We start from the raw sequence: 72,089 nt of genomic DNA, 5'->3' as shown, positions 1-72,089 counted from the left end.
GGTCTATTTAGCAAGCTCACTATGATTTGATTCGCAGCAATTGACAAGTGCTGATATCTGCTAGTGTAAATATCAATACACTTGAATCTCGAATCGCTTTATATTGACTGCAAATAAAAATGTTTAAAATGCATAACACTGCACATTATCAACAACATAACTCACCCTTAACTATCTTCTCCATCATCGAGAGATGATCTGACAGCCTTACACGATGATATTTATTATTCTGTCAAAATGTTTTCAATCCACAAACTCTGATGACCGGGGAATGTAAATGAGTGAAATGCAGAATGATCCAGACAAAAGTGGGGTTCACAACACATACTTCAAAAAGTCACGTGCAATAACAGGAAATAACTGCAAAATAAAAGCCCTAAAGTGAAATTCAAAATAAAAGCGGCTTTATAAAACAAAAGTCCCCACAGGACAAAGTTACCTAAAAACTTTGCAACAGCCCTGTTTAAAGTTACATGAAATTTAGACTCCTGCTAAACTGAGGACAAACAACAATGAACCATAGACTTTATTGTATGTAAAAAAATAAAATAAAAATAAAACATGAGAGTGAGTAAATTATTTTATATATATATATATATATATATAAATATATATATATATATATATATATATATATATATATATATATATATATATATATATAGCATTAATAAACATATATACTGTATATATATATATATATATACACACTCTAAAAAATGCTGGGTTGTTTCAACCCAATTTTGGGTAAAATATGGACAAACCCAGCCGTTGGGTTAAATTTTTACATTACATTTTTAACCCAACATTTGGGTTTGTCCATATTTTACCCATAATTGGGTTGAAATAACCCAGCATTTTTTAGAGTGTATATATATATATATATATATATATATATATATATATATATATATATATATATATATATATATATATATATATATATATATATATTATATATATACACAGCTACTTCTAATAATACTGGCATTAATTAATTGATAATTCATATATATATGGTGTATAAGTAGCTTTATAGAGGTTCCGAATATTACCAAGATCCAGTCTCTCTGCTGCCCTCTGCAGCGCGTCTGAAGTGATGCTTGTTTATAATTAATAACTTTTTTAATCTAGCTTTATTCTTATGCTAAGTATTCTCAAATAACGTCTAAAAATGTAAAGAACATTTGACATTCAGTCATTTGTAACTGCATCATTTCATTCAGATTAGCCTTTTGTCTGCTTTAGGTTTGAAGAGATAAAACTCGACCTGGCAGACCTGAGACTGGATGTCCTTTAAAGATGTGTTAATGTACAGTGGGCTCACATAACAGTTGCCAAACAGACATTATGGTTTGAAAAAATAAAAAAATAAAATAATAATACAGGCCTACTCTGAATGGGAATACTGACGCAGCCATGAACTTTACAACAGCATTTTATTTATTCATTTGAACAGCAAGTGTCAGAATAAAAGGTTATATAATAAAAGCAGGCCTTCCTCCAGTTCCCTAATGAAGTATCTGATTTCTCCCTGCAGGACTGGCCTATGATCAGTCAGTCTGGACTGCTTTTTGCCTTACAAAACAGGGTGTGGGATCATTCATCAGAACATTTGACTTTTTCCAGGTACCCTTGCGTCTCTGTGCTACTTCCTCGGATACAAGTGATTTTGCAGTAGCAGCCCAGCCGTAAATTCCATCCTGGTCAATCCCAGTTTCATTTTTTTATGGATCACCTGGGTGCTGGTGTTATTCAGTTGTTTTAGAGACTGTAGTTTGTGAAATTTAGCAGCTGTGTGTCCATATAAGTGAGCGCTGAATTCATTCAATCTGCAAATCAAATGTTCAACGTGATGCATTATTTGAGCCTGCATAGTGTGCTGGCAGAGTTAACTCAGAAGAAGTAAATAATATTATCTCTGCAACCTATTTACTACTGCAAATGACATTATCAAAATTGTTAGTAACGTACATTACCCGTTTTTAATGTAATCTGACTTCTTTTTGATTACTTTTAGATTTTCCAACTTCTTTATTACATTGATTTGAACAGTACAATCTTGTATATTGTTAAAAACATGATCTATTTTTTTTTTGTTATCAACAACATGAAGTTCATTAAACATTGCATTATGTCAGGGTTTAAGGGTTTGTTAAAGAACTGCAGGGGGTTCGTAAATTGATGAAAAGTAAATAAATCTTAAAAATGTTAAATAAAAAAAGAATAATTTTAAAATTAAATTAATCAAAATAAAACAGTACCTAACATTTTTTTTTATATTTTAGTTGTTTATGCAGTGGGCCTCTCAATTTTCTACTTAATTATTGTCAGCTAGTGGCAATTTCTGCCACTGTGTGTGCAATTTCACAAAATAGACAATTTTTTTTTTAGAATGTTTAGGGAGAATATACAAATGAATTCTAAATAATTTACTGCCATTTTATTAAGTAATCATGTAATCAATAAAAAAGTAACTTTAATCTGATTATGAGTATTTTAAAATCTAATCTAATCTAGGATTTATATTTTGGAATATGGTTATGTAATCCATATTACATTAAATGAGATACTACCCAGCGCCGAATGCCTGTTATACTGTATATCACCATAATTCAATCTCACAGAAATGATCTTTTAATATTTATGCAAGTGGATCTTAAGTAAGTTCTTGTATTAATAACCTCACGGCTTGCAACATTTTATCTACCTAATCAAAACATTTTTTGCAACACATTTGTTTATTTATATTTGTATATTATTTATATTTCAGCTTTTCTTAAAAAAAAAAAAAACACAATTTACATTGGCACTAGATGGAGACAAAGTATTACTTAGCTACGATTTTCTGGGATACTTTAGGACTGAACAGTGATGACAGTGAGGAAAAATAAATGAACACTCCAATACAACACATATTTAAGTTCATATGAACATTTTTCTTTATCCAGGTTTATATATGTTCTGTGTAGAATTATAATAAACATACATCTGGTTTAAAATATTTATATTTAAATAAAATGATGAAGCCACGTGAATTGAGAGATATGCACAGTATTAACAATGAACTCTATATTAAAAGTGTATTTATGTATGTACATCTGAAGATTCACACAATCCTCGAAAAATATGTATTTCACGTGTTCAAATGCACCATTACTGTTTCAGTCCCTGCTACAATACACTCTCATTACACTCTTTACTGCCATTTATTTACAATTATTGCAGTACATATTGAAATATTCGATTTCCTTTTAGCAAGGCATGAACTTATTTAGCACAATAGTAATAATATTGGGTTTTCTTAAAAAAAGAAGAAGAACATTTACATCTATAGGAGTAAAAAAGAGAAATGTTCACAGAAACAAGATCATTGGATCATTTTAAGACTAAAAATAGTATATGTTGCGTTCAGTATGTTGAGAGTGAGAGATTATTGCTGTAATGAGAATGTGTCTCTCAGCATCATCATCTCTATTGCAGATAATGCTGAGCTTCATGAAACCAGCATCAGGGCACATATACGGGATCTGTGCATTCACAATGGCAGGAAAAGGAATTAGGAAAAGTCATCACAATTATATTTAGTCATCAATGTTTAGATGGGCGTCTCACATACTACAAACAATACATGGTTTAATAATAAGCTTTATTTGTAACTGAATGACATTTTTGTTCTTTGTTCATAATAATGACACATGTCTTTCATTTCAAATTATTCTTTAGAATTAAAATAAGATTTTATACAGTAGATCTTAAGAAGTCCCCAAAATACAGTAAAAGTGGTGATATTGTGAAATATTATAACATTTAAAATAACTGATTCCTATTTGAATATATTTTAAAATGTAATTTATTATTGTGATCGAAGCAGAATTTTCAGCATCATTCAGTCTTCTGAGTCACATGATCCTTCATAAATAATTACAATATGTTGATTTGCTGCTCCAGAAACATTTACTATTATCAATGGTGAAAACAGTTGTGTACACTTTTTTTTTCAATATTTTTTGATTAATAGAAAGTTCAAAAGAACAACGTTTATCTGAAACAGAAAGCTTTTGTAACATTGTACAAAACCGTTAAGAATTTTTTTTTTTTTTTTTGGAACTAAATAAATACTTTTATTCAGCAAGGATGCATTAAGTTGAGCAAAAGTGACAGTAAAGACATTTTTAATGTTACAAAAGCTGCCAAACACATAAATAAATAACATTTTAAAATAAATTAAAATAGAGAACGATTATTTTATATTGCAATAATATTTCTTACTGATCCCAAACTTTTGAACAGCATGTTTATACAGTCATACTTTTTTTCCAGGATTCTTTGATAAATAGGAAGACAGCATTTACAGTATTTACAAAATAAATATTTTCTCTCTTTTTCATGAGTGTTAAATAGCTCAAAGTAAAAAAAAAAATGACACCAAACTTATATACAGTGGCCCTGGGGCTAATTGTCACAGGCATAGACATGTATAGAAAGGCTAGATGGCTCAAGGCGGAGTCAGCTGTGTCGTCACTTGGCGGCCATCTTAGGTCAGGAGACTGCGCTGCTGCTCCCTGCTGCTGTGGACGGAAGGTGAGTGACAAATGCTCGTAACTTGCTGAATTCTTGACGGACAGTGTTGGGTATAGTTACTTTGGAAAGTAGTTAATTAGGTTACAACGTTACCATCAATTAAAAGTAATCAGTTACGTTACTGCGTTATCTATTCATAAAAGTAACGCGTTAGAGTACTCATGCGTTACCAAAAATTAAAAGCCGTTTGATTAAAAATAACGAAGTTACTGATTACTTAACGCACAAAACTAACGCGTTAAGTTACACATTTCACGAAAAAGGTAATTAGAGTACTCTAACGCGTTACTTTATAACGTGTTACCCACAACACTGTTGACGGATTTACAAACGGTTTGGTTTATTACAAACCTTATTAACGTGGCTATGATTTGTGCTGATGCCGATGTTTAATAAACTCCGTGGCTATAATTTTTCACAAGTATGCAGTTAAATAGCCGCATCCCTGACGTTTATGACACACCAAGCCGTTTGAAAATCGGTTGAAAATTGAGCAAAATATAGTTATTTCAGCACTACATGCACAATAGACTTTAATGTTATAACTGGACGAGCGATCCTGTCCTAAGATGGCCGCCGTGTGACGTCGTCGGGTTCCATTGGCTCTCAGCGCCGGTAAGCCATCTAGCCTTTCTATACATGTCTATGGTCACAGGGATATAGTGATGTGGTTTTGAGTCACAAGTCCAATAACACAAATGTGGTTTCCAGCAGTGGTTTTGTATGCGGGTTTCAAATAATTCCTGAAGCTCAAACAGAAGAGCATGGCAGAAGCAATGAAAGGAATGCAATGAAACTTTAGAATAGAAGCATCTGCCGAATGTAAATGTAACTCCATCTAACATTCATTGTGTCATGCTTCATTATTATTTTACGTTTTATTTTGGTACACTCAAAAAAATGCTGGGTTGTTTCATCCCAATTTTGGGTCAAATAAGGACAAACCACAACCATTGGGTTAAAAATGTAATTTAAAATTTTAACGCAACGGCTGGGTTTGTCCATATTTGACCCAAAATTGGGTTGAAACAACCCAGCATTTTTTAGAGTGTATGATAGGCTGTTTAATTGCAAGTTCCCAGTGACAACTTGCCCCATATATTATGACAATATGCTCTGCTTTTGGGGTCAACGTGTGTTCTTAATTAACATCCAAATAACGGTCTGAACTTAGCTAAAATTCTGCATTATTTTCAGGTAACACATGCATGTGCCTCAGTGCAGGCATTTTCCATTGCTTGGATAACAGTTACTTTGTAATAGTGGTTTGCGTGTGGTAAAATTATGACCCTATCAGTATCAGCACATTGCAACACAGATCATTTACCAGGGATTTTGACTGTAACATACTGACCAGAGCCGGCTCTAGCCCTTTGGTTGCCCCCCTAGGCGAGATTGAGTTTTGCTCCCCCGTAACGTAACGGCAACCCTAGAGGGAGCCAATCCGCAACCGCATCACAAAACTCATCATCCGTCCGCCGTCCATCCGCACCAATGTTTTTGACCAATTTTCAAAACTGCACCCGCCCGCCATCCGCTGATTGGGCGATAGAAGGCGCTGCTGATGACAACTTTTAATGCTATATAAATATATATATATTTTTAAATATATATTTTGAGCTAAAACTTCACATACACTCAGGGGACATCATATATTTATTTTATATCTTGTGGAAAGGGCATTATACCACCCCTTTAATTTGTTTTTACCATAGATTGGAATAAGAAAATCTTGCACTATTGCAATATAAAATTACAAAAAAAGCAAAAGGAAAATGCTACTACTGACATTTTGTGAATGTAAAGTAATCATGTAATCAATAAAAATGTACATAGTCTGAATATGAATATTTTAAAACATAATAATCTAATTATCGAATTTTGAAATCTGATTACTTAATCCAGATTGCATTTAATCAGACAGCTATACTGTGTATATATGACCCACCTCATCACCTTTAGTGCTGACATTCAAACCACTGTAGATCCTTTACTCACTGTCCAAGCGTCTTTCAGCGAGAGATCGTAACATGGTCAATTTGAGTGCATGGCTCTCATCTCATATGAGGCTCTATTCTCCTCATCCTCTCTGCTTTCCCCTTCTTACATCATCTCCTCTTGGTCTTTCTTCAACCTTTTCTCCAGGGTCCTCATTATTTATTTGCTCTGATTTTTTTAGGACCCTTTCTAGCAAATTCATGATAGTTGTGTGAACAATGTAAATTGTATTTCCTATGCTGTGTGTATTACAAACCCAGTAGAGCTCAACATGATGCCATCTGACAAAATGGCATGAGCATTTAAGAACACAGCTTTACTTTAGATGTAGGCCAAATGTGCTAATGTTTAAAAGCTTGAACCTTGGATCGGAGAAATGAGTGTGTAGTGTTATGACAAAATTATGTCTGTAATTTGTATTAAATTATGAAAAATGTGGATTGAAAAAAATAATATGTAGGCTGTTTTAATGGTTTTGACAACACTGGCTTTAGTTTTCAGTTGAGAAAAACTGCAAATGAAATGTGTCCTCTGATCATTGGATTAATAAAATTCTTCTTTCATTTAGTTGACAGTTAAAGGTTTACAGAGTTTAAAAAAAAATGGTATCACTCCATAAACCCGGAAATAGTGTCAACCAATATTAGGTGACTGATATATTAACAAACCCCTATTTAAAAGCCTTCAGAAAATAGATAAAAATAGATAATAAAAAAAACTGTGAAACGTTTGGTGTAAGTATTACTGAAGTGGAGATTTCTGACTCTGTGCAGGAGAAAAATGGCCTTAAAAGACGTGTTGCAATTGAAATATTCAGACTCAAATATGTAAAGTGTAATAAAATAAACACTTAAATGTGTATTTTGGATGTTTTCCTTCAACTAGTCTGAAAAAATGTAACAGGTCCTGGAAAAAAACAAACAATTGCCTTGCCTTAACTTTTGTGTTTATCCAGACACTGACCCTTAGATTTAATTAACAAATATTATATAACTTGTAAACATGACACATTTTAAAAAATGATATGATTGGGATTCAAAAGAATGGAATGTAATAGTGTGCAGGCCTTGTCTGTTGCTGTAGAGCTCCTGACTCCTGGAGCGGTTAAAGAACAGAAAGTGTTTAGTAGGAGGTCTGAGACAAGCTTTACAAAACATACCCACCAGGGCCGGCTCGAACGCACACACACACACACACACACACACACACACACACACACACACACACACGCGTTTCCCCCTCCTCGCCATCTCTGGCCACGGAGCTCACATTACCCAATGGGTATCATTATTTTACAGTGAATGGCTTTCTCTCTCTCCCTCGTTCTCTTGTTTACTCGCTCTCACTGTCTTTTATCTTCCTTTTCTCGCCGCAGAGGCGGCCGCGGGGACTCGGGAGGTGGGTGGTGGCGTGAAACAGGTGGAGGACCTCTCGTGACTTGCGGCCCTGGCGAGAGCTCTCGTCCTGGGGCTGACCAACCTGCCCTACTCTCTTGCTCTGCCTCCCTCTCCGTCAGTCAGATCCAACCCTGGGCAAAAGAGCAGGTCACCAATCCTGGTACCGTTTTACCCCCTGAGAGTCCAGAGCACAGAGAGGAAAACAGCCCGTCACGGCCGGTGTCGGGAGTTAGTCTGCGCGTTCTCTCGGGGGCTGAACGGAGTCCACTGGACCCCTCCTGTAGTCTGAGAATCAACATATGCACTTATCATCATGTGCTTTTCTGGAAACCCCAGCAACCCTGTCAGGCCCGTCTGGCAATGCTAAACTGTAAAGCTCTTTGGGTGGAATCGCCGTGTCTTTCAAAATTAATGTTCACGGCAAATTTGAGAGCAAGGGAATGCGGATGTGCGCGCGAGTGTGCTCGTACTTGTCACTGTCACTTCCCCCCGCGGATTTGCGACGGTGTCCGAGTCAAACTGCCGGCAACAGGCGGAGAGATGCCCGAACCTGTGGAAGCGCGGATCCCGTGAGGAGCGCACAATCAAAGTGACAGGCCGGCGGTGGAAGTGGGGACATTCTCCGTGTGTGAGCAAAACAAGTCCTCTGGCAGCGGCTCCCCCCGCCACCTCTCTCGTCCCCTCAGCGGCCGTGTGTAGGAGTGCAGCGATCTCCTCTGACGCTTGTGGAAGTTTTAGCGGCCCGCGGTTTCCCGGACTGGATGCCGGGGGTGCCCAGGGGTGCTCGCGTTGGGAGCGGTGCCGTGCCGGATTAGGACCTTGCTGGCTGAGTTTGATGGCAGACCTGGAAAGACAAACCCTGCCAGGCACAAACTGCTCAGCCACATGATGTCAGGAGGATGAAAAAAAAAAATCTAGCCATGCAGCGGCAGAGCGCACAGACAGATGACACCCAGCAGGAAGCTGAAGCCAAATCTGTAAGCATCCACAATCCAGCTGGCTCGCCCTAGGGTACCTGTCTCACAGAGGAGACTCCACAACACCCCATGAGCTGTCAAATTAACTCACAGATCTGGAAGGACGGAAGCGATGTGTCCCCACATACTCAACAGGGGCCACTATAAAGTGCTTTAATTCGTCGTTGCCTCCTTTGCTTATAAATTTAAAATATAGGACATAATGAAACAGTAGAAAAACACAACATGCCACGCGTTCAGTAGACGGAAAGGCAAACGTTCACACCAGCTTGAGCGAACGCACACAGACATGTAGGCCTACACGCTGCTGAAATGTAAAGCCTGTGGTGGTTCACAATCATTGCCCATTGCTCTGCAGTCACCTGGGAATTGTGTTTATAGAGAAACACACTTTTCTCATTCTGCTCAATACACATAGTGACCTCATTTCCATACCGCATGTCTTAAAAGACTTTAAAGTTGCCATGAAATCAAAATGGACAATTCTTATTTTATATGGAATTATGTGCACATAATTTTGTCTTTAATTCATGTGCCCTTGTAATCTTTAATCAAAATCGCTTCCCCTCCCTCTTGCAACATCGGTTCTCTGATGATGTGTTTACTGGCGCGAGGGAAGGACATTCTGTCACTCACATGAGATCACAGAAATAGCACACGACAAGGATCCAATCAAGTCCCATCCCACATTATTACTTGTTCTAGAAGTTATACATCCATTTTATGTCGACTTTAAACAAAATGGTTAAAAAAGACACTTGAGGCCGTGTGTTGCAGTGATTTTAACACGTGAGAGATCTTAGGTGTATCGTTATTTAAAATCTATTAAAAAAGCATTGCTTTAGACGTAATTATTAACCACACATAGATCAACTAAACACACACACACACACACAATGTCAATGTGGCCAGTGTTTTTTTTTTTTTTTAAATAAGACTAGTTATTTTGTCAAACCCTGTATTTCAAGTAAATACTTCTTACTTCTGAACTGTTAGAAAATCAGGTTTCTCTTTATTTTGATGATCCCTTTTACACATTCTGTTGACTATACACAGGTTTCTTGTATACAAACAATACCGGATGCGCGCGCATCCAAGAGGCAAGACCGCTATATGTTATGCCGAGTTCTGTAAAAGAACATTGTAATTAACGTAGATTTCGCATTGTTTGTAAATTCTTGTTGACTCAATAATAAACTGCAATTTCAGAGTTGAATCTGTTTGCTTGTGTTTCATTTGCATATTAATATAACATTATGTAAAACGTTAGTTAGTTGACTAGTATAGAATTGTCCAACTAAGTTTGTGAATCATAAACACATGACATACCCTATGCATTTAGGCTAGTTTACAGCACAACAGCTCCGCGTCATCTCTGCTTCTGCTAGATATAGCCGTAAAGACTGTTGCTTTCTGCCTCTTAGATGCGCGCGCATCTATGTGATGACGTTGCACAGAAACCCGTGTATAAGTAACGTTGCACCTACATGTCTACAAACTCTCATTAGTATTTTAGTAGAGTATTAGTAGACTGCGGGTTAGGGTTAATAAGTTGACGTAGTTGCAGTTACTTATAGTCTAGATAGAATGTCTGTGGAAGGACCATCACAAAAAAAGAGTTAGCAGATATTAAGCATACAGTCTGCTAATACTCTACTGGGACATGTATTTGACATAGTTGCAAAGTAACTTATAGTCAACAGTGTGTTAAAGGGGACCATCAAAATAAAGTGTTATCACTCTGCAGGGAGTCAAAACAGGCTTAAAGGTGTGGTCACATTTATAGTTGTTTGGGAAATTTCAAAGTTGTTAAGTGGTTTTATCATAACCAATTCCTGATTTATGCAGCTCAACAACATTTTGTCACACATCATTTTTTGTATTCTAGGGTATTTCCGATAGTGATGGATGACTGTAGGAATTTGGAAAGTCTATACGAAACAAAGTCATGGGTTTCCCCTTAGGTGTTGCTCTTGTACATTTTAAAATGTATCATAATGGGAATAAGTTTTTTAAAGATTTTTACTTATAATAATTTCTTTAGGAGTGCCATTCATTTTGGCACGTTTTTGAGAAATTTGAATGTTATTTAAAAAGTATTTTACTTCAATTTAAGGTTAACTTTTTATGAATATTTGGAATTAAATACTAAAGGATATCTAAATGAAGTGTGAACTTGTGAATTGTGGAGTGCGCTGTATATTTAAATTTGTATGAATTTCTTAACAAAACTTTTTAAAACGTGTTGAAATGGATGGCAAAGTAAAAGCTGAGACTCTTTGCCACCAAAACTCTGCCTTTGTTCACAATAACAAAAGTGAAACTGGTTTTAGATCTAGTTTGGGCGAGCAATGGCACCTCTCTTTGTCCTTTCATACATCTCAGATCCAAATCATCTGTTTATTTAACAAGAAACACTCCATGAAATTATATTATATATAATTATATTATAGATAATAACATACCACATTAAGTCAGGGGTCGTGTTATCAAGCACTAAAGAGAATGTCACATGTTTATGTGTGAGTGTTTGACTATGGCAAAAGAGTCCTGGTAGGTCAGTCACAAGATGAAAGAAATAAAAATCACAAAGTGAAATCAATCAGTTAACAGAAATATTGCAGTTATGTACATCTTGGCTGTTTCTCGAAGCTGGATGTGGGTGACAGTAGCTTCATTGTGGTGGGTGTCAAGTTAGCGGCATAAAATACAGCTATAACCTTTCCACCCACAGCAAACTCATCCCAAATATCTTTGATTATGGAGCAGTACAGGCCCTCAGGGGCCACAGGGCTTCCAGTTCAAACACTTTGGGCTCAGAAATGGAAGCGTTGAGGAGAGCAGCCCAATAATAACTGTGGCGATGATGAGGGGAGTTAAGGAGAGTGATGAGGAGAACAAGAGATTACGCCGCAGCGCAATAACAGTCGCTTTGTCCCGCGTCCTCACACCCTGCAGACGGGTGCAAATGTCGATTTCACGCCAGCCTCGAGCGTATGTGTTTTTCAAAGGGCCAAGAATCAGCAGTTTGTCATGTGCGCTTAAATATAGCCCACAAAATGAAGCTCTACAAGGAGTCTCTAACAAGCGGATGATGGCTCATCGTACAATATGATTCCCTTGAGCTGAATGACTGAAGGGCTGAGCAGGATGAAGCATCCTCAGTCATGGATCCAGACGGCCCACAGGTCTTCCTCTGAGTGGAAAGTGAACACTTCCTCTGCCGAACCCTACAGCGCTGCACATTTCTCAAAGCACTGTTAGGGTTTTTAAAATCAGATGTAACTAATGTCATAGTACGGCAATTAGCAAGGACTAAGAAGTTATCTTTTTAATTTCTCTCACATATTTTTTTTTTCTATATTGTCAAGAGCAACATACAGTCACCCCAAGAAGCATTTTGACACTAATGTCACGCTTAAATGGTTTGAATATCACTGCATTATAAAAAAAACTTGGCAACGTGTAAAAAAATGATAGGCCTACCTACAAGTATTGGGAGAACAAGTATTTGATACTATCGATTTTGCAGGTTTTCCCACTTACAAAGCATGTAGAAGTCATAGGTACTCTTCAACTGAGTGGCGGAATCTAAAACAAAAATACAGAAAATCACATTGTATGATTTTTAAGTAATTAATTTACATTTTACTGCATGACATAAGTATTTGATACATCAGAAAAGCAGAACTTAATATTTGGTACAGAAACCTTTGTTTGCAATTACAGAGATCATACATTTCCTGTAGTTCTTGACCAGGTTTGCACACACTGCAGCAGGGATTTTGGCCCACTCCTCCATACAGACCTTCTCCAGATCCTTCAGGTTTCAGGGCTGTCGCTGGGCAATACGGACTTTCAGCTCCCTCCAAAGATTTTCTATTGGGTTCAGGTCTGGAGACTGGCTAGGCCACTCCAGGACCTTGAGATGCTTCTTACAGAGCCACTCCTTAGTTGCCCTGGCTGTGTGTTTCGGGTCATTGTCATGCTGGATGACCCAGCCACGACCCATCTTCAATGCTCTTACTGAGGGAAGGAGGTTGTTGGCCAAGATCTCGCGATACATGGCCCCATCCATCCTCCCCTCAATATGGTGCAGTCGTCCTGTCCCCTTTGCAGAAAAGCATCCCAAAGAATGATGTTTCCACCTCTATGCTTCACGGCTGGGATGGTGTTCTTGGGGTTGTACTCATCCTTCTTCCTCCAAACACGGCAAGTGGAGTTTAGACCAAAAAGCTCTATTTTTGTCTCATCAGACCACATGACCTTCTCCCATTCCTCCTCTGGATCATTCAGATGGTCATTGGCAAACTTCAGACGGGCCTAGACATGCGCTGACTTGAGCAGTGGGACCTTACGTTCGCTGCAGGATTTTAATCCATGATGGCGTAGTGTGTTACTAATGGTTTTCTTTGAGACTGTGGTCCCAGCTCTCTTCAGGTCATTGACCAGGTCCTGCCGTGTAGTTCTGGGCTGATCCCTCACCTTCCTCATGATCATTGATGCCCCACGAGATGAGATCTTGCATAGTGTCTTTTATACATGTAACTAGTTCAAACAGGCGCAGTTAATACAGGTAATGAGTGGAGAACAGGAGGGCTTCTTAAAGAAAAACTAACAGGTCTGTGAGAGGTGGAATTCTTACTGGTTGGTAGGTGATCAAATACTTATGTCATGCAATAAAATGCAAATACATTTTTTAAAAATCATACAATGTGACTTTCACGAGTTCACACTTACAAATAAGTCAGATGGAATAAATGGTATGCATATTTGGCGTGCTGTCCGAGGAGAGGGCTCCGGGCTCGGTATTCGGCCCGAACCCAGAGTACTCCCCCCGTATTGCTGGTTTAGGAAGTAACCAGGCGAGTGTGAGGAGATGGGGTGGTGGAGGGATGCTGAAAAACTGTCGAGGAACGTTGGTGAGTCAAATGAGTATGTATATAGGTCTCCACTCATGCTGATTGGATAGAAATGTTGATTACTGATTGTTGACAGCTGGTTGGAATGATGTGATAATTGGATCAATTATTTGAACGTGCTCCTCCCGAACTTTGTTTATAAAACATCATTTCTGGATTTTTGTTTTAGATTACCTCTTTCACAGTCGAAAATTACAGAGGTCTACATGCTTTGTAAGCCTGCAAAATCGGCAGTGTATGAAATACTTGTTCTCCCCACTGTATATATTTTTTTCAAGAGACAGACACCTTTTTCTTTTACACTCTCCACATTTTCACACAATGTACATTTATGCATTACTGACGCTAAGGCGTGCATTCTCGTTTAAAGTCACCTGTCAGGCCCGACAATAAGGACTGCCCTATGGCCTGCGGCCAGTGTGAAATACGCTACTGTTACTGATCCCAATCCCAGTGCTGAATTGTCACAAAACTTTATCAGTTACACGTGTTTTAAATCTTGCCCTTTAAGCATTCACAGGAGAAAATACTTCAGTATTCAGGCGTTGTATGATACGTTTTCTGAGAGAGAGTTCTTTTTTGCTTCTTTTGGTACAGATACAATTGTGTCAAAATGCGCACAAAAGTGTCTCCTGAAACAGAGCAGTTCCCACTTTGTCAGGACAATCTGTTGTTTGTGGATCACAACTTGTAAGTATGTCTTTGTAGTTGCATTTTCTATTAACAGTTCCAATTATAAGTTTTATGTTGATGCTACAATATACAGTAGACAAAGGGCAAAGCTTTGCCTCCGCTTGCCTGCTAGCAAAACATTAGTGTTGATAGTGTTTACTGTAAGCTCTGGCTCTACTGTAAGACTGTTCGCCGCCCCTTAGGAAAATTAACAATGGTTTTGTGATCGATTACTGTTTGTATTACCATAGTTTTCCGACAAGTATCATGATTATGGTGTATAAATAATCATATGAAATCTGGTCTGTATGATCCTCTTAACATTCTTAAGTCTGAATCAGGCTTGAATTCGTTTGAAATTGACACCATCCTTAATATCTACACCTGAGCAGATGAAACTCACGGTTATGGTAAGGGGTGTGACATTTCCCGAACACGCGCGAACCGGTGCCAATCAGAACACACTGGGCCAGCTAACCAATCACAGCACATTTCGTATTGCTGAAGGATGGGCTTCATCGAATCAGGAACAATTGGCGTGTTCGAGCCAGACTAGAGGGGTGCTGTAATAAAATATGACGAAAAAAAATACGTTTTTTGAAAGCATATTCTAATACACCCCCAAAACAAAATCAAGACTTCGTAAAAGAGCATAATAGGACGCCTTTAATAAAATGTGGCCACGAATAACCTGTTGCCTTCTTGTCAGGTATTGTGCATCATTGCAATGCAACTGAACAAATCAAATCAAAGAGGATGACCTGATATCAGATCTCAATTTACAATTTAATTGCACCTTTCTTCCGCTATCTTCACAAACAAGAGAGATCTGTTCTCCTCCATACACCACCTCCTCTGGTTGCCCCCTTTGCCCCACAGGTCTTGCCAGGGAACTTTAGCAAGACCTCCTGTGTTAATATCTTCTGATAGGATATCTCGGGGCTGCTGTGAGAAGTGATACTAAAAGTAATTCCAACTGAAACGGCATGACAAAGTGAATACTTTTTATGAGCTCTTCAGAGCTCCAGAGGCATAAGGCTGATAGACTGTTCACGAGTCCAGCCTGCAGTTGTTTATCTGGGTTCATGTGTCAGGGGCAGTGCATTGCCCTCAGCTACCCTCCTAATGGCCACTGGTCAGAAAACACTCAAATAACATCTCATTAGCATATCTTCTGTTCGAATCTGCATATTTGTCACACCGGTTGTGAATTTTTAATTTGTGCTTCATTATAATGCAGGTTTTAATTAATCCTGACTAATTTATTTAAACCTGGAGTGATATTAAGAGTTTTTCTCAAAGACATGATTTACTTTTTTCTTGTCACATTTCTGTAATGAACACAGAAATGCAGAAATCATGTAGATTTGGCAAAATAAACAAAACAGATAAAACAACATAAATAAACAAATAAACATGAGTTGAAATTCTTAAATGTGGTGAAACTGATTTAACTAACCAGCAGTTTTACCTTCCTGTTACATAATATGAATCATGTTTCTAATGTGTCTATTTTCAAGTAGAATTTTAATATAACTACTGTAATTAATACAACTTTAATGTGTACATAATAAGGCTTAATTTATTTCACTAACAAATATTTAATAATTCATTACACATACAAATATTTGATTAACATAACCTGACAATTTATATCTCTTTTTATAAAGATACAAATGTCCACAAATATTAAAATTTTCATTAAATTGTTTTATTATATTTTAAAATATGAAATGCTTTATTAATCTAAATAAATGTTCACTCATATAGAATGAAAAAGGAATTAAACACTACATTATTGACAGACCGATGTAGTGCTATAGGCCAATAGAGTTTTTATTTAAAACGGTTATTTAATTTTGGCAAATTGTTGATACTGACTTCAGATCAGTGAAATGGGATAGAGATATGGGTCATATGCAAGTCTACAGAACAGAGAATGAGCTGCCCAGAACATCTTCCCATCTATGTCTAAGGTGCTTTCTGTGGGCATACAGCAGCCACATCAGCGGCTGGCAGTCAGACGGCCGTCTCTGGATTAACCTTGACAGGACATGCTTTTGAACCAGAAATGTACCTTTTACTCCTGCATGACTGTGTCCCTGCTGCACGGACTTCACTGTTCACTGGCTATGTGCATGTCTGCAGGCATGAGGCTGTGGCCCAGGCACTGACTGCTCTCTCAACATACATATGCCAAACACACATTCTGACCAATCAACATGGTCTTCAATAACAAGACTAGCTCAAGACCAGACTGAGTTACCAGTGCCTCAGATATCTGTGAGTGAATGCACATTATATACTGTAAACAGTATTTTTATTTGTAGCTCTCTAAGATTTTTTTTCATTATTTTTAGTCATGCAATAAAACCCTTGAATTGACCCATTAACACTAACACAATGATATTATGTTTCTATTCTATCTATCACAGCACTTACATATATTGTTTCCCTATTGTGGATTCCATTGCTTCTATTGAAAGTTGCTTTGGATTAAAGCGTCTGCTAAATAACTTAACGTAAATGTATTTGTGGCAAGCAGGGCGAGGCCGGTGGCGTGATTGCTGGACACCTGCGCGACACACCAATCTCATATATATCTCATGGAGGAGCAGAAGAATAGTCAAGTCAAGTCACCTTCATTTATATAGCGCTTTTAACAATATAGATCAAGGCAGCTTTACAGTGATAATAGGAAATTAAAGTAGCAACGATTGTTTTGGCTTTACAGCAGCTCTAGAATAAAGTTATTGTCCAGCTAAAATTAGATTTGATTGATTCACTTCCGTCGCAACAATCATTAGTTATTAACTTAGGGGCCGCTAACACGACACCGTTCTAACAAAAAAAACCTAATGCGATCCGGCAGCTCATTTGCACAAAACAGTGCCTGGTGTCTCGAGAACGCAAACAATGAAATAAGTTCCAAGGTACAAGCCTTTTTTATGGCTTCTGCATAGCCACGTGAACCGGAATTATCCCGGAATTAACGTTTTATCTTTACAGAGATAAAGGCAAGGGAGGGAGGCCTTCACAGGGGAGAGACTAGTGAACACTTTAGGACTGTGTTGTCGTCGTTTCCAGACGGAGGTCCTTCATCAGATCTGGATATGGCCTGGATCCGGCGGATTGCGGTAAACCTCGGGATAAACAGAAAGACTAATATTAGCATAGACGCCATCCTTCTGATGTACCAAGTACATCAGGATTTATGGAAAGTGGTCCCGGTTCCGGCTGATCTAAACTATGCAGCCTAACATTGAATTATAGAAGTCTATAATGTGTTATGTGTATGCTATGCCGAAGAGATGTGCTTTTAGTCTAGATTTGAACTGACAGAATGTGTCTGCTACCCAGACAATGTTAGGAATATTGTTCCAAAGTTTTGGTGCTAAATAGGAAAAGGATCTACCGCCAGCAGTCGACTTTGATATTCTAGGTATTATCAACTGGCCGTAAATTTGAGATCGCTATAGACGTGAATTGCGTTAAGAGCTCGGTCAAGTACTGGGGAGCTAAACCATATAGCCCGTTGTAAGTAATCAGCACTATTTTAAAATTGAATAGGGAGCGAATGCAGAGTTGAACCTGGCTAATATGGTCATACTTCCTGGTTCTGATAAGAACTCGAGCTGCTGCATTTTGGACCAGCAGTAGTTTGTTTATTAAGCGTGCAGAGCAACCACCCATAATAGCATTACAATAATCTAGCCTTGATGTCATGAATGCATGAAGTAATTTTCCTGCATTTTTCATTGAGAGCATATGACATAGTTTAGATATTTTTTTAAGATTAAAAAAAATTGGTTTTACAGATATTAGACACGTGACTTTCAAATGAAAGATTGTTATCAAAGAGCACACCCAGGTTCCTAACCGACGAGGACTTGGCAGAGCAGCCATGAAGTGTTAGACAGTATTCTAGAATATTACGTGAGGAAGTTAAGAAATGATAAGAGCAGATAATTTGTGACTCTAATGAGAGCTGTCTCAGTACTATGGTAAGGTCTAAATTAAAAAAAATATATATTACAGCACCTCTCTCCCCATTCTGGCTCGAACGCCATGTAGATCCTGTTTTGATGAAGCCCCTCCTTACGAAACACAAAATGTGCTGTGATTGGTTAGGTGGCCCAGTGTGTTGTGATTGGCACCATTTACTGTATTGATGAAGCCCCTCCTTCCGAAACACAAAATGTGCTGTGATTGGTTAGGTGGCCCAGTGTGTTGTGATTGGCACCACTTACTGTAGCACGTGTTCGGGAAATGTTATTGTAATTATCTACTCAGGTGTAAATATTAACGATGGCATCAATTTCAAACCAATTAAAGCCTGATTCAGACTTAGGAATGTTAACAAACAAAAGGAATGTCCAGAACAGATTTCATGCACAGACTTTGCAAGGATGGATTTTGTTAGTGTTGTTCCTAATTTAAAGACTTGGTTAAAATGACAATGATCAAGTTTATATAAAAATATATAGATATATTATATAGACTCATTTGCCACTATTGCTGTCAAATGTGCGCTCATGAGCATGGGATACTGTATAGAAGTCCTTATTGCCTTGGTGCAGTGGTTTCTAACCCCGGTCCTGGAGTACACCACACTGCACATTTTTGATGTCTCTCTTCCAACTGAGGTCTTTGAGTCTTTACTAATGAGCTGATGAGTTGAATCAGGAGTGTTTGATAAGGGACACATCTAAACTGTGCAGTGCTGGGGGTACTCCTGGACCAGGGTCCAGAACCACTGCCTTATGCCTAGAAGGGCATACAAAGAGAGATCCCAAACTTGCCATCTTAGTCTCTCCTCAAGGATTGTGCCTGATTTCACAGAATGTGTTATACAGTTTTAGGGGCTGTTATATGTCTCCCTTATTAAAGAACAATAATGCAGACTCCAACAAATATAATGAATACTAATGCACTGCTTGGCCCGTAATCTCTCGAGATCCAGGAAGACAATTTCACGTCTTTAACCCCCCTCCCCTCGGTACCCTCAAGCCAAATCCATAACCCCTTAAATGAGAGTCTCAATGCACACATGGTGCACAAGGACCACATCTCCCTCTCAGGAGTGTTTTAAGCAGCTGGGACAGGGTTCCGTGCAGCATAGTCTATTTCTGGAAAACTCTGTCATCCGTGTCAGTGTTAAGGTGCCATCACGGTGCCTGGGGTCACACACATGTACTTTAGCACCTTTTAAATCAGACGCCTTCTGTGATTGATGAAGTGAACAAGGAGCATCTCAAAGACTCTGTACATAGACTTACACCTGCGATCCTGCCGTCTTAGTGCAGAACATAGGTAAGAGTGTAATACAAAGGCAAAGCGCGAGATAAAAGACTCTGCTCTTTACTGAGCCATTGCACATTTAAGTAAGAGTGGCAGGCCTTTGATCCTAGTGTTTAATTCAGAATACCTCATTCCACGATAATATGCATAGCTGCATATGTAAAACGCTTTTGCCTCTTAGACACATTAATTCGCAGACTCACAAATGTTTTTGACAATTGCATTGCCTCAAGTGGAGCATTTCCACCTAAATTTGCTTCTCGCCATTCTAAAGTAAAGCTATTAATTGTGTGTGGATGCGTTACCACCGCGTAACTTTTTCCTCTCCCTGTTTTGCTTCAGTCATGTAATTGCAGTAGACAATCAGATGCCTGCTTTATGGGTGCATGGTAGAACTGTCACTTCCTGTTGGGTGCAGATAACACGGGAGCTGTCACAACCACTTACTCTGCGCTAATGCGCCCCACGCAGAGCTGATAGTTTCATTGAATCAATCAGGGTCTTCTGTTTTCCCAGCTTCACATCTCGCTTGGCATGCAGCTCTTTATCTTGTTAACAAGACATAATGAACAGTTGGTGAAAACTTCAGGCACTTCAGGGGACATGACGCAAACAAAATGCGAGTGCAGCTTTGCAAAGTCAATGTGTATATATCTATTCATTGTGGTCTGTAGTTGTGTCAATGATCATTCAAGTAGAATTCTTGTTACAGCACTCCACTTTTGAGAAGTACTACACAGTTGTCTTGATGTGCTACTTAAAGTCTCTTCATTAAGATCCTTCTGAATCAAAAGAAAGGCATAAAGTGTCCTAGTGCACCTACGGTTGCTAATCTTTGCTCTTCCTGAACTCCCTGGAGCCTTTTGGGAAAGCAATAGGTGGTTTGTTGACCTTGTGGCATGCTGTGAGACAAACCACAATGGGAAGGCTAATGCCCCAAACCTCTTGAACTTTGACTTCATGATAAATGCAAAGCAAATTAATTGCCAGAATTCAATGAAAGAGCAGACACGCAAGTGAAATAAAAGAAGTCCGCCTATGAAGAGCGGATTCCCTTCCAACTTTGCATAGAGGACAAAGGTCCAAATTAATTGGAGTGTCCTATACCTCCTGCTGTGGATCTTTGTGACTTCAACTTAGAGCTAAAGCTATAACGACCTCTTGCCACCTGAACCGATGTTTGAAAAATGTGGAAAACTTCAGTTGAAATCTCTTTAAAGCCCTCCATTCAGGAACATCTGCTACATGTGGTTTGGTCATCTTTTGTAGACGTTTAAGAGGCGATAAATTTCATCTTGATGAGGGAAGCCTCTTTTAGATTAGCCGCCCAATTAAATCTGGAGACAGAAATAAACAGGCAAACAGAGACTCCACTGTGGATATCTCCATTATCTGGTCACAAGGCCTGTTCTGATGACTGCAAGATTTCTGTCGCTTTTTCAGTTTGCACTTCCACAAACACACATTGCTTTGTTCCGCTACAGTTCTTCTATGGACACACTGAATGTCAGATGAAAATTCTTTGAATTCTGCAAAAAATGGATTGTGTCATATAACCAGAAGGAGGACTTATAAAAAAAGAAGGACACATAGTTCTGTTTTTCCTTTTTCATTTATTGGCACAGGACAACATTCTGTTGACATTAAAGAACACAAACTTGAGCTTGAAAACAGCAGACGTTTCATAAAGAAGGCTTACAGGAAAGGAAGTATAATAAAAAGAACAGAGAGATCTTTTTGTCAGCATATGCACAGCAGATAAGTAAACGTGCAAAAACACATCTCCCTTTCATAAGAAGAGGATTTTCAACCATAAAGGCTACGGACAGAGCAGCTCCAAATCAGATTGGCCACATGTTGTACATTGTATGAAGCACTTGGTTTCCCAAAAGATGTTTTGAGTCACCGGTTTATGATCAATGAAGCTGCTATGTTCTCAGAAACAAGTCTCCTGGAACTGGAAAAGCATTTTTGTCCTAAACCCTTTTTCAAAATGCTTTCATTTTGTACCTTGAAAGCACGAGCACGGACCTTCTATGCTCCACAGTGACACTCAAAAACATTTTGTACATTGAAAACCTTTGATGCAGCCAGTGATATAACACAGAAGACTTGACATGTCTAAAGAAGCTATGGACACCGCAGAAGGGGATTTTGGGGGAAATAACACACTGGTTGTGGATGGAGTGAAAAGCGCATGAAAATCCAATTACACCAGTGCTGTCTGTGTGGCTACAGCTGGTAGTCTGCCCGCTGCCCCAGAGCAACAACATGCCATCCTGTCAAACCCCAGACTACTGCCCACACCAGCGCTGACACTACGAGAAAGAGATGAACAGCGGAAGAAAATGCCAAATGAAGAAAGATTTGTGTGGGTTCAAAAGAAGCATTAGGGAGAAGTTTGACATTTCTTTTAATATTATCTTAGTCGAATTAATGACAACCTTATCTGAAAAAGCAATGTACTTATTTTAAATATTCATGTTATTATTAGAATCAAATGCTGTACCATTAACACCACAGCCACTATTCTCATTGATAAAGCTGAGTTACTCCAATCCACATAAATTGAACTACACTCATGCTAAATTCACATATAAAATAACATGACTAGTGGCCATGAAGCAGCTTGCAAAAAACACAAAACAAAACAGAAAAGACCTGCTTTACTTGTCCTGGCTGTTTGGGTTATCGTCGGGATTGTGGAGTAAAATGCAAAGGGACAGCTCTGTGTTAGTTGAGCTTTGATATGGTGACCTTAAGGTCTTGCTTATTTGACATCCCACAAGTAGTTATCAAAACTTTCAGTGGTGACCATTCGGGTAAACTCTGTTCCTCAGAACCACCACAGGAGGCAAATGGTGTCGTATGCCTGGATAGTGCTGGATATGATCAAACCACCTGGTGACATTCAGATAACGCTCTTTCTCCAGTATAGCCAATTCCACCTAAGAAAAAGTGAGGACAAACATGAAATGGTGAAAATTAAAAGTCAAACTAATGTGTATAACACTACAGAGACATCCAATACAGTGCCTGCAAAAAGCTTTCACCCCATTAAGCTTTGTTGTTTAACTGAGTTTATCTAAAATAATTACAACATTATATATACTATATAATATACAGCCTTTTATATAACTATAAAATGTTAAACAAAAAACTTCCATAAGTATTCACTCTTTAATATTGCACAATGTGTGTCAATTACACTACCGGTCAAAAGGTTTGGATCGGTACGATTTTTTAAATGTTTTTAAAAGAAGTTTCATCTGCTCAACAAGGCTGCATTTATTTGATAAAAAAAAAAATAAAAAAAACAGTAATATTCTTGAATATTATGACAATTTAAAATAATTATATAGTTTTCTAAAATATATATTTTAAAATGTAATTTATTCCTGTGATCAAATCTGAATTTAGAGCATCCAGTCTTCAGTCAAGTCAAGTCACATTTATTTATATATGCAAATAATGTCAAAAAGTTTCCAGAAGAAAAACGCATCACAGTCCAGCTTAAGTTTAGTGATGTTTAATTTCTGTTTTAAAAAAAGTTATTAATTTAGTTCATATATAAATATAGCCGCTCTGGAGTAAACCGTGAGGTCATCGTCCAGCTCAGTTCAGTTCTTGTATTATAGTGTCATTACAGGCAGATCAATATTATTGTTGAATATTAAATTAAATGTTAAATTTCAGTAATCATTCAAATATAATGATTTGATGCTCAAAAAACATTATTAATTCATTAGTTTCAATGTTGAAAACAGTTAAATACAAAAAAAATGCACGATTCTTTGATAAATAGAAAGAATTTCATTTACTTGAAATAAAATATTTTGTAACACTATAAATGTCTTTACTGTCACTTTTGGTCAATTTAATTAATCCTTTATAAATAAAAGTATTGATTTATTTTATTTCTTTCCCACTCCTCCCCCCAAAAAAAAAAAAAAATCTTACTGAACCCAAACTTTTGAAGGGTAGCGTTTAATGTTATAAAAGCTTTCTATTTCAGATAAATGCTGTTCTTTTGAACTTTCTATTCATCAAAGAACCCTGAAATAAAATGTAAAAAACAATTGCAGGCATTTCTATTCAATTTGACATGACAAATGCCAAACAAGTTCCTTTGTTGTTCAATGTTTTACAACAGTAACGAATGAAATCTACAAAGTGGTGAAAACATTTTTTAGACACTCTATGTCTAACTGACTTTATCTCCAGGGGGTTTAAACTTAGTGACACACCAATGCCTTCTGGGTAATGACAACTCTCTGTCAGTCATTAGTCAGTCAATTACAAGCACTGACATGTGAAGATGTGATATTCTACTCCCTTTCTCTCTAATTCTCATTTCATCCCTCTCTTCCTGTCTCAATGGGCTCCTTCAGGCTCCTTAAACTTCCTTGGCTGCTGTCCTGGGAAATGACATCACTGTGTGTCTCATCTTTTTGCTGTGTCAGGTTTCTCCTGTGCTTGAAGCGTCTTACTGTTTTAATTGGAACTCTGCATCACTTCTCTCAAACGACTGAAGTTCACCGCTGAGGGACTTACAACAATGTGGTGAATGCCGTAATACATGAGGATGTCTGCCAGGGTGAAGATGTTCCCAGCCAGGTAAACTTTATCCTCCAGGTATTGGTTAAGTTCCTGCAAGGGAAGTATAAAATGAGGTGACTCTGGGCCTGCTGTGCTGCCAAAGATTATTGGAGGGTTAACAGCGCTTCTGACCATCATGCATAAGAACAGGAATACAACTTGAGATGCATTTTACACTGACAGTCTCAAAGCTTGCTTTAAACAAAGCACATTATACGATACACTGACACATGAAAATTGGTTCACGAATAGTATAGAAGGATCACCAACATATAAAAGCAATGGTAATAATATAGCTGCAAGCAGCAATCACCGGGGCCAAGCGCAAGCAAGACGACAAGACATGCCAAAGTGGCTGGGAGTGTGAGACCCACTGCAGCAAGGAGCAATTAAAGACATTTGAAGATGAATTTTGGCAAAATGGTTGAAAAATCACATACAATAACTAAAAATATGATTATCACTTTCGACCAATAGGTGGCGCAGTTACGAAACTGATGTGATGTGGTCAGAGTGAAGTGACAATGACACATACAAAGTTTGGTGTCAATATGTCAAGGCATTGCAGATATAAAGCCTGAATAGTCATTTTGGCATCATGCCTCAACTTTGCCACTGCGGTATACAAAAACGGTTTTGTCTATCGACACGAAATCCATAACTTTTACTCGGCACAGTCTGGAGATGACACGATCCGATTTTGGTGAAAATCGGACGTTCGGTCTAGGAGGAGTTCGAAAAAGTAGGTTTTAAAAGAAAATAAAGATGGCGGACAGGAACTTTGATTGACTATGGCAAAATTGGTATCTATGTTTTCAGCATAACCCAAGGAATCTATTGAGATCAGTGTCATTACTATAGGCAAATTTATTCAAAAGTTATTAGCATTTTTGGAAATTTCATTATAACTTTTGACCAAAAGGTGGCGCTGTCTCATAAATTTTTGAGTACTTTTAGGGCGTTGTACTGATGACCCATACTGAGTTTCGTAACGATACGTTCATGCGTTCATAAAATACAGCATTTTAGCACATAATTCAAAATGGCCGACAGCCAAAATGGCCGATATGGGAAAATTGGATATCAGTCGACTCAGCACGATGCCCTGAATCTAACGAGACCACTTTTGTGATTTTTGGACAAACCGTTCAGAAGTTATAAGCAAAAATATAAATTCTTCATATCTCCGGACCAGTAGGTGGCGCTGCGCCGAAACGCAGCATGTAGCCTCAGGTCATGCTTGTGATGACATGTACCAAATTTGGTCTGAATCCGATAAAGCGTTGTGGAGATACGGCCTTACGTCTGTTTTTGCAAGCGCTACGTAAAATTTATTTGCGCGGTATTCGAGAACGGTAATTCGAATCAACTTGAATTCCATAACTTTTTGTCGTCATGGTCTGGAGTCGATCTGGTTCAATTTTCGTGAAATTCGGAGCAACGGCCTAGGAGGAGTTCGAAAAAGTAGGTTTTTTGGAAAATTCAAAATGGCGGGAAAACTATTATGACGGAAAATGACGTCATAGGGTGCAGTCGAATCGTCGTGAGCTCAGGAATCAGAGGAAAAAAGAATTTTGTTGATAGGCCTTACGGTTCAAAAGTTATTAGCATACAATTTCTGAAACTTTGGACAGGTGGTGGCGCTAGAGGGAATGAGTTAGAAACACCAAAATTGGTGTATTTGATGTTGGGAATGTCCTCTGTCAGAATGTCAAACCAAAACAACTTTCCCGCATACGCTTCTATGGGCTGCCATAGACGCCCAGTCGGAAGAAAAAGAAGAAGAAGAAGAACCGGAACAGATACAATAGGTGCCCGCACCTTCAGTGCTTGGCCCCTAATTATAACACCATTGTTCCATTTACTGTGCCTTAAGAGATTACAGCGGCTGGCAGTTTAACAGGGCTCCAGATTGCAAATAAAATAAGCACAAACTAGACTTTGCAACAATTTAAAATCTAACCATTTGCATCAATATGTGGTTTTATCAGATTGACCCTTTTGAGGAGATGCTAGTTAACTGCATTTTTAAATTACATGCCAGTGACTCTTTCCCTGCTATATATGATATCTTTCTGTTATGTTGTGTTTAAGAACACCAATTTCTGTGGTAAAACCACTGCATAACCTGTTTGTGGCTTATTGCTTTATTGATGACTTTAAAAGTGACTCATCTGATCTACTTTAACACTGGATCAATATGCATTAAAAAAGCCTATTGAGAATGGAAGATGACCATCTAAAGGCTAGAGGCATTCAAACACTTCAGTGAAGGTAAAATTAATTGTAATATATATTGTAGTTTAAAGGGTCTCTGATTGACGGAGTTCAGGCAGACAAGTGCGTGTGCTTGTCTGAGTGTGTGTAAAAGAGTGGCTCATCTAAACACTGTTCACTGCCTCCATTAGCCCTCAAGACGCTGTGCTGTATTGTGCACAAGTGCTGAAGATGCTCCTTCTGTCCCCTGAGACCTATACACACACACACACACACACACACACACACACACACACACACCACCCCCGCTGTAGTATCCAGGCTTTGGAAAGTTTCACATCAAACTCACAGTTGCTCGAGGTAGAGTGGATGGACAGCCTACAGACACATCTGTGTTACGCTGGACCGTGTTGAGTTATGAGACGTTGGCCTAGGGGTTTATACATTCTCTCTGAAATGAAGCTTAACATTGAACACAGTTCTGCACACAATTGTATAAAGTGATATGATTGTGTTAGAACTATATACGGTTTAGATTGTATGGCGCAAAATAATTTTTCATATTAAACTATGTTATTCCCTTAACTAAGACGAGTTGATACATACCTCTCTCGTCTCAGTGCGTACACTTAATCGAAAAGCGCAACGTTTTGTTTTGCGTCACCGTCCTAGGTCGAATTACACTACTCGAGTAACTGTATTTAAATAGGGAAAACGTGGAGGTGTTTGGTAGCTTCTCTGCTTGGCCCCTATTGAATGAACTGGGCTAAGCTAAGTGCTATCAAAGTGTTGCGGCGCGCCAGAGCGATTAAGTGTATGCACTGAGACGAGAGAGGTATGCATCAACTCGTCTTAGTTAAGGGAATAACATAGTTTAATATGAAAAAACGGTGGAGTATCCCTTTAAAGAAAAATAAGAAGAATCGACTCTGAACCGCCTAAACGAGTGGTCAGTAATTTGAATCTTTGTTATGGCTAAATGTTACTGGGTAACACATTTGCCTAATGTCCGCCTCTGGTCTTCATTGACTGCCCGCGGACAACGTCTACTTTGGCCCTCGAGCTGATGTTGTGTACATGTCAGGAAGACGCTACTCTGCAAAAGCAAATTCTCTTTATAAACACTTCCAAAGGATGAGGTTGTGAAGAGTAAGTGGTTAAAATTATCACAACGATACAACAGCAGTCTATCCTTCTGATGGTTGCTTCTCAAATCTCTGTGAGGTCTAAATAGGATTTACAAAAAGCTTATCCATTAAAGATGGGTCAGTACCCACTTTATTAGACCAACTTGCTCCTCAGAATCACAACCTGTACGTATGATTAATTACGGAGTTATACATTTTCTCCTGATAGATCAAAATACAGTTTTGTGTTTTATATTGTTTATGTCTCCATCTAACTCACGTTATTAATGTCTTACTGAAATACTTCTGCTAATCAGCTGTGGGCCCACTATTACCTAAAACTGTGTCCATTAATGCAGATTGTCTGTCATTCTTACTATTTTGAGTAATGATAAAGGATAGAGCAAGATTTGTTTTTTTACAAACTTTAATGTTAAATCGGTCATTCATTAGTGCTTGGCTAACGTATGCGCTATAATAATAGATTTAATGCTACAGTTCCCACATGTGCACCTCAAGAAATATACACATCGGTTTGTTGATGGACATACACTTGTTGATGGTGAGGAATTACAGTTGCAACATCATGATGAACGTCAAACTGAGTAGCGGGTCACTGAGAAACGTCCTGCTCAAGTCGTCCTTGTGATGGAGGCTCGGGTTGAATAACTAGTTCTTCCAATTTTTCATCATCGGACTCGCACTCGAATTGATATGGTAAAATCGTTTACGTTAAAACGCTATCATTACCTGTGTTTAGGGCTGTGATATACTTCAATAAAATACATTTTGAAATAAAATAATAATAATAAACGAGGCTCAAACATCAATTTCGTAACATACATGCGTGTTTATTTGAGCACTTCCGTCAATGAAACATCGCACTGTAAAGCATTGAAATAAAATATCATTAAATAATATTAACGTTTTCCTCACAAAGACGCGTGGTATAGCCTCTGCACTTTGAGAGGGATCAGGGATGTGAGACATGAGCAGAAAGACCATCTCTTTTTTTTTTTGTATATCTTCATGTTTTCTACTTGTTGTAAAAGGTATGAAGAGCGAATTTTATCTTCCACAAGGGCAAGACATTTAGGCTGTGTTTGATTTTGCGCTGCCAGAGAAAGCGAAACTAAAATCACCCACGCGTGTGAAACGCGCTTTACAAATAAACTTGACGCGCCTTACCAAGTCAATAAGCACAAACTGTGTTAAAAAGAATTTGACATACAAGTAAAAAGGTAGGCTATCTTTCCTACACCCTTTTTCTACTTTATCACAGTAAAGAATGTGAATATAATAGGCCTACTTTAAAGTGAACTAAAGGAAAAAAACGTTTAGGCTATAATCCCCTGCAAAAATGGGTGAGACTTGAATGAAGATTTGGGAAAAGAAGAGATTCCATTTCCAGTGGAATAACTACTGGAATAGTGTTAAATTCACAGATAATCGTGAGACCAGATCGCAAAACAGAATACTAAGCTGTAATGCTCAGAAAATCCAAACGGCTTGATTATTGAGAGTGATTAGGCTTTATGAAGATTAAAAAGAAAGGAGTGACTTTGTGTGAGGATTTTTTGTTCATTGTATGGTGGTTGTGTCCACACACTGCAAATACACATTTATATGCAAAGACCATATAAAAGTGAATTTTGCATCCGATGACCTCTTTAAAGCAACATCAAAGCACTTTTCCTCTTCGGTCCCCCTACAGGTTGGGAGCGGAATTGTCCATTACCGCTGTCGTACATAATTTAGTCTACCACAGACTATCGTAGCACGCACGCTATTTGTTTATCCAGCACCGGCTTTGGAAATAACGATGTCCACAGACAAGGTAGAGTATGCTGCATGATTTTATGAAACTATGATGTATTGCGACATCAGAAACGCTTGCTATTTCTTTTTAGATTGTGGGAAATCGGTACATTTTAAACGGTCTAGCAATAGCAAGATAGGTTTACACAAGGATGAAAAATAAAAACTTAGCCATTTGCATTGTCTGTGAAAATCTTGAGCATTTAATTAGAAAAAAAGTTGCAGAGACAGGTTACACTGTTTTAGTGGCTGCATTGCTATATAATTGGAATAGTTAGCAAAATCTACTTGCCCCGTTAGCTTCTATGTTGCTACTTCTAACTTTCTGAGTAACTAAAGTTTTAAATTACGATTCATGCCTGCAAGTGTTTGACCTTGACCATCAGTCCTGCATCTTGTAGCCTCTTCAGCTCTCGCCAACGAGTGTAAGCTGGTCTAAATGTTCACTCTAGTTCGAGCTCTTTCTCTATCATGCTCCCGTTTTCTTTTCTTCACCTCCTCTGACATCATACTCTTCCTTTTATTTGTAGACTCCGTCATGATGACAATTCAAAAGCTACCTTGCTGCTAGGTATCACTATATGCATAGTGCGGTTATAGCCGATAGAAGACCGAAAAGCGAATGCAGAAGTGCCGTTCACCCTGTTACGAGTTGATGAACCACTGAAACGATTTTGGAAACATTATTTTAAGGTACAAAATAATCTTTGGTGTTGCTTTAAGGACTGTTTCACAGGTGCATGTGGGAATAATTGTTTTAGGTTCATTGCAAGCACTAAAAACATTATTCAATCCCTTTCCAATAAAGATATGCAAATCTAATTTGGATTTTACATTGAGTTTTAAGACTGTGGCTTCAATGTTACCCAATTTACAGTTTTACTCTGAAACAAAGCTCTCTCTTACAGTCGATTCAGCTTTTCTTATCTTCAAATCCACTCATCAAGTATGAGCTTTATCCTGGTCAATGTAAACTCTCCCTTGAGTCTTGTTGTTACTCTAGTGTCTATTCCTGTAGGCTGCAGGACTCGTTTCTCCTGCTTTAAATGTTGTGATCCTGCCTTACAGAGTGCTTTGAGTTGGTCAGACAGTGGCGTGCCGTGGGCATTACATCAGCCCTTCATTACTGTTTAAACTGCCACTATTAACCAGCGATCAGCAACGCTCTGCTCTACACCCATGCTCGGACAGCACTGCACCACACACTGACAGCTACCGCCGAGAGGCGTCCATCCCGCTGAGTGCCTGTGTTAACGAGACTGGCTCTCACTGTCCACAGACAGACGTTTTATACCTTTAATCCCTTCTGAACTGATCGCAGGACAGCGTGTGACCCCTGCTACCCTCAGCATGTCAATTAAAGACCAACTGACAAGACTGCAGTGCAGATGTGTCTGATTCAAAACTCCACCTCTATTATCGAGAAACCATTGTGACCACATAGATGCTGAGTTTGGAGTGGCAAAGTCTCACACTTTGGATTAAATGAGAGGATGGTTCTTTAATAATTTGAATATGTTTAAGGGGGCATTTACCCTGGGCACGTTTGCTGCTGTCCGAGTTTGAGTGTGATTGTTCCCGGTGCCCCCCGCAGTGTTGGTCTGGTTTCACACTCAACTTGATTCTGTCGAACACTGCATTTGCATTCATCTTGCGTCATCACAAACGTACAGTGCAGATGATAGAAAACAGAACACATGTCAATATAGTGTTTTTTATTAATTTGGTGATATTATGTGCAGCATGAGTAAACAACACTTGGGTTTACTGAATGGGTGTCACATGAATGCGGTGTCACAATATCCTTCTATCTGCAAACAAAGAGACAGCGGATTGCGAACCATTCATTTGAAGGGTTGGGAACAGAGAATCGGTTCTTATCCAGAACCGGTGGTGTTTTTTGAAAAATACCGGAACCGTGTGAAATTCCTAAGTTTCGGTTCCGAAACCGGTTCTGGTGTCAGATATCATTGCAGAGAGAGAGAGAACGTATAAGATAGAGCTGCATGAATAATCTTTAAAAAAATCACACCAGAACATTTAAATCTGTTTCCGCTGCCGCTGACCCAGAGAGAGCAGTTGTCAATGTACGAGACAGCTTCACTTTCAGTCTTTTCAACCACACAGTATCAATATTTCTGTTACAAATATGCAAGTGATCACAGAAGTATAGAAGTTTATTGTTTGAGTATAAACACTGATGACTACGGTAGCAACCAAAATAGAGTAAATCCCTTTTTGAAAGTAGTCGCTTCAAATAAGGAGTATAGTAACGTGTGACTGTTAAAACGTCAGTCGGTTATTTTAAGGTGTCATTACAGTGTAATTATTAGGGCTGGGACGATACACCTAGTATCTCCCGATTCGGATACTTGGGTGCCAATACGATATGTATTGCGATTTTTTTAAGAATTGCAATTCTACAAGTATTGCGATTTAATATTGCAATTTTTTTAACACTGGAGATTAGACCATCGGGAAAAGTTAAATCATACACTTATACAGACTCTACATGACGTATAAGATGAGTCATGTTTACAAAAACAAATCATCACATCTTTCTGACTTTTATACAATACTACATTCTCTTGAATAAATGATTCAATAACAAATAAAAAATTTTAACAGTCACCTGTCACCACTTAGTGGCGAAACAATGTAATCGATAAATGCGTTATTTTAAGCACCAAGTTTCTATCAAAAGCTGATTTTGATCGCTATCGTAGACATCAGTATTCATATTTGAACTTTTAATAGAAGTTTAATAGATAGACGAATTGAAAGATCGCATGGGTGTTTGAATCAAATTCACAGTCTTTTAAAGATGAATCGTGCAGCTCTATTGTCTTATCTCATCATATAAGTAGCGCGAGGGCTTTTCAGTGCTTTCAGTCTCACGTCTCTTCCACGCGTCCACTTGGGATATACGTCACTCAACACTCATAGATAACGACACATTTCATCCTCTGGCTAACTTCTGTCAACCTCATCTACAAGCAAGGACACAAATAATTGAATTTGAATTAATATCGATTCTGGAATAAAATAATCGATTTTAGAATCATAAAAAAAAAATTAAAAAAAAATTGCGATAGCTATAGGTGAATCGATTTTTTCGCCCAGCCCTAGTAATTATGTGTTTAAGTACTGAGTAATATTAAGTGACAACATAGGATTTGGTTGAGGGTTAGTTGCATGTAATTATGCACCGATACCAGTATCGGTAGACTAACAGAGAGAAGTAGCACCAACTTATAAAACTTAAACTTTTTTATTTATTTTTTTAAATGATCGAGCGTTTCGCTAGATAAGACCCTTATTCATCGTCTGGTATCGTTTAAATCCTGTTGAAGCGGCACTGACACTGTCATTTGGACCTTGAACCGTTTGGTCGCCAGTGAAGTACATTACATGGAGAAATGTTTTCATCAAAAACCTTAATTTCTTTTCGACTGAAGAAAGAAAGACATGGACATCTTGGATGACATCGGGGTGAGTACATTATCAGCAAAAGTTTTTTTTAAAGTGAACTAATCCTTTAAGCTATGACGTAGTCTAATGACATCAGCTAAAATGGATGGCCAGCAGGGGGCCCTCACCCTGTGGTCTGTGTGGGTCCTAACGCCCCAGTATAGTGACGGGGACACTATAGTGTCAAAAAGCACCGTCCTTCGGATGAGATGTTAAACCGAGGTCCAGTCTCTCTGCGGTCACAAAAAATCTCAGGATGTCCTTCGAAAGAGTAGGGGTGTAACCCCGGCATCCTGGCCAAATTTGCCCAGTGGCCTCTGTCCATCATGGCCTCCTAATCATCCCAATATATATAGTAGTAGTATTCTAAATGGCTTCATCACTCTGTCTCCTCTCCACCAGTAAGCTGGAGTGTGGTGGGCGTTCTGGCGCAATATGGCTGCCGTCGCATCATCCAGGTGATGCTGCACATTAGTGGTCGTTGAGGGGATTCCCCCTTCTATGTAAATCGCTTTGAGTGTCGAGAAAAGCGCTATGTAAAGGTAAGTAATTATTATTAAATATGCCCCTCTATCTGAGCTGCACCAATCACATCGGGTTATCTGATATAAGCGGGGCAGAGGCCAGATGACATTAGTCATTAGTAGGGCTGTCCGTTAAACGCGTTATTAACTGCTTTAACGCAAACCCATTTTAACGGCGTCAATTTTTTTATCGCGAGATTAACGCCTAGCAAACTTTGTCGTTTTTTTCCCATGCTTTTGCAACAACTAGTAACGTTATTAAAACTACAACACCACACCGGATCTAGCTAGACCAGAAACAAAACAACAGGCACGCCGCACACACCTGTTTGGGCTTGCGATGCGAACCGGCCAAAGAGTGAATGAGAAGCGCAGCGCCGAGCCGTGTCTAGGACAACTGAGCGCGTCTAGCATATCGGACGCGCACTTTCTCAGTTTATGGCCAGCAATAAAAACGCTGAATGGCGCCGCCGGTGTATACATTCATAGAGAATAATGTGTTCGAATTTTAAATACGAGGCGCTGCACGACGCGGCGCTTCTCGTCTGAACGTTACGTTTTGAGTGGATGAATGATGAGCGCGAGACGCCGAAATGCCAATAAGATTCTGAATGGAAAGTTTACTTTTAAAAAGTTGCCAAATGGTTCAATTGAAAGACCAAAGTGATCTGTGTGTTTTGTCGTTATGAACTGAGCTATCATCGCAGCACGTAGTCGCAGCAGTCTGAACTTGATGGCCAAGCACACACACAGCTGATGCGTTTCTATAACGTTACCTCGTCAGTATTTCTTTCACCCTTTTATTGATGGACAGTGTTACATCGTGTGAGAGATTATTTGCTCCAAGTGAGAATGTTAGTGTGGAATTGAACACAGTATATGCCAATGTTGTTTTCAATAAAAAAAAAACATTTGCACAAAGCAAGCCATGTTGATAAGAGCATTAAAATGAGAAAAAATAATGGGACAAAAAGAAATCAAGAGACATTTAGAATTGATAAAAATGTGCGATTGATCGCGAGTTAACTATGACATTAATGCGATTAATCGCGATTAAATATTTTAATCGTTTGACAGCCCTAGTCATTAGTAAACATTGCAAGATGGCTATGGATGAACACCAGTTGTTTGAAACGGCTTTGGGCGCTACAATGAAAGATTTAGACTTGCCTTTTTCTCTAAAAGAGGAACAGAAGACAGTGCTCGAATCGTTCCTTTGCAAGAAGGAAGTTTTTGCTGTTTTGCCGACCGGATACAGCAGAGTGTAATCTACCAGTTAGCTTCGCTCAAGTTCGAACCCGAAGACAGACACGAGAGGCGGGGAACAGAGTAGACGTGATAAATTTGAAGTTGCAAAAGAAAGAACGCCGTGGATCAGGAGGTGAGGTGAATTAACAGACTGCAATAGCCTGAACTTAAGTTGGACCCAACTTTTCAAATTGAATCAACATTTTCCTAAGTACTAGATGTGTTGGGTTATTTAACATGACATTTTAATTATATTATGCTGAAATGAACGAAATTACTCAAAAAAAGATTTGTTCATTTTGCTGAATGAGATTCAAAGATCCGAGTCAGTAAAATGATCCGAACTTTCCACTACTACTCCGCTGGTAGCTAAGCGTATGGGGCTTAGTGATACGGCATTTCATGCAGACAGTGCCCAGTTTCAAACTAAACTGCCAGTGTGAAAGCACCCTTAGATGCAAGTCTTCCAAAATGGACTGGGTGAATGTATAACAATGGCAATCTATGCAGGATTCTGGACACCTCTTATCCACACTATTCCTGCGCCTTTTTTTAACACTGTTAAAAAAACATGTAAACTATTAAACACTGACTAGTTAACACCATGAGAGTTCAGAATCACACACACCAGAGGCACATTCAAAAATAAGAGAGACACAACTAGGCCTGTCACGATAACAAATTTTGCTGGACGATAAATTGTCCAAGAAATTATCGCGATAAACGATAATATTGTCGATCTGAGACCATTTTCATCTATGTGCAGGTGCATGTGCATGTTTACTGTGTTACCGGCAGTGTTGTGCCAGTTCATACTTAAAAAGAACTAGCTCAAAGTTCAGTTCACACACAGATGATAATGAACTAGTTCATGTTCATAGTTCTTTTTTCTTTTTTTATGAACTAAGTTCACATATCTAAAAATGAACTAGTTTACGTTCATTTGTTAAATTCTTTTAACAAAGATGTAGGCTATTATTAATAATAATGTTATTTCAACACAATATCTCGTTATTTCGAAATAATATGTGTGCGTGCATCTGTAAATCCGGTGACGCGTGTATTGATTTTTATTAATAAGAAAGTGTTTTCTCTAAAAGTGTCGACTCGGCTGCAAAGATGAATTTGACGATCGTCATCTCCGTGTGAACGCGCTTATAGAGAGAAATGCACATAAATAAGCCTAATAATGGATTAAATAATCAGAGAGTAGGCTTTTTCTTTTTTCGTTTTGAATTATTTCGTTTAAAGACATTTCAAGCTTTGTGTATTTGGTGTATTTGTCATGTCTTTGTGAGGCATACACTGAGTTTCGTTAAGTTAGGATGTGCTCTATGTGCTTCTAGCGCGGGCGCCTCCGTTATATTTGTTTCGTCGGCCTATTCATTAAATACAGGCAATTGGTTGATGAAAAATTGATTAAAATTAAGATACAATTTATACAAAACGAAATTCACTTTAAAGAAAGGCTTTCTATAACAACTTCAACTTCAACGGTCAAAATCATGTCTGACCCGCTCCATGTCTCATATTGCGCATCCTATCTTACTCGGTAGTGCTGTTCACTTTTCATAAATCAACATAAATGGAAAAAAAAAATAACATTATAATATTTTAACAAATATGAAACGCGCTTTTTTTTTTATGGCTACAACAGTATAGTGGGCCTACATAGCCTTAGCCTACTCTCTATTTGTACAAATTTCTGCACATTAATTTAATTCTGAATTTTAAACACACAAGTTGAAAGGCATTTGTTCAAATCAAGTTCACGGATAATTGTGTGTGCATTTATTAGCCTAATCATTATGATACTAAAATCCTAACAGGCTATGCTATGTACAAAAAATCAGATGAGTTCTCTCGAAAAATCTCTCGTTCACGTTCATTGTATGAAAAGTGATTCGTTCAGTTCAGCGTTCTGCGAAAATATGAACGTCGTTCATTGAATGCGTTCATGCACAACACTGGGTTTTAGTCGATACTGTTTTACAACAAATGCAACATACCGGCTCGCTCAGGTTAAGTGGTTCACCACGGTCATTCGGTTTAAATCCGAAGTGCTCCCACACTGAAGCTGTCGCGTTTGGCTTTGAAACCGTCTCGTCTTTTCGCTCTACTCTGCAGTCGCCTCAAGCACTCCCGCCTTCCCACACAAAGTCCATGTGACTGACAAGCGCCGCCTCCCCACACAAAAAACAATGCAACTGACAAGAGGGTTCACTTCTCCTACGCTAAGGAAACGAGAGTTGTCATTCAGTCGCGGAAAACAAACAAGTATGCAAATTAAATTATCGCGGCTAGAAAAATTATCGAGGTCATTTTTTTTTTATCGTGCGATTAATCGATTTATCGACTATCGCGACAGGCCTAGACACAACCAATTCCTCTCTGAACTTTTGTCTGTTTGTTTTTCATATACTTAAAAGAGTTTTCATACTTCAAGTATGCTCAGATTTCTATTCTAATAATGTTGGTTGTTTCATTTGTCACTGCATTTACATTGCATTTGTTACATGTATTAAGTTTTTCCTCACTTTGTATGTGCAGAAATTTACCAGAATTCCATTTAAGTGTAAATATTATTTAAAACATATTTCTCACAATTCTTTCACATTAAATCTTTATATTGTCTGAAGCATTGTTAGACAAAAAAACCACTGTGCAACAAAAAATGTGTACCAGGCCCTTTTTTTTAAATTATAAATAAATAAATAAAAACACTTAGCCGAACCCTTACTCATCATCATCTTACCTTCAATATAACTTTGACCTCTTCTTTAGAACAGTTGTCTAGTCGTGTTATTCTGTGTTCGATCCATTGCTGGACCACGGCTCTCTGTTCAGCGCTGTCTCCTAGCAGCTCAGCTCTCTTGGCCTCATGGACCAGATGGGATGCTATAGTGACCAAACCAATCAATGCCGGTCCGTTGTTGTTTTGGAGAACAGGGACCTACAATTGGACAAATAAATTATTTTAAACAAATATTAAAAATCTACTTTCCAGATGAAAGCAATCAACAAGCATGGATCAATTAATCAAATAAGAGGAACAGAAAAAAACATAGGGAAAAAAACCTAATATGGAATTTAATACAACATAAAAACATAATAAACTTTAATTAGCTGTTAACTTCAGCTGTCAAGAAATTAGCCAAATCAAGGGTTTTTCCGTGTTTCATAAAATGTATGCTAATGAACTAATAATGATGTTTGCATGCACATAGTTTTGAGGCTGATGAAGAGAGTCATTACTTAATATGAAGTTGACCAAACACACCGTTATCAATCCCAATATTCAACCTGTCATTTTAAGTGTTGCAGCCAATGGTTGCAGTTTTACATACAAATAAATAAACTAATCTAACAAAGAAACAATATGTTAATGTTAAAAAATCTTTAAGAACATAGGCCTACTATTGATGCTGACAGCATTCCAGGTTTTTTTTTTTTTTTTTTATGGGACTAGGCCTATGTATTGTATTGCAATATCTTTGTATTGTTATTATTATGATTATCATCAGTATTAATTATTATTATGATTAACATCATTATTAATGGTATGAATGCAAATAATAGTGTTCACTCGGTGTCTGTAGTATAGTTCAAATCAAATAGTTGGGGACAATAAATAAATAACATTTCTAGGCTACCTCTGAACCTTTTCTCTTTGGAAATAAATGACAACTGAATGAACCTCAAATACACCTGGTGGGTTTAAAGGTGCTCTTGATATTTGTTCAATTTGTTTAAAGTAATTTTTACTTTTGGGGGATCCACATGCTGCTGCAATACAAGTTATCTAAAATGTGGTCTTTTTGAAGCCTAGTGGGTTTTTGTTTTGTAAATTTGTAAATACTCCAAGGTATTTTATGTGCCAACGACTCTCTAACATTGTATCTAAAATACATGGGCAAAGTATTAACGTTAGCTAGTAATAGGCTATTTTGTGTGTCTGTCTTTGATGCTCCAAATGTCACACAACACAGATATGTCAGTTGGGCTACTAACACAAACATTTATTTAGGAACTTATGAAATCAATAAAATATGAATGTCAAAATGCTGCTAAATCATGATAAATGGAAAATGGTAACTAAGTTATACTGAAATCGTATAGTAATATATTCCCTCTGATTTAACGTTAACTTACACCAGTCATTCATTCAATCGATACCTAATATATGTCATAATACCTAACACAAACGCATCTTTAAATATAATACAGGCTCTTGACTCCAAGTATATCACGTTCATCGCTTGATTCACCTTTTTGCCTCCCTGCGTGCTGTATTTATTAGGCTTTTTTAATCCTAGAAATCTCTCGAGCGAGCTCAGCTCCCGAAGCGCCATCTTGATTACACCGGAAACCAAAATGACACACAAAACGCTCGCTGATTGGTGGAGATCCTCTAGTCCCGCCCCTGTCACATCATGATGGACAGATGAGAGACTCTGATGAGACCACGTGCTGATTCTAATGCTTGATTTCATCTGGTAGCCTATATAAATAAAAATAGGAAACCAGGTACGTTTATGGCCCTTTTAAATGTTTTCATCAAGCAAAACCAAATATTATTTTTATTTTTATTATTATTTATTAATACTGATAATAAAAATTGTAAAGCTCACTAATCTATTTTCCAAATTAGGCCTAATATATTCAAGTTTAGTTTATTTGATTAATTTATTTGTATGGTCTGTTTTATTTTTAGCAAACAATCTACTTAGTGAATGTAGTTTCAGTGCTGTTTTGAAAAGCCCACTCTGATATAGGCTATACTGGTACTCCTTGTCCAAAAAATGACCAAACTTTAATGAATAACAAACGAATTTGAGTATTTATACACAGCAACATTTTGTAATTGTATGACAGTGTATGACAAATGATAATAAATAGGCATATAAATAGTACCTGTTGGAAGAAGTTGATGCCTTAAAATATTTTTATTTTTAGCACAAAAGTTAATTAACTCATTCAAATACATCACTTCTAATATAGGCCTATACCGGTCAAACTTTTGGAAACATTACTATTTTTAGTGTTTTTGAAAGAAGTCTCTTATGGTCATCAAGCCTGCATTTATTTGATTAAAAACAGTAATATTGTGAAATATTATAGGCCTATTGCAATTTAAAATAATAGGTTTCTATTTTAATATAAATATAATTTATTTCTGTGATGAAATGCTGAATATTCATGAGCCACTCCAGTCTTCAGTGTCACATGAATCATGATCCTTTAGAAATAATTCAAATATGATGATTTATTGATGAAGGAAACAGTTAAGCAGCTTAATGTTTTTTTACAAGCTGTAATACTTTTTTTAGGATTCTTTATTGAATACAAATTTTAAAAAGAACAACATTTATTTAAAATAGAAATATTTTGTAACAATATATACCGTTCAAAAGTTTGCATTTATTCATTTTTTTTCTGTCTTTTTTTAAAAGACAATTTTATTCAGCATGTTAAATTGATAAAAAGTAATAAACATTTATATTGTTAGAAAATATTTATATTATGAATAAATGCTGTCCAAAAAGAAAGGTATCTCCAACAATATTAAGCAGCACAACTGTTTCCAACATTGATAATAACCGAGTATCAAATCAGCATATTAAAATGATTTCTGAAGGATCATCTGACAGTGAAGACTGGAGTAATGGCTGATGAAAATTCAGTTCTGCATCACAGAAATAAATTATATTTTAAAGTATATTCAAATAGAAAACCATTATTTTAAATTGTAATAATATTTCACAATATTACTGTTTATTCTGATTTTTTTTTTTTTTTTTTGATCAAATAAATGCAGGCTTGATGAGCATAAGAGACTTCTTTCAAAAACATTAAAAATTATAATGTTTCCAAACTTTTGACCGGTATAATATATATATAACAAAGCGTCAATGATTAAAAAAAAAAAGAGAGATAGGATTATAATACATTGTTGTTGAATTGTTGATGCTTTGTTTTAATGTGCAATGGACCCTCTCAATCAGGACATTATTAAGTCAACATCTTTCTTCTTTTATTGCTCCAACCAGTGAGGATTTGTAACTCGTTTGAGAGCATTCACTGAAACAAGACCCATCATAAGATCAAAGAGATGCTGAACTTCCCTGGAATAGCCCACCGACACAGAATTCAGACTCATTTTTAGATTCTGCATGGATGTATTGTATAAACAATTTCCCCATGTTTGTTTTCATGCAATCATACTGTAAGTATCTTCTTGATGGAGAATTGAGGGGGGAAAAAACCCTTGTGATCTTGGCATCGGTCAGCTCACACACAACTGTACAGCAGATGAAAGGGTTGCAGCACAGTTTATAATAGCATCCTATATGTATTTACTCATTGTTTCTCATCTAAATCTTGGAAATTTAAATCAAAATGACAGCGAGGGTTTAGAGTTTCCCGAGTCCTGCAGCAAGTTTCCCTCTGCTTCACTTGGCTGTCTGTTTCCCAGCATCATCCTCCTGCTCGTCCTCCGTGCTGCGTGTCTGCTTGGATTTACACAATCACTGTATGACTCCTCCATAATGAAATGTCAGCTATCAATCAAACTGGCCTTATTAACTCTATAAGGTCCAGGTGTGGGTGACATCATGGAAAGCGACTGCGGCTTTGGAAGTGTTGTGTGCCTCTCTCTCTCTCTCTCTCTCTCTCTCTCTCTCTCTCTCTCTCTCTCTCTCTCTCTCTCTCTCTCTCTCTCTCTCTCTCTCTCTCTCTCCCATCAGTCAAATCGCTGCCTGAATTACTTGGTCGAGATCTCTTATGTTCCCTTTGAGGAGGGCAGACAGTGAGAAGGCAAAACAAGGCTTCCTGTTTAAAACAATGCGCAATAATCTAGTTCTAACTCACAAACCCTATAAACAGGGGAAAAAAAGCCCTTCTGTGATGTTGTGTCCCGTTTCAGGAAGACCCGACAGCATCCACAGTCCAATCATAATTATGCTTTGCCCTAAATTGCAGATAGGCCTATACCACCGGTTTCACAGACAAGGCTTAAGCCTAGACTAAAATGCATGTTCGAGCTGTTTTAACTGAAAGCAACTTGAACTATTATCTTAAAATACAGTCAATCCTAATTTTATTCAGACACCTTCAACATTTTGCACACTATTTATTCACTAAATAAAATATTTATCAATATAGTTATATCAAATCAGTTGTTATGTTACTGTTTTGGCCATCCTTCTGTTAGACTGTCTCACAAATGAATTAGGTTGGATAGCTGTCAGCTGTTAAATTTAAATACACAATTCAATAATACCAATTTAGGTCAACCAATAACCAAGCAATGCTTCATTTTGTTCAGTCTGTGTTGTAAAAAGGTCACATTAGCAATTAAAGAAAATACACTAAAGCAAAAGATGGTCAAGTCAAAGTCTGAATAAATTTTGGTCCCAAATGTTAATACATTTTACTTGTAATCCACTGTATGAAGAATTGTTGGGTATAATGTCTCAGTTTACTTTATTGAACTATATTGTCTTGTAGCCACTAGTAAAAAAAAAAATTAAAAGTTATATGGTGTCTGAATAATTTTTGGTTTGACTGCATGTCAGTTCCATTGTCTTGTCTCAAGATGCACACCAGTAGCCTAGCCTATGGCTTTTTTTTTTTTTTTCTCTAGGTTTGTTTATAAAAGCCACTTAAATTTCCTAATTTCTAAATTTTCTAAGGGCTTAAAAAAAAATAAAAAAAAATAAAGATGACACATTTTACAGTCCATCGCATATGCTATTAATATTTGTTCTTTTTTTTTATTTTTTTTTATTATTATTTTTTAACTATGTAAAGAAATATATATTTATGGAAACAAACAAATGAATAAAAAAAAACAATTAAAACAGCTGGCCTAAATACACGCATAATGAGCACATATACAAGCGATCAGAAACTATTAGGTGCACAGGAGCAAGGTAAGACTAATTCTGCTGTTTTCCCTGCCTCTGTTTTCCTCTGACAGTTTTAGCCCGTAGCGTTCTCATGAACGCACGCCGCCAGGGCAGCGCAATGCCCGGAGCTGCCACATCCTGTATGTATGAGCCAGCACGCAGGACAGCGATCCCCACTCCCGGGAACAATCCGTAGCCTGTGGGAGTTTTCCCATGCCAATTGTGATACTACACAATACGGGGTCACATTAGTTAGAAATATAATGTGGGGGGAACCGATCTCCCAGTACCACTCTCTCTTTCTTTCTTTCCCTCCCGTTATACTGATTTGTCTAGCCGCGTGTCCCGTGCGTAACTGTCTGCACTGCTACCTCTCATAACCTGTAAGTGCAGCCGCTGTATATGTAAACGTACAGCGGGATCGGGCGCAGTCAGATGGGCAGCGGGAGCAGACGTGCTGCCTGTCAGGAGGCATCGGGCAGATCGTGTCTCAGGACGGGACGCGGGACGACTGTGTGACAGTTTGGAGAAACGCAGGCCTGACGCCACAAGAGGCACATATCAGCTGTGGCGGCCGCATGTTTGTGATTGCTCCGTATCTCTTTCTGTCTCCGGTAATCCGCAGATTTACACGGCACATCACACCGCACGGATCGAGAGAGAGTAGGTAGGCCCACGAGACCTTCCAAGGACATAGCTGCATGTCAATCTTTGGTCAAGTCTAGGCAGGTTTTTTTGGGTTAACCTATTTAATAGTTTCTTAAATTCTTATTATTTATGTGACAGGAACTTGCATGTACATTTCCCCCCAGAACTTTATTATGTGAAATCATTTTTTCTTTAAAAACAAACATGTTCTTATAAAATCAGGACACTGGCCTGTTTAATTCACCCTGAAACCAGAACTGGCCATTCTTATTTTGATAAAATATTGGAGTGTTTGGTATAGATGAAAAATAATGTATTAGCAAATGACAACAATCCAATCAATTCCCAGTGGACATTTTATCATCCCCCGTTATTTCTTATTCGAGAAACCATTTCACACTGATAAAAAGTCAACATGAAATTTAATTTTGCCTCCATGTGAACCCAAATGCTCAAAATAATTACTTGGTTAGGGTAAACTTGAATTCAACAAATTAGATCAATCAAAATAACTTTTATGAGTATTAAAGTAATACAATTGTTTCATTGTTTTGAGTTTTATGAATATGTTTATTTTAATTTAGAGACAAATTTAACTGAAACTGGGCTGGAATTTATTTCCCAGCATGCTTTGCCATGACACTGAAAGGGAGAGTAAATACTAAAATGAATTTAATTGTAAGATTAATTTAGTGTTTAATGTTTTGATATACTAATTTAGAAGACATTTGGTTATGTGTTTTTTTTTTTTAGTTTTTTTTTTTTTTTAAGTTTTTTTGGTGGGGGCATTTACTGAATTAACTAGTTAAAGCTAGACAAGTTTGCACTACTAAAAATATTTACGTTGAGATTACATGAAATATTTATATTTTTAACTTAAAAAAGTATCACGTTAAGAGCAATTCAAATGTATAAATACAAAATACAAATCTGCTGCTTACTTAAACTTTGAATTGCTTAACTTAAATATTTTGATGACTGATTACCTACATTTTTTTGAGTTTTGCCAACTTATTTGAGTTTATGGTGTTAATCTGACATAGGATGGTGCTTGATTTTTATTCCTTTTGATGGCATATGACTTCAGGTAAGCACAATTTGTTACACGCAAATTCTGTACACGTCATGCAGTGAATCAACAAGACTAGGAATGTGCATTAGTAAGTAAAAGTTTAGATTTGAATGGCTTTTAAATGCAAGGGACAAGCCAATGGTGTATAAACACAGAGGACCTTTGGATAATACATGCAAATGCACTGCGAGGAGGGAGTAAAATAGCTGGTGACAGAAAGATGCTTGAAATTTGCTGGCATCTCTCATCCTTTCCTTCTCTTTTGTGACACAATATTAACATGTCCACCCGTCGGAGACCCTCGAGACACTGAGAACGCTGTAAAAATGAATGCAAGTGACAGCACAGTTCCTCTGTTTCACAACACGCAGAGCAGCCAAAGGCCGAGGGTCACGCTACCGGCCGTGGATCCCAGACCGCCGCTCACGCCCAGCGACACTCATTTATGAGTTTTAATTACGCTGTGAAATCTGTTTCCTCCAGCCATGAGGGAAAACATCTACAGGGAAGATGTTGATTGTTATATATTCTGAAAAGTCAATTCATCTTTGTTGCCGTTTCCCACTGGCCATGCAGGTTGTCTGTGAACGAGACAAATTCTTTAAAGGCAAGCTTTTTTTTGCATTGCCCGCCAGGGTAATTACGCACAGTGTTAGTAGATCATAGTGAACATACATTGTGCAAAACACTCACACACACAATTGCATCACCTAAGAAAGCAGGATTTTTGACCAGTCATTCTTAAACCAATGAACAAGTGACTTTTAAAGCTCATCCAGCAGGGAGCACTGTGGGTCTTTCAAACCTTCTCGGTTGCATTGCTGTGTTTGTGATATAACACATGCCTTTCAACATGCAAAACTTCTGTGAAAGGCAAAGACAAGCTGCCGTGTGGCTCAAAGCCCACTTAATGACAGAAACACATCACCAACTGAGAGGCAAAATGCCTGTTATGTGATTTTACCTGCCGCATGATATAAAACAGACTATGACCTTTTTGTAAAAAAACAACAACTTCAAACAAACAATTTTGTTTCCATTAGGAAAACACATGCTTATTTATGCTTACATCATGGCATGACGATCAATCCATATAATATAATAACACTAGCAAATGCACTAAAACACAACAAATATTTAAGAAAATGTAAAAATGTGACTGCCATCAATTTAATCTGCTAATATATCAGTCAAAAGAGCAGAAGTTTTAAATATCATAATTTCTTGACAATGATTCATTTTACTAAAGTTTTTTTTTTTTCCGAATTAAAAGGAATTCGCAATATCAGCAGACAAATTTATTTTAGTACAATAACTGGAAGTGACTGTTCTTGTCTCATGACCAGGCACATATTTAATCCGCAACCGCAGAACTTATCTCTGTTTGCAGCCCGTTTAATTGGAAAACCCGCATTTATAAAAGTTAAACACATCTGCCAACCTTTGTGAATTTGTTTATTTCATTGTGTTGCCTAATTTGTTAATGCTTTTAGCAACCAACTAAAGTCTAGTGATAAAACATGATAAAAAAAAGAGTGTGAATCCTCTTAAACTGTGTTTATGTATTTGTGTTAGAGAGAGAGAGAGAGAGAGAGAGAGAGAGAGAGAGAGAGAGAGAGAGAGAGAGAGAGAGAGAGAGAGAGAGAGAGAGAGAGAGAGAGAGAGAGAGAGAGAGAGAGAGATGGCCGAGGTGACAGGTCCACCCTTAGCCCACTCAGTTGATCTATATGAGCTCAACTTTATTGCCAATTTCAGCTTTGGGACAGCTGAGGCTCTGACCATCATAAACACACACACACACACACACACACACACACACACACACACACACACACACACACACACACACACACACACACACACACACACACACACACACACACACACACACACACACACACACACACACACACACACACACACACACACACACACACACACACACACACGACAAAGGAGAAATAAAGTGTTGGTGCAGACAGGCATGTCCACAAAAGGGAGTGTACACATTTCAACACATCTGCACCTAGAGGAAACTTTTATTGCTCAGAGGTTGCTCTTTCATAGCTCATGAGACTTAAGGGAGCACTCATTTATGGTTCATTTAAATGTCCATGGTGTCTCATATACCACTCCTAATTCCTATAAGGATAAATACAATTAGAAACATTTGTTGCCATACAGCAACCTTAAGGTGCAGTCACATTAGCGAAATAATTTTGCAGGCGTACGTAATAGTGTAGCGATACATGAAGCACAGCTCAGAAGTGACTTTCAGACCAAACAGCTTTCTGTTGGTCAACATGTCGAATTTGCGCAACCAACTTGAAAATGAGTGAAATCTGTTTCATGTGAAACTCCAGATCTATGGATTTCTATTTTAAAGACAAGATTTTGCCCACAAAATTTCACAGCAATGGTAAATGTGACCGCACGTAGGCTTAGTCAGAGTTATACAATCTAGTTAGCCTAATGTGGCTAGTCAATATGAATAACAGCTTAAATCATTTTATCTTGTAAGAATAAGAAACTGAGTTCACATTGAAATGCCAGACTTGCTTGGTATCTGCTATCTCTCATTGTTTAGGAGAAACAATTGACAAACTTAAGAGATTTTATTTCTAATTAAAAAAAATTATAAACATGTCCAGTTCTATAAGACATATCAAAAATTCAGATTTATGAAGCTGTCAATCAGACTCAAAAACGGCAAAAAGGTTTTACAGCACATTAAAAAGCACAGCAAATCATAGCCTGCGTATTTTAGTTTTGGTAAGGTTAATGTACAGATTTGCATATAAAATTCATAATCATACAGCATAACTTCCATACAACACCACTGTAGCTTAATGAACTCATTTTTTTAAGCCATTATTCTCAAGTCTGACCGCATATGAGGCGGCCCTCCTTAACATATTCTTCTTTTTTGCTCCTTTCTGTGAAGCACGCTGGGGGAAGTCTTAGTGAGCTAGCAGGACCGCCACACTCGCACAGATTTGACAGTGTTTCCTCGGGCTATTCCAGCACGGCTGGTTTGAGAGACAGAAGCTTCTGTAGTGATGAACACCATGAAATGGCCCTGTAATGAATAATCACTTTGGTATATGTTTCAGTCAGGCCAAGACGCCATTAGCAGAGTCTGTCTCGCTGGGCAAAATCAATTCACACACACACACACACACACACACACACACACACACACACACACACACACACACACACACACACACACACACACACACACACACACACACACACACACACTGGTTCGGTGTTTACAACACTGTCACATCTGAACTGGATAACAGTATTGCAAATGTGAAACATTTTGTCTTTTTTATCCTTCCCAGCACTAATCAACAGTCAACAGTTAACAGCACTGAGTGATTTCATGGTGATTTCAAATAAAGACCTTCACAGATGACAAGAAAAAAAAAATTCATCCGAGATGGCAGACAAATTGAAAGAAATATTGATTATAAATATTCATACAAAGACGTTTTTATAAAATTAGTTGAACTTGTTGGACAATGCACCTTAATGTTTATTTAATTCTTATGTATTATTATCTCATTAGCATAGCAACATGCTAACATCAAACTCCATTGGAATCAATTGTGTTTCTGTGCACTTTACATGACGAGAGCTCTTTTTGTTGAGTTGCTGCAGTGCCCACTGAGTAACATTCCAAAGCTGTCAGACCGTCACTTACTGTATAAAGTAGCATATTCGGTTAGGATTTGCTATCTTAGAAGGCAGCTCCCAATGTAGGCAGTAGACAGCAAGACAGCTTAGACTACTTGGGTTTGAAACAGAGCCCTTTTTGAAAGTGTGTAGTTGTCACGTCCCCTTAATGTTTAGGTCCATGATGAGGTCTCTCTCTCTTTCTCTCTAATTAGGCTGATCAGATGTTGCTATATCATGACATTTAAAGGCCTCGTTCTCTCCAGTCATAAGGGCCGCTGCCATAACACGAACTGACAGGCACACACATCAGATGAACCATATAGAAATGACAGACTTTTACTGATATTATGTGATTAGTTAACATTAACTACTGCACTGTACAACTGCTAATATATATATTTTTTTTTTTCAAAAGCGAGCAGTTTCCTATCTACATAAGCAGTTATCCCTTAAGGTAGCATGAAGCTTGATTTGGAGCTAGACACTGCATGCTATAGATGCTCCTCATGTGAAACACACAAGAAACTTGACAACATGCTAGCATGTTGCTATGCTAAAAACACTAATACGCACAAAAATGCACAGCACAGACAAATATTGAGTTACAGTAGAACATTTTAATTAGATTGAACTTTACTAACTGATACCTGTCAGTAATTAAAATAATGCTTAATTAAAATGGTTGTTTCAACCATTTTGGGTCAAATATGGACAAACCCAGCCGTTGGGTTACATTTTTTAATTACATTTTTAACCCAACATTTGGTTTTGTCCATATTTGACCCAAAATTGGGTTGAAACAACCCAGCATTTTTTAGAGTGTACTATATATATTTCTATATTAGACGTTTCTCTGAACTTGTCTGTCGTATTATGAATTATCCTATTTATGAGATGAGTGCACATAAATACACCACTTGTCGAAGACTTGACATTCCGAGCTGGGTGCATGTCAACAGAAGAATAGTGGCGAAAGCAGAGTGATGTTAGTGAGTTGTAATAATACAAAGCATTTTGAATGGTGACTGTATACAGCTTAGTTTGAACACATTTTGTGTTGATGAGAAGTAATAAGCACACAAGAAAATATGACTTATTTAGCTTTGAGCTGAGAGGCTTGCGCGACAAAACACTTCCTATAATTCACTGTTGCAGCTTGAGAATAATAATATACAAAAAGCATCAGTTACACAGCTAATACACATCCACTGCTCTTTATTTTTGTTGCAATAGGGCTAAAGGTTTTATGTGTTTGTTATTAAATTAAAAATTAAACTCCAGTGCATAGGCTATATAATTTTTTTTACCAACTCGACACACATCAAACTGCCCAGCAAGCAATTTTGCGTTTAAAAGACGTCTAATAGTCGTCTATAGCTAAATCGTGACTACAGATTGACCATGACATGAAATTACACTTACATCTTGTAGATATTATTGACATTGGTAACATGGGATATCAACCATCTCATGCGCTGCCTGGCCAAAAACTAAAATGAATCAGTTTTGACTATAAGTGTAGCATAGAACATTTAAGCACGCTACCTACCTTTCAGAACTGCCTTTGTGTCTGAAGTGTGCCTATGATGACTTAAACAAATGGTATCAAGGTAGGCCGCTCTATAGGTGTTGGAACATAGCTAATATTTTGGTGGTTGAGTTTGAAAACAGTGTTAATAGTGCATGGCCACAAATTTAGCAAACGGACCAGAATGTAAGACTCTGTGTATGTTTTTATGATACAGCGTGCGTCTGTACTTGCCTAGACCTCTGGACCCCTGGCTACATCCTCCATCAAACCTCCATCAAATCTGAGACATTTTCACTCACTCACTCTCTCTCTGGCCCTTTCTCTCCGCTCCATAACCCATTTATCTCCAGATAACTTTGTCAGATTGTCAACCAAACTCTCCGGTGGGAACTCAGCCCAAAGCCTATTAAGAAGGAATAAACTCCGTCCTCGCTGGGCACTGACAGGCAATACCTTTCCCGGAGCGTTACTGTGACGATGTTAACAGCGCTCTTGTTACTGTAGCCACAGCCAGACGGGCCAGTAATCACATTTCCAACAGTAAACGACAGACATATTTCATTGATTACATAAAAGAGTAGAATTGCTTTCCCCTGACCAGATGTAAACCCGTTTTAACACAGCTGTGATTGCGTTGGATGTCTTGGCATGGATTGAGGTACGTTGGAGAGAAACGAGTACTTTAACGAGGAGATGCGGTGAGGTTTTCTCTGTGGTCGCGGTGACTTCAGCCTCATGAATAATTAGCGTGTGTTAATGTTGAGTGTAGCTGATTGAGTCAGAGACGCTTTTGAAGAGCGGTGTGCTGAAGGGGTTGTACTGACAGGAGGGAAACGGCAGTCATAATTGAGTCAGGGAGAGAGAGGTAGAAAAGAGGAGGGAATTTTGGCTCCGTCTGGACACCTTTTGTTTTTTGAACCCCTTCATGTTCTGGCCTTGGGAATAGACTGTTATTTCTCACTTTGCCAGAACATCTTTGCCCCACATTTATGTCTGTAATAACTGAATCCTCTTGGAGCAGATTAATTTTTGTTGAAGAAGAACTGCAAATTTGACCAATGAAATTTCATTTTTTGCTGCATTTATAACAACGTTTACTGTATAAAGTGAAATGACAGCACGATGACAATGATGGCGGGCCTGAACCACAAAAGCGGCGGTCGACCACCGTGCTGTTTCTCCTCTCTCTCCAGCGAAACCCCAGTTTAGCGATGTAATGACCCAGAACTAATGGCGCCCCATTCATTTAGCTCTATCAATGTCAACGTCACACAGGCTCACACAAGACCGCATACATCTACCCCATGTATGTGTATGTATGTACGTATGAGAGTCATTACCCACCATTACATTACCTGAGGTTGGCTAGTAAACAGCAATATAGCGCAGGGTGTTAGGACTAGCCGCATTAACGTGCTTTTGAGGATCTTCACCTCTGATAATATGTGCAGTTATTTATCTGTGTAATTTTTTCATTAATATTTGTATTATGTAGAATCATACAATATATATTGGGAGGCTTATATATTTCATAGAGTTAGTACAGGGAAAATATAGTCATGAAGTTCTCTCACCCTGATGCCATGTATGGCATTATTTGTTCTTTTTATTACAAAAGGGGAAATTTAGCAGCATGTGCAAGCAGCTATTTTCCATACAATGAAGGAATGAAGAGACCAGGTGCTGTCCAGGTACAAAAATACCTCAAAATTAGTCAATATGTTTTAATAACTAACATTAATGAAGATGAATAAATACTGTAACATTAACATTAACAATACATTAACTAATGTTAACTAATGAACCTTATTGTAAAGTGTTACCCAAATCACAATATGCCATGTACATAAGCTGGAACATTTAATGGAGGGCAAAATAGTCAGAAAATAATGATTCAATATACTAGTAGCCCTGCCCATACCAAAACCTTAAATTTGAGATTCTTTGGATGTTTTGAGCAAAATGCTACAAGAATAAAACCATACAACAGATTCCATCTGATTTCAAGTGAAATCATGAAATTTCTAGTTATCTACAGAGATAACTCATCCACATGCTGTTATGACAGACCGTTGTGCAACACTTTAATTGTGGATGGAAAAATTTCTTTCTTATAGAATCTTGTGTAGTCAGGCCTGGTATAAATCATATTCCACTTTCATTGTACAGTATGAAAAAATAGCTAATAGACTTCCTTCAAAAGATCTCTGTTTGTGTTCCATGGAAGGAAGAAAGTCGATTTTCATTTTAGGATGAACTGTTCCTTGAAATTTATACAGTGTATACCGCACTGGCTATGACAGTAGAAGGATATTGCGGTAATGGAGTTAAAATCTCATTGTTCGTGGTTCTCCAGTGTTGAGTAAAATGATTCAGAATGTGAAGTATTTAAGGGAAAAGGGAAATAAAAAGCAACACAGCCCTGAATTTTTCATCTTCCTGCTGGAGACGTACATCTGTTCCTCTGCTACAGATGTGAGTTAGTGTTCTTAGTTAACTCAATTACATGAAGCTTCCTCTTACAGGGCGCAGCAAGACTCTCTGACTACCACAAACAAACCCCCAACATAGCACACAGTTAGCAAGAGGGTTGAGAGGTTCGGGCAGGAAGTTCATTGTTGTGTGAAAGAATTAGAAAAAAGAATAACCAAGATTCAGAGACACTGTTCAAAGCCTTTATTCTGTCTCTCTCTTGTACCCTGAAGGCACACAGAGACCATCAATTTTAAAAGCAGCCATATGCGTTTAGGTAGTTCCTATACTTATTTCCTATTGGTATTATCCACTTAACGGAACTTCTCTGATGCATATCGCATGGAACCCACTTCCTGGAAATAATTGTTAATGACATCATGTTGTGGCCAGCCATCAGGCCTGTCAGTCATCAAGAGAAATAAAAAAGCGGTTTTATTCAAATACATACACTGCTCCCCATAATACTCTATAGGGAAGACCAATTGTGAATATCACTCTTCGAACAAATGGTACAAAAGGTGTTACTGGGATGTTACCCTTTAAAAAGGTTCTAATACTGTATGTACCTTTTAAGTAACATGTACAAGTTTGGTACCAATATTATAATATAATATGCACTCTTTGGGTACAAAGATTACCCTTTGAACGGGTACCACCCAAGTGACCTTTTTTTTCTGAGAGTTCACCATATTAAAGCACACCTTTAATTTCAGTGGTGTAACTTAATTTTTACTGGAGTAAGCAAATTTATCTGGCTCTTTAATATCAATAATTTCATGTTGTGGTCGAAAATATTACCTACACCTTTTTCAAAACGTTTTTAAAGGGGTCATATGACGGTTCTCAAAAATAACATTATTTTGTGTATTTGGTTTAATGCAATGTATTTATGCGGTTTTAGTTTGAAATTTTTATTTTATTTTACACATACCGTTATTGTTGCTCCTCTATGCCCCGCCTTTCTGAAACGCGACGATTTTTACAAAGCTCATCATTCTGAAAAGCGCGGTGTGCTCTGATTGGCCAGCGATTCAGTGTGATTGGCCCGAAAACCTTAAAGGGATACTTAACCTCTGTAAAGATGAATGTGTATTTAAAATGAATCATTTATGTAGTAGAAATGTTAAATTATTTTTGAATTTGGAGCCTTCTAGTCTGAGAAAAGCCAGAAAATGTATTTGTGGCTCATGTGGATGAAAGACAACTACTCCCAGAATGCACTTGCTTCGCTGCCCTACGAGGCCACTCCCAAGGCACGCCTACCGGTAAGAGCGCAGCTAATCAACTAGGCTACTAGTGAGTCTCCGTGACAAGTCTGTCCGGGATTTCGAGATCGTCAAAAATGTCCGGGATTCGGTTTTTGCGTTCTACAGTCGCCATTCATTATGTTTATAGATATATACACTAGATGTCGCCTTGGGGTTCTAAGTATGCGTCAAAACCGCCGCCATTTTGGAACAGGGGTCTTATCATAGGAAGTAGCTAGGTAACGCTGCTATCTCCGCTTGTACTTCGAATTCATGGATGATGCCGGACTTTTGTGCTGCGTATGGATGTTCACACGAACGAAATCTGAACTAGGAAGAATGTTTAAAAAAAATTTTTTTCTTTTTTCTCTGGACTCAATATATACAAACCAAAAATAACTAGAAAATGGCATGACGATTTATGGTGATTTTTTCGTTCCAATGAACTGCCGTAGCCAAGGCGACGTCTAGTGTATATATTTATGATGTTTACTGTGGCGAGCAGGATGAGACTGACGGCTGCGGGAGAATGACGCGAGGCCGGTGGCGTGATTACTGATGAGCGGCACCTGTGAGACGCACGGGTCTCGTATCTCTCACGGAGGAGCGGGAATTTTCTTAGCAATGTTAAAACGCACATTAACCCATCACTTGTTTAGCGTTCATGTAAACAATACATTCAGATTCACCAATCGGAAGGAATTCAGTTAGATTGAAACAAAAGGTTTACATGTAAACAATGTATGGCGACTGCAGAAAGCAAAAGCCGAATCCCGGACATTTCGGACGATCTCGACGGCCGGACATGGAAAAAGAGGATGTAACCCCTACTACTCAGCTTTCTCCACAGAATAAGAACCTGTTAGCTTAGCTTCCAAATAAAAGATGGCTGACACTATTTGTACATTCTGAGTGAGATCCCACCCTCTATGCTATGGGCCGGTTGAAAACATACGGATCTAGCGCCTTCTACTGGCTGTAGTTTTTAGCCTCTGGACAAAAAAGCCTCAGATTACGCACAATTATGATTTTTGCGTCATCTGAGGATTTTTTTCCAGACAAAAAATACATACATCTCTCGTCTCAGGGGGATATGAGGGAGGGAAGCATGGTAATTTACTTGCATTTTTTTTTTTTTTTTTTACAAATAAAAAATTTATGGGGGAAAAAATCTGACATTTTCTGACACAAATGAGACTTGGTTTCCTGATTATGTATATCAAACAAGTAAAAGTTAAAATCTAAAATAATCAGTGTAAGACAGCAAAACTATCGTGTTGACATGATGACATTAATATAGGTGTTTGAATTATAAATCTAAAAGCACACAAAAAGAAATTTCCCAGAGTTCTTTGTCAGGATGTCAGAGTGTCCAGTATTGGCTCAGCTAGTCTTTATTTCTGTCACAGTTATCTGATCAGAGCCTCAATCTCTGTAACTACACTCTCCCTGAGTCCTGCCCAGCCTGAACCTCCTGACAACACACATATCATTATACTGTCTGAGTCCTGCGCTACCTCTGAGTGGAGCTGACACCGTAATATACCTATACATCCCCTGATACAAGCACCTCCATCCCTGTCTTTCTCTCTGTCTCTCTTTCCACTCAATTGTACACTGACCCTGTTTTATTGGTTCATTCAAAGGCAGAGGGGGTGGCAAAATGCATTCTCCGCTTTCTCTGTCTGTCTGTCGCACTGATCAGATCATTTTTTTCCACCAACTGCACATGGCAGCGGCTGCGGTTGAACCTGCGCACATCGTCAGGATGCTTGTTGTGCTAATGAGGGTGCAGATGCACGTGGGAGAGCATCTCCTGGTCCAAGACACGGAGGAAAGAGGGAGGGTGGAGGGGTAGTGTGCTGTAGAAATGTCAGTTCGAGAAAGAAGGTGGAATCAGTGAAGCACCTTGGCCCACCCATCCCGAGACTGAGTGGACCAAAAAACGTGGTTAGAACAATTACTCGTCCAACTTCTGTCACAGCCAATCAGATCTGACTGATATCCTGCCAGTCGGGAAGTGAACCCAGAGACTTCGGCCTGAAACATACTCTATGCATTGGAAGTATGGATAACTGAATTTTTACATGTAAAATGCAATCTGTATGTGTTGCAGTGCTCCGAAATGTGTCAGAACGCAATTCACAACACAAGCACATGTTTCGATCTCAATATACCAAACATTTTCTTAAACTTTTCAGGTCACTTACTGCTATGGCAGAGCTTTGAAGATAATTTTTCATGGAACTGATGATTATAATGACAAATAACTCAGCTCAGCTCTACAAACACTCAGCTCTAAGTTTTTCACTTTCATTTTACTAAGTTGGTCCACTGACCAAATCCTTTGTTTCAAAGTCAAAAAAGCGCTACGTCTACATTAATCCAGTAGTTTCGTTTCAAAACGCTCTCTATTCACACAAGCGTTTTCCAAAATATTGTTGTACACACTGTAACATAGAAAAACGCTAAAATCATTACTGCATATGCATAAAACGTCATAAAATCTCATAAGGAGACCAGACATAATAAAGTTCTCACAAAATTCTTCTGGCACGATCATTTTATTAGCAAAATATCATACTGGTGTGTCCATGTTGGACTAAACCACCATTTCATGTATGGTCTAAAACAAAATTGCCCTCATGTTTAGCTGCAGGACAGGAATTGTGAGTATACTTTCTGTCATCTTTGCAAACCTGTAATATGAACACCGCACAAAGTAGAAAATAGCAGGCACACTGGTATAAACATATCTTTTGGTCATTTTGAAATACCTCAATTTTCACAGTCCACACTAAATTACAAAATGCTGTTTTCAAATTTATCCACTAGGCAAAAAGTTCACCGTCTCAAGTGTGGAAGAAAGGCAAAAACATAGAGAAAAAGATTGTTTTTAAATCTATCTGGATTAGTGTAGACGTAGCCAAAGAAACGAGAGATGGAACCACAACAACAAACTGCAAGAGAACTCGAATTTGGTGAGTGCTTGTGTGATGGGGTGAAGAGGTAACGCAACTCGAGTAAAATTATATTTTTTTATCAGTCATAACAGAAATAGCACAGACTCTGGACAAAGAGGAAACGTGCACATGATTCTACCACTGTGTTCGTTGTCCATATCAAATGAAGTATACTGTACCTTAAAAGGCCGTACGTTCGGCTGGGTATAAGCTACATGTTCGTGTTAAAACGTATAATTTTGGCTTAATGCGTGATCATGCGTTTTCAAATTAAAAGCAAGAAGCTCTGGAGAGAACTATCCGTTAGCATCATGTTAATGCCATTGGCATGTTTGATATCACTGTTCATTCTCCAGATACATTTTTTGAGCCAATTACCTGAGCTGAAAAATGTCATGTGACTAATCACTCTGGAGCTACAGGAAAATTATTTAAGAACAACGCTGATTGGCTAATGGTAACACAACACAACAATCCTCCAGTGATTACTCTGAGCTGTAAGACTACAGTCGTGTTTTTTTACGAGCCCTTCAAAAAACGGTCACTGGCAAACCATCTATAATTTATGAAATGTATGTCATACAATACTTTGTATTATGTAATACAAAATTGTATGCTGTCAATAGACAACAACATGGCCGACATAATCTTGTAGTTATAACATACCAGCAGGGGATAACTGGGCTATGCTAACCAGATAATTTAAACTTAGCCAGTTCAGTTAGAAACAAAATGAAAATAAACAAATGTTGTTTAATCATTATTTTCACTGGTTACTTTGTATGAATTTTTGTCTTTGGGTCAATTACTATATTTGATTATTAAGTCAAAATTTCACCAAATGGCTTATGGTTGAACCCAACCATAAATATGGTTCATGCATGCACATGCATTCAGTAACTAATTTAACCAAACAAGCACATTAGTCTTGCAGTTATGACCACCAGTTACATGCTGGATGCTCAAGAAGTCTGCTTGGTTCTGTAGTTTACTCTCTCTTTGTCTCTCTAGAAGGGTCATTATCCAGTAATGATGGGTCTTCATGGGGGGTCTTGAAGCACCGGGGAATCCTGCCGTTGTTAGTGTCACCCCTTCAGTCTCATCCATCACTAACACTACCCCACTACCACTTCCTCTCTGTGTGCCCACTCCACCTCATTTACTGCGATTAGAGTTGTTATGCCCCTCCGTGTAGAATATACCTCTGACAGGAGAGGGATACACCCCGTATCTGTCTGACTGCATCTGCATCTCTCTCCCTCTGCTTTTCATTTGTGTATTTCTCTCCATTTATGTCAGTCAGTAACACATTTGACATCTTTAAGTACTTATTTCCTTAGTAATTTAGATACTGCTGCTGATATCAGTATGGCTAGAAGACCAAATAAAAAAGACTATAATGCCTCAATATGCAATTGATAACTTAGCAGGCTTGAACCTCGGATTTGTATGTTATATATATATATATATATATATTTTTTTTTTATATCAGTAAAAGGAGGTGCTTAACCTTTTTTATCCATTTATTGTAAACGAGGTTTGCAATTTGTATACTAATCTGAATAAGGTTTTTAAAGAACCCCTAAAGGGACATGGTCATGAGATGGGAAAAAAAATATGAGATGGGAAAAATTTAAATGCTTCTGTGTTCTCTTGTAAAAAATTTCCGTTCCCCAAAAGAAACTCTGCGTTCCCTCGCAAAATGTTTGCGTTCCCCCAAGAAAGCTTGCATTACAGTAACTCACAAAACATTTTTGAGTTCTTTGTGAGCGAACACAAAGGTTCTTGGAGAACACAAAAACAAAACTCGCGAGAGAATGCAAAAGCACTGAAATATATATATTTTTTCATCACCATGTTCTTCTAGGGACTCCTTAGGTTTTAAACATTTGTGTGATTTTATTATTGTAAAAAACTTGTAATAATACATAATTATGAATTCCATTGAAAAGGTTTTAATGAAGTAAAATATACACAGTGGTTAGTGGTTGCATGTTGCTTAAATTCATTTAAACGTCCAGTAAGGCCTAGCCAAATGTTAGTTTGTAGCTACTGACATATTTCACATAAATTAAAGAGCATATAAGTTTCATAATTTCATTTAAACAAAAGATTTATATTTGGGTTGAATGAGTTGACAAATGCAGTCCACTCTAAAATGTGTGCAAAAAATCTGAAAATGGAATGAGATTATTTACTTGTCTTCTTAACATCCTGTAGAAAGGATGAAAATAGTCATTAAAATATAATTACATTTGATGAACATTAATGTGTTTTTAATTCTACGTTATATAATATTCAAGATGCTAATAGTTCTCTCTTCAAAGAACATAAGAGTTTTGCCGACCCCAAAACCTCAGCAGCGTGTGAAAACTTGCAGTGTCAACTATAAAAAAGATCTGTTTTTCCCCTGAAAATAGTATAAGGAATAAGAAAATATCTTATAATGATCATCCCATACTGCACGCTTTAAAGTATGTTAGTATTTAATTTATTTTGGTTGTGTGGAATTCACATCAATGACTGAACCGCAGGAAATTACACACATAGAGAGGAGAGGTAAACAATCATTAAAGTAGCATTATAATGTTTTTTGGTAAACACATCTGTGTATTTACAAATGATATGCAGTCTGACACGCTGTTTGCGCTTGTCATGTAACAGCACTATAATTTAAATTATGGGACAGTGTCTATTTATTTGTGCTTTTCTCTCTTGAATATGAACTCTAAAAATAGGATAGAATGACAGTCTACAGCGGAGATCACAGATCTTTAGCTCCGGGCCTTTTACCATCCCATCAGAAAACATCTCATCCGCCTCCTCCTGCTACATTCATATGTAGTTTTTCTTATCTTTAAATTATAAATTGAAAATGACAATTGGATTAAAGCAGTGAATAATTGAAGTACTTTAGAAAAGAGTTTCTAAAAGAAAAAAAAAAGGGGCCGCAATTCTACTTATTAGGTCTGAAATGAAAGCTCGTCGTATTGTTTGTGAAGTGCCCAGTCTAACTGTCACCAGAAGGAGATGTCTGCATGGAAGATATTATTTCTGGCTAGTGTGAGTGCGTCTCGAGGCACAGTCTTGGCTCTTTTATTTTACGTGTCATAATGCGATGGTGGAGTTCTCCCTGCGAGGCATCAGGGCTATTGGAAAGGCGAATAACATATGTTGTGTCTCAAATGCATCGCTCTGCTTTATTCCACTAGCGCAGATGACCAGTGAGCTGTCCAGTGCCAAGGGCTGAGGGGCAGAGGGACAGCACTCTGTGTTTGTCACAGATACACTCGTTTATTTGAAGAGAGAGAATCGAGTGTATCCGGAGAAGAAGCAAAAGGGTAGAAATATGGCCTAACAAGCCCCCATCCGTGAAGACAGCGATGTAATAGAGATTATATTATTTGACTGTCGATTGGTCTTTTAGAGGGATGGATTCTAAACTTTGTCAACACATGATTTTATACTAAAGACTCTATAATATGAATTATAGATGAAAATGTTTTTTTCCCCCCACTTTAATTCAGAGGAAACTAGGAAAATTAAAGGAAGATTTGGGTGAACAGTATTGTGAAATGTTGCAAGCCAAATTCAAACTCTTGCTATCAGTATACACAAGCAAAAACTTTAAAATAATACATTAGCATGAGTTCTACTGCAATTAAATCAGTTAAAGGAAAAAAATCATAGTTTTTGTCCAACTCCATTGACTCGTATTGGATGTGCTGTGAGGTACGGTATTACAAAAAGGTATTCGGTGCTACCACAGAAACCGAAAATTCTCGGGCCAGCAGCATGTGTCCAAATTTCAATCTTAACCGTTCTATTTCATCAAAAACGATCTGAAAACAGGGCTTTAAGTGTAAAATACCGAATTTGTCCTTTAAATCTCATGAAAACTCCACAACCTAATTTTTACGACTGACTGTCGTACTGACTGTCGTCACGACTAACACTGTTCTTTTCAACGATGTACCAAAAATGGAAAAGTATCCTTCCCTTTAAATTTTGGAAAAGTTTTGAATAGAAGACAATGTTGTCAAAACCATCCCCGTTCACACAGATCCGTGAAAACAAAAAAACAAAAGACATTTTATGCATGCCACTCTGTAAAGAAACACTACGCACCTATATACTCAACACGTAATATGCATGGCCCCCAAAACATTATCCTTTAAACAAACGGCCAAAGCGCATAAAGTTTTCCGTTTTTAGTTTAACGCGGTGTCATGTAAACTCCCCCTTATTTTGATGTTCATTTCATTCCATTGTTTCTGTGTTTAGTTCCTGTTTTCTGTGGTGGCTAAGTATGTCCTTGTTTGTTAATATTACTGAGGTAACATTTTAGTTTAGGGTCCAATTCTCACTATTAACTAGTTGCTTAATAGTGCATATTACTAGCATATTGCTAAGACATTGGCTGTTTATTAGTACTTATAAAACACATATTAATGTCTTATTGTGCATGACCTTATTCTACTTTCCTAATCCTACGCAATATCTAAACGTAACAACTACCTTACTAACTATTAATAAGCAGTAATTACGAGTTTGAGGCAGTCGTAGTTAATAGTTAGGTAATAGTGAGAATTGGACCCTAATCTGAAGTGTGACTGTCATGGATTATGTTTATCACCTGTGTCTAGTTTAGTTGATCATTATCCTGTGTGTTGATACTTCTTAGTTTCTGTTCATTGATGGTTGTTGCCTTTGTGCTACAAAGTTTGCGTCATCTTTTGAGTACTTTCCTTGTGGATTGTCATCTTATTTCTTCTAATAAAGCTGCAAATAGATCCTCACCTCAGCTCCCCCAGACCTTCTATTGTCCCGACTGTGGCTGTAAAGAGCGCATTACGGAGTAAGAAGCAAAAATAGTCTTTAATAAATCCAACCGGGAATACACAAGAGATCACAGAAGAAATAAACAGACAAAACCATGTTAAACTGACGATACAGAACAATCAACAAACAGAACACAAGTACGTAATCAAAAAGAAACAGAACAGGTGTGTTTAATTAGGGACTAAACTATTAACAAACAGGGAAACTAAACCAGGAACTCAGGCAAATAGAAACAGAGTGAAAACTAAAACAGAACATACAACTATGATATTGTCTCATAGAATATTTGATATCTTTAAAGGGGCAATGTGGAGTTTTCAGCGGTGCTGAATGTGCTGAAACGATTCAGCTATGTGCTCATTTCTTATTATTAGCAAACTCCATGTCATAAAATTACAGTGGCGTCGCTGTTGAGTGCAAAGTCAGTAGACGAGGCGAGAGGCGAGACGCTCGGGAGCGCGCATGCAGGTCTCAGTCACGTCACTGGATTTCGCGGCAAATCCGCGAGCCTTATCCGACCCGGAGCCTTCACATAGAAATAGGAATACTTGCTTTCAGAGGTAATAGCAAAACCCGCCAAGTTGATAATTTTATTGTGAGATTAGAACCCCTTCACACACAGGCAATACAACAATTATTCATTTTAGTAGAAAAACTCCACATAGCACCTTTAACCCTTTAGAACCGAATGTGTCGTCGCCGACACAGATCAGCAAGCTGTATTCATTGTACCGTAACTCTTCAACCGTTTGCACTATCAAAACCATTCAAATTGCCCCTGACAGTAGACATTTTCGGCAATATACGGCTTATTACGGTAATTTCATGCTTTCCGTCAGCAAATGACAGCGGGCTTTCTGGCAGAGCGGGAAGGAAGGATTTGAACCGAGAGATACGAAGCGCGGCAGGTTAGAGTGTTTTGGATTGCATAAAATAATAAAAGACACAAACAAATACACGGTGAAAGAAGTGGTCGACAGCAGAAGAGGGGATTGGGATGATTTTTAATGAAAGGCGGAGGCGGATGGCCGTTACTTTTTCACATATCTTTACATGTGGTGTATGCATGTGTATGTGTGCGTGCCTAATATGAATGGACGCATTTGTATGTGTGCGTGTATGAAAAAAAGTGTCCTAAATGAAAACTGTGCAACCCAATGTCACCAAAAATACTTGTAAGGTTGTATTATACTTAATTTTTCAACCTTTAAAGTGTTAGTTTCTTTCGTTCGTGATTCTTCTGTTTTTTTCTAAATAAAAATCGGAAAATTTGTTCTCGTTTTTTATTTTTTTTGTCTATTTAAATTCTATTTACAAACTCACCACACACAATAATGGTCAATAACAGTAATTTGTTGAAATCTAATATTTTTTTTGAAAAAGATGACACCTTGCACATGAAGATAGCACATTGTTTTAGAATTTTACAGTCAAAAAATCTAAATATGTGAAAAACACCCATCTTAGCTTCAGGTTCTAAAGGGTTAAGACATTTACATCTTTTTTAACTTTTTGGAGAAAATATCTACATAGTTACCCCATTAATGATAATAACAATGGTTTAAATTGTTAAATTACTAGCCGCCTGGTTTCACAGACAGGGCTTGTTGTTCCAACCAGGATTAGGCAATTTATAGCTTTTATAAATGTTCCTTGGAAAAAAATTAAAGAAAGAAAAAACATTACTGGTGTGCATATTGAGACAAAACAATGGCACTGACATTGCTTTCAGTTAAAACAGCTCAAACATGCATTTTAGTCTGCAAGCCATCTATATAAAACCGGGGGTATTACCTGTTTTATCTTGAGAAATAAAACACTTTAATTTAAAAGTGATATTGTATCGATATCAGCAACATTGACAGTACAATGAGTTGTAGGCTACTTCACATCGCTATAAAGATGTTAAACTAAGAAAGCAGTAAATGTAGTAGTCTCTGTCACAGATTCTCTGTGGTGAAAAAAAGCTCTATTTCTTAACACACAGTGGGACCACCTACCTCCATCCTGCCGCTTTTGTCCTTTTATCTTTGAACCAAAAGAGAAAATGAATACAGACCATTCTCTCTTTGCATGATTAAAAAAAAACTATGGAGGAGTTTAAAAAGAGGGAGTAAAGTTTAGCAAAAAGGCCTTGAGCAATTAGAGACCAACAAGGGAAAAAGAGCAACATAGTAAGTCCTACAAAGCTAATTACTGATGGCATCGGATGAGTGATTTAATATTTGCCCCCAAGAATATCAGAAGACCACTGAGTCCACGACGTCCATCCAGCAAAAGTCCAGAAAAAAACAGTCCTTAACAAATGCAGAGGGATACAGGAGCGGTAAACAAGCATTGTGTGTTTTCTCAGATGAAGGGCCACCAGCGGCCACTGTCATCCCTCGTAAACCCGTTCAGATCATGCAGAATATCTGCGGTGATAATCACCTGCCCACAGGCCCGTGTGGCCCTGCGCTCGGCTGTAATTGGAGGTCTCGTTCACATATAACAGCACACCTAACTCACTCTAAATAAACGCCAGTCCAAGGGCTGAAATGATATGCGCTTATCTTTTTAATTTTTTTTCACATTGCTGAATGTATTTTACCCAGGGCTTTGTCTGGGTCAGAAGTAGTTTACCTGCTCTCTGCCCTGTGGTGTGTAAATGCAGGCATTTGTGTTTGTGTGTATTTGAGACTTTTGACTTTAAGGCATAGACGACAAATACATTGACTGAGCACCACTTAGCATAGCCGCTACTGAAAACCCCTCTGGCCCCTGTTGTGTTAAGAGATGTTTGATTCACATGATAATAATATACTCTCTATAGAAATGCATAGGAATCCACATGAATTCCATCTGCAGTCTAAAGAGGAATATGACTGAATTCAAATATTTATTTATAATAAATATTAAATAGATCATTTTAAAAAGTATATATATTATATATTTGTTTTTAAAAACAAATATTTGTTTATATATACCGGTGTATATATATATATATATATATATATATATATATATATATATATATATATATATATATATATATATATATATATATATATATATATATATGTGTGTTAGGGCTGTCAAAAGATTAATCGTGATTAATCACATCCAAAATAAAAGTTTGTGTTTCCATAATATATGTGTGTGTACTGTGTATAATTATTTATATATATATAAAAACACACACAATCATGTATATATTTAAGAAAAATTGGTTATATTTATATATAAAATGTTTATATATAATATAAATTATATAAATGCATATACAGTATATAAATGCAATTAGTCCTTAAATATATAGGCCTACATGAATGTGTGTGTAATTATACATAATAATTCTACACAGTATACACACATATATAAACACAAACTTTTATTTTAAATGTGATTAATCACGATTAATCTTTTGGCAGCCCTAATATATATATATATTATACATTTCTACCTCTGAGACATCCATATTGGTAAAATTCTGTAAATAAAGTTCTTTAAATGATGCAAATTATGTGACTGTGAATGTGAATAGATAGATCATCGGAGATCTCATCCCAAGGCGTCATATACTGACGCTATTGACATTTCGTCTACATCCAACGCACATGGCACCCTTTAGCGTCAATATGAGACGCAGATAGATATGGGCCAGAAGGCGAGGCTGTCTCCTAACCCTACCCCAGACCTAAACCTAACCATAACCGAACAAAGATCTGTGCGTGTCATATTGACGCTAAAGGGTGCCATGTGCGTTGGATGTAGACGAAAGTGTCAGTATATGACGCCCTAGGATGAGAATGCGTTGGCAATTCTCTGTTTGTGTTTTTCAGGAAGATGTAGCAATGGCTTCTGACGACTTTTACCGTTTTTGTAAATGACTGTTTTAAATCGCTTGAAACAGACGCGATAGCTGATTCGAACGAGTGATGTTCCACGGCGGCATCCATCTCTGTAATGTACAAAATCTGCATCACCGTCGCTGCTCTGTCGTCATCGTGTAAAGCCCGCCCCAACGTTTCTGATTGGTGCCGCGATTTCGACGGATTGGAAATGGGTTTCAATGGGCTCTTTGCCAGACCCACTTGCAGAGCAAATCTAAATTTGCCGGAAGTGGTCTGGGTTTTCCCAGGCTAGTATAACATGCAATTGCGACTTTATATCAAGCAATTCTGACTTTATAACTCGCAATTGCAAGTTTAAATCATGCAATCCTTAGAAAAAAAGTCAGAGTTGCGAGATGTAAACTCGCAATTGTCCGAAAAAAAGAAAAGAAAAAAAAAAGTCACAATTACCTTTTTTATTTTTTATTCTGTGGCGGAGACAAGCTTCCATAGTTTTCTGTTTTAATTTATTTTAAAATGTAATTTATTTCTGTGATGGCAAAGCTACCATGTCTGTTATTACTCGAAACGCCCTTTCACACCAATCAGTCACTGAATGTCATCACTGGATTACAGCTGAAAATCAGAAAAGCTTAACAAAAAGCGAGCAATGTTTTGATAGTCACAGTGTCTACAAATGGCTTTCTTGCAGTTGTCTTTGCAAATTAAGCTTGGATAGGAGAATGTATTTTAACATCAGAAAAATTACATACGTCACCTTTAAACTCTCTGCTCTGAGATGATAATGCCAATGTGAGGTTGATGTGACACACTGTGCGAGTGGCTTTGTGATGGCGTTGTAATGAACAGTAAGGAAAGAAAGCCCTGTGAATTCATCCTTGACCTGTGAGTATGCATCATTAACTCCATTTGTCCCTCTGCAATTAACACTGCCTGCTTGACGGACCGTCCACTCCCTCGTTTCTTCCACACATCCATCTCTCCATCACTCTACTCTCCCAGGTTAACTCCAACCCATTTCTCCACCCCCCCATATTACCCATCACCCACTCCTACTTGCCAAGTCTGACCTGATTGTGAGGGTTCACGCTCCTATTGCGGTCCCCAATTCCAGTCTCCATGGCAGCCCTCACGGTTGTCACGGTGACAGGTCTGACCCTGTCGTCTGGGGCCGGCCGCTCAGTAAAGAGTTGGAGGCCAGTGGCCACTCGCAGGGGACGAGCCTCATCCCCTGATTACTCTGACCTCTGATCTTGTGCTCAATTTCAGCTCATTTACTTATACTAACAGGGCTCACTTGAACACCAGCAAATGTGTGAGATGATCATTTAGATTAGACCAGCCCTAAAGGAATAGGTCACCAAAAATGGAGAATTCTGTCAAATATAAAGAAATAAACCAACCCGATTTCACAGCAATTTGTACGAATTTTACGAGGTGGCTAATTCGTATGAATTCATGCGACCTCACTAGAACGAATTAGTAAGATTTTTGCTAAATCGTACACATTTTACGAGTTGCCCAATTCGTATATGAATGACCTACCCCTGACTCCGCCCCTAAACCTACCCATCACGTGGGTTTATACAAATTGTACGAATCCGTACGAGTGAGGTCATGAGAATTCGTACGAATTAGCCACCTTTTAATCACTCGTACGAATTCGTATGAATTAGCCGTGAGATAGCGTTGAATAAACACAAACAGCATGAAAATAATCCATGGCAAAAATGCTATATTCTTAGCTTTCTGAAACGCTATGTTAGCTTGTGTGTGGGGATGTTATATTTATTACTGAAATTCTCCCATTCGCTGAAGCTCTGATATCTCATTTGATTCAGGTTATGTAGACAGTCATAGATTCTCACATATTTGGGTCCGTTCCTAATTCAATCAGTATAGTATAACTTTTCAAAAAACACTAAATGATCAGTTACATGGATCACGTTTATGATATCTGTTTTTATATACTTTAATGAAAGGTTTTTGAGCTTGATAACCATATTCACTATGAAATGTTAGGTTACACTTTATTTGAATGTGTCCTTGTTACAGTGTAATTGTACATTGAAGTACTGAGTGATACTAATGAACTATGTATTTAGAGATTAGGTTCTGGTTCTGGTTTAGATGTATGCTCAATTGAATTACTATAGTAACTACATTTAACTGTTTTAACAAGGACACTGTAAAAAAATAGTTAAGCATATACGGAATGTTGGTGCATTGCAATTATATTTAAACTCTTATAAGAACATTTCTAAGAAACGTGATAATAATGCTACATGGTGCATTTTTGCCAAGTCATAATTATCAAAATTACTAGAAGACAATTCTCCTCAGAGCTGTTTACTCTCGTACTCTGAATTATGTGCTTCTATGGCAACACTATTAAAGCCAAAATTAATCAGTGTAATTTGGATAATCAATACAAGTAACAGTCGTTATGCAATATGTACCTGATTTTATACCATGATATTAGAGATTAGTTATCCAACTCTGTGCTACATTCATCTGTATTGTATGCATTTCGTAAGGAATAATTGTGTTTTGTGTCATTGAATAATTTTGTGCCAAAAACATGGACATAATTTGTTGTTTTTATTCTATTGTTTACTATATTTATTTGCTTGGTCTGTGTCATTGTGGGTTTTGACTTTTAAAATAACTAAAATCATTTGGCAAGGTGATATGGAACTGTTATGGTGCGTTCACACCGGACACGAATAGCGCTTCAGGCGCGAGTGATTTCAATGTGAAGTCAATGCAAAGACGCGTTACGCACGTAAAAAAATCCTGCGGCGCGAATGAGGCGTTACGCGTTACGCGCAAATGATTTTATAGTACTGTTTGTGCATTCACGCGTTTGACGCAGGAGCCTGCTTGCTTCACGTGGCATAAAGTGACATAGGATTATGATCGCTCCGATGCGGGACAGCAGGTCATCAATCTGGGCATCCAGACGCAGCTCCTGGAGCAAATGGTGAAAAACTCGCCAAACTGGGTTCGCCTCCGAAGGGTCTGGTGGACCCAAATACGGCGACGATGATCCCTACGCCACCGTTCTGCTCTCCAGAGCAGATACAGAGCGGTTTATCTATCAACATCACACATCTTGTAAAAAGATGGCCGCCAACGGGTTTCGAAACTTTTGAAACTTTCGCCTCTGACGAACGTTAATCATGCGTGACGTGCGTCAATTTCGCTTCAAACTTATGTTTTTACGCGCGTCAATTTCGCTCTTGACGCGCGAATGGACACAAAATGGTCAAGCGTATAACTAGACGTGGCAGGCACAAATTTGACGCGCTATTCGCGTCCGGTGTGAACGCACAGTAATGCCGTCAAGACCTGCCTGGAACTACTTTAGTCGTGCGTTTCCCTGAAAAGAATTGCACACCTTAGAACATTCGTCAACAAATCAGATTCAACCATACAACTGCCCTGTAGTATAATAAGAAAACAATTATTTTTAATAATTTTAAATTATCTTAAACATAATAATCTTGATAAATAAGTAATCTTGCTTTTATTAGTATTACTATAATCTTGCTAAACTAAATAGTAAATTATTGGAATTATTATACAGACATATTATATAACTACCTAACTACACTTTACTGTTGAAGCTGCTGCCAATTCTGCATGAAGTTGCGGCGTTGCAAGCCAGAACTCACAGAAAAATCAGTTTTACAAGAGTTTACAAGTTGTAATAATCCTTTTTACAGAGTATGTGAATGCTTGGAAGATGGGAAGATGTTTAGGGAATAAAGTCCTTTGGGCCGGTTCCTTACACAAATCTACAAAGCTGATCCGGCTTCAGAAGACTTTCAATAATGCACAAGTAACGTTGATTACGTTTCATGCCCTTTTTCGTTTTGAAACAACATATGGGTGAGCAAATAATTCAAAAATTTCAATGTGATTCGTGCTTCGAATTCAGTTGTTTTTTTAGTGTAAAATAGTGTCAAATTAAATAACAAAAAAATATGAATTGAGTGCGAATTACTGAAGTTCAGGAGGGGCAAGTTCAAATGATCTAGCCAATCAGCATGAGGAGGCCTATAAATACGTATAGCGACTCACTCCGACTCACTTTTTTCTGCATCCCTCTACCACCCCGTATCCTCACTCACCTGGTTACTAACCAGAGATACTGTGGAGGACTCTAGGTTTGGGCCACATTCCGAGCTCGGAGCCTTCCCCCGGACAGCACACCAAACACACATACTATTTATCTATTTATCTAATCATTTGTAAGTGTGAACTCATGAAGTAAAAATATTAACACACCTAAACGAGTTAATATATGAGACGAGAGAGCGAGTAAATTATCTCATTTATTTTAGGTCTACTTTTGCTGAACATGAGTGCATATAACATCTAACAGAGCCCTCTTTTGAATTTTACATTTTAATTCTCCAGTGTAGCACTGCTCTTCTCTCAGTAGCACATCTTGAGGGGCCCATTGAAAGGAACCACCATTAGCTGAAGCCAGAAACCACTGAAAGTGACCAGAATGAAAGGGAAAGCAAAGTGTGTGTAGTGTTGAGGGACTCTTCAGGCAGTGCCAAGAGCTAATACACTAATTACGACCTCCACATGAGCCGTACACCACTGGTACTACACTCAACACAGTCCTACTGAGAGCCCAAATGAGGGATGTGGAGAACAGACAACAGACAGATGGTGAAGAGATGAACAAATGCAGGCAATGAGAACTGCTGGAGAACACAAAGAGGAACGAAAAGCAGTGGAAAAGGTCATGCTGACCATGAAGACAACAAGGGTTTCGTTTTTTGTCGAATGGTGGGCATGGTAAGATACTAGGTGAAGGCCCGTTGCTAGTTGAAATTTGCACAGAAAATCACCTCACATAATCTGAAAACCAATTTTCAAATACCATGCACAAAAAGTATCGACTGATAAATAATTTTGAGTATGTAGCAGTATGACAGTATTGAGACAAATTGCATATATCATAAAGGTACATTTCATTGATTCATACAAATTAAATTTGGGCCTGTTCTGTTAGTCATTAGTGAACCATCACAAATGTAATGTCCTCATCTTGTGTTCTGCAAATGACTGTAGGTAATACAAGCACAGATGCATGTGTTAATGCACACTTAGAATATTCACTAGTAATAGTAAACCATGCAGGCACCTTTGGGATACTATTTTCAACAAACTATAATCTGGGATACACTAATTCTAATCTTGCATACTAGTAAAGGCAACTACGTATAACACACAGAGGCAGGGAGTAAACCCAGTCGTGGGAGTTTACTGAAGAAAATGGGTTAACAAGTAAATATAAAGTAGATCATGGTGAGCAAGTAGGGTGATGAACTAACAGACACAGTCTCTTCACAGGGGAGACAATGGATAAACAGAAGTATACACAGACGGCAATATCCAACGCAGGTTGATAGTACAGGTAAGAACAGATCATTAATTTTTCCACAGGATATACAACAGGAGTTTTTGTGAGAACACCCTTTCATGCATGGAGGTCACTACAGTGGACAGCTATTAAAAAAGCATTTTCTTGAATTTGCATGGATTTTGATGGCATAGTTGCACATCAACCTCTACATTGGACCCTGGTGCATCATTCTATACATTGCCACCAAGTGACAAGCCGTTGTGTGTCGATTCTTTCCCCTTCCAAACCAAGATGACCAATGGTCAGTCAGAAATGCCAAGTTGCTCCGGAATATCCATCCCTTCCTTCTATCCTAGGAGACTCTTGTAGGTAAAAAAAATATTGCAGCATCAAGCAATATATAATGAGTCATATCACAGTTAAATTTTCCAAGTTTTGATTGTAGATTGGGAGAACATTCTGATTAATCATCTGTCCACTATAGTGGACCTCATGCATCAATGGCTATATTTCAGATACAATTCATACTTATACTGTGAATGTTGTTTTTGAAAATATTAAATCTGCAATAACTTTTTTTGACTGTAAATAAATGTATTTGTCTTATTAGAATGTAATTTTCACTGACATAAAAAAAGTAATGTGATTACATAATGTATGTGATTTGTAATCCATAACTTTACTCATTTCATCAAAAATGTTATCTAATTACGTAATGCACGTTATTGTATTGCGTTACTTTACTCGTTACATCAAAAAGTAATCTGATTATGTAATGCACGTTACTTGTAATGCATTACTTTACTTGTTAGATCCAAAAGTAATCTGATTACGTAATGCACATTACTTGTATTGCGTTACTTTACTAGTTACATTAAAAAGTAATCTGATTACGTAATGCACGTTACTTGTAATGCATTACTTTACTTGTTAGATCAAAAAGTAATCTGATTACGTAATGCACGTTATTGAATTGCGTTACTTTACTAGTTACATTAAAAAGTAATCTGATTACGTAATGCACATTACTTGTATTGCGTTACTTTACTAGTTACATTAAAAAGTAATCTGATTACGTAATGCACGTTACTTGTAATGCATTACTTTACTTGTTAGATCAAAAAGTAATCAGATTATGTAATGTACGTTAGTTGTAATGCATGACTACTTGTTAGATCAAAAAGTAATCTGATTACGTAATGCACGTTACTTGTAATGCATTACTTTACTTGTTAGATCAAAAAGTAATCTGATTATGTAATGCACGTTACTTGTAATGCATTACTTTACTTGTTAGATCAAAAAGTAATCTGATTACGTAATGCACGTTATTGAATTGCGTTACTTTACTAGTTACATTAAAAAGTAATCTGATTACGTAATGCACATTACTTGTATTGCGTTACTTTACTAGTTACATTAAAAAGTAATCTGATTACGTAATGCACGTTACTTGTAATGCATTACTTTACTTGTAAGATCAAAAAGTAATCAGATTATGTAATGTACGTTAGTTGTAATGCATGACTACTTGTTAGATCAAAAAGTAATCTGATTACGTAATGCACGTTACTTGTAATGCATTACTTTACTTGTTAGATCAAAAAGTAATCTGATTATGTAATGTACATTACTTG

At 37.7% G+C, this 72,089-nt stretch overlaps 2 protein-coding genes across 2 annotated transcripts in view; both read right to left on the bottom strand.

The window, feature by feature from the left end:
- The window catches only part of bloc1s5 (biogenesis of lysosomal organelles complex-1, subunit 5, muted), a 6,125-nt gene extending 5,703 nt beyond the window's left edge, over positions 1-422 (bottom strand). Inside the window, exon 1 of the mRNA XM_079602136.1 lies at positions 166-422. Within this exon, the coding sequence (XP_079458262.1) occupies positions 166-187 (22 nt within the window). The 5' untranslated portion in view covers positions 188-422. The remainder of the gene's footprint in view (positions 1-165) is intronic.
- A 21,031-nt stretch (positions 423-21,453) lies between these two features.
- eef1e1 (eukaryotic translation elongation factor 1 epsilon 1) lies at positions 21,454-39,279 on the bottom strand. The gene is made up of 4 exons (XM_079602135.1): positions 39,124-39,279; positions 37,611-37,808; positions 24,406-24,501; positions 21,454-22,799 (listed from the first exon to the last, which is right to left on the bottom strand). The coding sequence occupies exons 1-4, from the start codon at positions 39,205-39,207 to the stop codon at positions 22,656-22,658; spliced, it is 522 nt and encodes a 173-aa protein (XP_079458261.1). The 5' UTR covers positions 39,208-39,279; the 3' UTR covers positions 21,454-22,655.
- Positions 39,280-72,089: the final 32,810 nt, after the last annotated feature.

This window comes from Phoxinus phoxinus (genome assembly GCF_949152265.1).
Source record: "Phoxinus phoxinus genome assembly, chromosome: 24".
NCBI classification, from domain to species: domain Eukaryota; kingdom Metazoa; phylum Chordata; class Actinopteri; order Cypriniformes; family Leuciscidae; genus Phoxinus; species Phoxinus phoxinus.
Note: the sequence above shows the minus strand (reverse complement) of the source record. Positions and strands in the feature narration are given on the sequence as shown.

What these genes read in the sequence shown, in the direction of transcription:
- eef1e1 (XM_079602135.1), bottom strand. Translation starts at nt 39,207, where the DNA reads ATGGCGCTTCGGGAGCTGAGCTCGCTCGAGAGATTTCTAGGATTAAAA. An exon ending in GCACGCAGGGAGGCAAAAAG is followed by an intron (nt 37,809 to 39,123) that starts GTGAATCAAGCG and finishes GTCCAATTGTAG; the next exon opens with GTCCCTGTTCTCCAAAACAA. An exon ending in ACGGCATTCACCACATTGTT is followed by an intron (nt 22,800 to 24,405) that starts GTAAGTCCCTCA and finishes ACTTTTTCTTAG; the next exon opens with GTGGAATTGGCTATACTGGA.